Source organism: Nicotiana tabacum, chromosome 24 (assembly GCF_000715075.1).
Source record: "Nicotiana tabacum cultivar K326 chromosome 24, ASM71507v2, whole genome shotgun sequence".
NCBI classification, from domain to species: Eukaryota; Viridiplantae; Streptophyta; class Magnoliopsida; order Solanales; family Solanaceae; genus Nicotiana; species Nicotiana tabacum.
This window is the reverse complement of record NC_134103.1, coordinates 25,391,324-25,463,412: the sequence shown is the minus strand read 5'-3', so window position 1 is coordinate 25,463,412 and position 72,089 is coordinate 25,391,324. Positions and strand designations below refer to the sequence as shown.

The window sequence follows — 72,089 nt, the reverse complement described above, 5'->3', positions numbered from 1 at the left end:
TGGCTATTGCCTGGCGGTTTATAAAATGAAATATGGGCACGAGGTGTCGTGAGTAAATAATGAGGATATTTGGCACGTGAATTGTCCGTGCAGTTGTGATATGAATTGTGGGCACGAGGTGCTGTGATGAAATGATAATGATAATTGGCACATGAATTATCCGTGCGGTTGTGATATGAAATGAGGGCACGAGATGCCGGAAAAATATGATGATTTAATTATGGGCAGAGGTGCCGTGGAAATATGAAAAAGGACCGAGACCCGTATTTTTATGATTATGAAATGAGGTGTCACATGGTAACCTTTCAATTGAAAGAATTATATTCAAATTATTTATTTGGAAGGATTTTTACTTAGAAAGTATTATATGAAAGAATTGTATTTGAAAGATATTTATTTGAGGAAATTATATTTGAAAAGCTTTATTGAAAGAATTATATTTGAAAAATAATTATTTGAGAAAATTATATTTGAAAGAGAGTTATTTAGAAGAATTATATGTGAAAGACATTTATTTGAAGGACTTGATTTAATTGGGTGTAATTGTGTTTATTAATTGTTGAGTGATATTAATGATATTCTTGTTGTCTGTTGTGCATATCACTGGTTGTTTTATCCTGCCCTTATTATTATTTATTTCCTATTATTTTGTATATTATATTGCACAGGTTATTAGACTAGTGAGTGTCTTGACTGTACCTCGTCTCTACTCCATTGAGGTTAGTCTTGATACTTATTGGGTACCGACCGTGATGTACTCATACTACACTTCTGCACATTTTTGTGCAGAGCCAGGTATTGGAGACATCGAACTTGAGAAGAGTTAAAGCGGGATCGTAAGGATTCAAGGTAGAGCTGTTTGGTCGTCGCAGTCCCTTGGAGTCTTTTCATTTCATTGTACTGTTAATTTTAATAAAATAGTATTGTATATTCGGTCCTCGTGATCATTCCATGTATTTAGTTAGAGTTCGTGACTCAGTACTACTAGTCTTGGGAGGTTGTATATTGTAATTATTTCTGTTGTTAGTTTTAAAAAAATGGCTCCAAAAATATAATTGAAATCGGCTTACCTAGTCTTAGAGACTAGGTGCCATCACGACGCCTGTGGTGGGATTTTGGGTTGTGACAGAGGCTAAGGCAAGGCACCTACAAATCAACCTGTACAATTTAACAGTGTATATACAAATAACAGAATTGAAGAACTAAACAGGAAATGTCGGGATGGGAACATACTGAAGGGAATACAAGATAAAGAACTACAACAGAATGATCATCGGAGCATTCAATATATCATGAATCAACAGGAATAGTGAATACAGTAAGGAAAAATGCACGGCATCACCCTTCGTGCTTTTACTCTCAATCTCACCATAAAATTAATAGAAACGGCACGGCATCACCCTTCGTGCATTAACTCTAATATCCTGGCACGGCATCACCTTTCGTGCATTAACACTCACATTATGGCACGATATCACCCTTTGTGCATTAACACTCACAATATGGCACAGCATCACCCTTCGTGCATTAACACTCACAATATGGCACGGCATCACCCTTCGTGCATTAACACTCTCCCTTACCATAATACAATGCATAAATAACAACAAGGAGATAGAATAATGAGTACAAACCTTACTTCAACATTTGGTTCCATAATATCAATCTCAACCTTGAAATAAAAACTCAATTATCACCAGAAAATCTGAAAACATGATAAGAACGATAAATTGAACAACACTAGTATAACACATAGCAATTAGACATAGGAATGAGACAATATAAGAAAAACAAAGAAACATGGAAAATAAGTAAATTGGCGGCGTATAAGTACACGTCACCTCGCATATACGCCGCTCACATGAATTTCAATTAGAAAAGTAATCTAAGGTTCCTAATTCCCTCAAGTCAGGGTTAGACACAACACTTACCTCGCTCAAAAGGCCACTTAATTCTCAATCACAGCTTTTCCTTTGGAATTCACCTCTAAACCACTCGTATCTATTCAAAAATGACTCAATAATATCAAATATTGCTAAAGGAATCAATTATATTGCATAAATTAAATTTCCCAAATTTTTCTCCAAAAAGTCAAAAAATCGACCCCGGGCCCGCTTGGTCAAAACCCGAGGTTCAGACCAAAATCCATTTACCCATTCATCCTCGAGCCCGAATATATAATTGGTTTTGGAATCCGACCTCAAATTGAGGTCAAAATTCCCAAATTTCTGAAATCCCTAGTTTCTACCATAACCCCTAATTCTACCATGAAAACTCTAGATTTTAGGTTCAAAATTCAAGAAATGTAATTGGTAATTGAAAGAAAATGGTTTAGAATCACTTACCAATACTTTGGAGAAGAAATGACTCTTGATAAATCGCCTCACACCGTTTGGTTTTTTAGAAAAATAAATTTTTGGCTAAATCCCGTGTTTTGATTCTGTTAAGTGCTGGGCGACAGTGTTCATCGCGTTCGCGAGAGCACTGTCATGTTTGCGAAGAGTATAGGCTTCCAAGCATTCGCGTTCGCGAGACAGTGCTTGCGTTCGCATAGGCTACCCTTCCCTGGTCTTCGCGTTCGCGAGACAGTGTTCGCGTTCGCGATGAAGAAAAGGCCGACTCCCCCTCCCCAGTGCCTAACACTACGCGTTTGCAATAGGCTTGTCGCGTTCGCGAAGAGTAACGCCCCCATCGCTTTGCCTTCGCGAACAACCATTCACGTTCGCGAAGAAGAAATCCCTGCCTCATCAATTTACTCTTGGCGTTCGCTAGAGGACCTTTGCGTACGCGAAGTAGGACATGCCAGAACCCAGACTCTGCAGAAAAACCAGATTTTTCCAAAGTCCAAAACATCTCGTGGCCTATCCGGAAACCTGCCCAGACTATGCACGTAAATCAAGGAGGGTAAAATGAGATTTTTTAAGGCTTAAGAACGCAGATTCGAGTTCTAAAACATAAGATGACCTTTTGGGTCATCACATTCTCCACCTCTAAAACAACCGTTCGTCCTCGAACGGACATAGAAAAGTGCCTGAGCTAGTGAAAAGGCAGGGATATCTACTCCGCATATTGGACTCGGACTCCCAAGTAGCTGCCTCAACAGGCTGACCTCCACACTGCACTCGAACTGAAGGGTAAGTCTTTGATCTCAACTGGCGAACTTGCCGAGCTAGAATTGCCACCGGCTCCTCCTCATAAGTCAAATCCTTGTTCAATTGGACAGAGCTGAAATCTAACACATGGGACGGATCGCCGTGATACTTTCGAAGCATGGACACATGGAATACCGAATGAACAGCTGCTAAACTAGGTGGCAACGCAAGACTGTAAGCCACCTCTCCCACTCTCTCCAGAATCTCAAAAGGTCCGATATACCTAGGGCTCAACTTGCCCTTCTTTCCGAACCTCATTACACCCTTCATGGGTGATACCCGAAGTAATACTCTCTCTCCGACCATGAATGCAACATCACGAACTCTACGGTCGGCATAACTCTTCTGCCTGGACTGAGTTGTGTGAAGTCGATCCTGAATAATCTTGACCTTATCCAAGGTATCCTGTACTAAGTCTATGCCCAACAACCGAGCTTCTCCCGGCTCGAACCACCCAACTGGCGACTGACAATGCCTACCATATAATGCCTCATAGGGAGCCATCTGAATGCTCGACTGGTAACTGTTGTTGTAGCAAAACTCTGCAAGGGGCAAGAACTGATCCCAAGAACCTCCAAAATCTATGACACAAGCGCGGAGCATATCCTCCAAGATCTGAATTGTGCTCTCGGGCTGCCCGTCCGTCTGAAGATGGAATGATGTGCTCAACTCAACCCGCGTACCCAACTCACGTTGTACTGCCCTCCAGAAGTGCGAGGTGAACTGCGTATCTCAGTCAGATATAATAGACACGGGCACGCCGTGAAGACGGACGATCTCCCGGATGTAAATCTCTGCCAACCGCTCCGATGAATAGGTAACTGCCACAAGAATGAAGTGCGCTGACTTGGTCAGCCTGTCCAAAATGACCCAAACTGCATCGAACTTCCTCTGAGTCCGTGTTAGTCCAACAACAAAATCCATAGTGATACGCTCCCACTTCCACTCAGGATTTTCTAACCTCTGAAGGTAAACCATCAGGTCTTTGATGCTCACACTTTACCTGCTAGCAATTTAGACACCGAGCTACATATGCAACTATGTTTTCTTCATCCTCCTCCACCAATAATGCTGCCTCAAGTCCTGATACATCTTGGCGGCGCCGGGATGAATAGAATACCGGGAACTGTGGGACTCCTCAAGGATCAACTCACGAAGTCCATGTGGCCTTTCCCGGATGGTACAATATAGTGATATCATAATCTTTCAATAGCTCCAGCCATCTCCTCTGCCTCAATTTAGTTCCTTCTACTTGAACAAATACTGCAAGCTCTGATGATCAGTGAATACCTCACATGGCATGCCGTAAAGATAGTGCCTCCAAATCTTCAGCGCGTGAACAATGGCTTCCAGCTCTAGATCATGAACAGGGTAATTCTTCTCGTGAACCTTCAGCTGCCGCAAAGCATATGCAATAACCTTGCCACCCTGCATCAACACCGCACCCAGACCAATATGAGATACGTCACAATATACTGTATAAGATCCTGAACATGTGGGTAACACCAATACTGGTGTTGTAGTCAAAGCTGTCTTGAGCTTCTGAAAGCTCGCTTCACACTCGTCTGACCACTTGAACGGGGAACCCTTCTAGGTCAATCTGGTCAACGAGGATGCTATGGATGAAAACCCCTCCACAAATCAACGGTAATAGCCCGCCAAACCCAGGAAACTAAGGATCTCTGTAGCTGATGTGGGTCTAGGCCATTTTTGAACTGCCTCAATCTTCTTAGGATCCACCTGAATACCCTCTGCTGATACAACATGACCCAAGAAAGCAACTGAACTCAACCAAAACTTGCATTTTGAGAACTTAGCATATAACTGGCTGTCTTTCAGAGTCTGAAGAATAATCCGAAGGTGCTGCTCATGCTCCTCTCGACTGTGGGAGTAGATCAAGATATCATCAATAAACACAACCACAAAGAAATCCAAGTAGGGTTAGAACACCCGGTTCATCAAATCCATGAATGCTGCTGGGGCATTTGTCAGCCCAAATGACATCACTAGAAACTCATAATGCCCATATCGAGTCCGAAAAGCTGTCTTAGGAACATCGGATGCTCTAATCTTCAACTGATGGTAGCCAGATCTCAAATCAATCTTTGAAAATACTTTGGCACCCTGAAGCTGATCAAATAAATCATCAATCCTCGGCAATGGATACTTGTTCTTGATGGTGACTTTGTTCAACTGCCGATAATCTATACACAGCCTCATCGATCCATCTTTCTTCTTTACAAACAACACAGGTGCACCCCAGGGCGAGACACTAGGTCTAATGAAGCCCTTATCAAGCAAATCTTGCAAATTCTCCTTCAATTCTTTCAACTTTGGCGGGGCCATGCGGTAGGGAGGAATGTATATAGGCTGAGTGCCTGGAGCCAAATCAATGCAGAAATCAATATCCCTATCAGGTGGCATTCCCGGCAGGTCTGCAGGAAACACATCTGGAAACTCACAAACAATCGGCACTGAATCCATGGAAGGAACCTCTGCACTAGAATCGCGGACATAAGCCAAATAAGCTAGACACCCCTTCTCGATCATATGCCGAGCCTTCGTATAAGAGATAACCCTGCTGGCAGAATGGCCAAGATTTCCTCTCCACTCTAATCGAGGCAACCCCTACAAGGCTAAGGTCACCATCTTGGCGTGACAATCTAATATAGCATGATACGGTGATAGCCAATCCATACCCAGTATGACATCAAAATCAACATGTCGAGAAGTAGAAGATCTACACGAGTCTCAAGACTCCCAATGGTGACAACACATGAATGATAAACACGATCTACAACAATAGCATCTCCCACTGGTGTGGACACATACACAGGAGCACTCAAAGAATCACGGGGCACAACCAAATAGGAAGCAAAATATGATGACACATAGGAGTAAGTAGATCCCGGATCAAATAGAACTGAAACATCTCTACTGCAAACTGAAACAGTACCTGTGATAACAATGTCAGATGACTCAGTCTCAGGCCTGGCTGGGAAAGCATAACACCGAGGTTAGGCCCCACCACCCTGAACTACGTCCCTGGGACGGCCTCTAACTGGCTGGTCTCCACCTCTAACGGCCTGACCTCTACCTCTAACGGCCTGACCTCCACCTCTAATAGTCTGGCCTCTACCTCTGGCTGCCTGACCCCTGCTTCTGGCTGGCTGAGCAGGTGGCGCAGTAACTGGTGCCGGAACCATGGAACAAGAACTCTGATGCTGTGAGTTGCCCATTGCTCGAGGGCAAAATCTAAAAATGTGCCTCGGATCACCACAAGTATAACATAACCTCGACTGTTGTGACTGCTGACCCTAAAACTGACCCTATCGACCTGAATAACTACCCTGATTGTCATGACCCGAATCGATGGGCTGCGACGGGCACCCGGTACTTTACTCTACCGAGTACCAACGTAACATATCTTTCTTATTATATCATCATATACACGTGACATAGGGGACTAATAGGCCAACATGATCATTTATAAACTCAAAATATAGACCGACAAGGCCGTACAATCTTTCACATACACGACATATGTCTACAAGCCTCTAAAGGTACAGAAATGTTATAAAGGTCGGGACAGGGCCCCGCCATACTAATCAGTACATGTCCTACTCATACTAATCACATAAGTAACTCTGGAGCAAATGGAGCGCACCAACACTTTTCGCTGAGCTGATAGCCTACTTGGAGGACTCTCAACCTGTCTATCAGGACCTGCGGGCATGAAACGCAATGTCCCCAGGCAAAAGGGACGTCAGTACAAATAATGTACCAAGTATGTAAGGAATGAAAATCAGTAAATAATAGACATGAGAGAAACATGGAGTAAAAGACTCAACATGTATATCTGAATAGCTCTGTGAATCATTTAATATTATAATATCATGCATATGCGTATAAATGTCATACCATGCATAGGTATATGTGTTCATAACATCATCAAGCCTCTGAGGGCATCCCATCATATCATCTAGGCCACTGTGGACAAATCATCAATGTATACCAGCTGATCAGGTAGTGATGTATATATAACACCATAACCTTTTCCCATATCCCATATACATATAATATACGCGTATATAATGTCATCTGGTCATGGGTCAATGCATATGTATAAATGCATGAAATGCATAAGAAATACATTAATAAGATTTCTCGAAATGTCATAAAATTAATATGCCTTTCGGATAAACTTTATCAAATACGTATTTTTCTAAGACCCATGCACAAAAGATATAATAATAATAATTCACATGGGGAATCAATAATATAGACACCCCTAGTACATCTATGAATAGAGTCATTTATGAAAAATGTGCGTTTACTTGTTTTGTTTGTATCGTATGGATCACGCCAAAAGGAAAAAAGGGATAGCCTTAACATGCCTATATGATCTCTTCATTATTACTCAACCAAGCTCAACACATCTTCTTTCATCTTTGCCTATACTTCTTAAGAAGCGATGCTTGGGCTTCTTCATTCATACCATACCACATTTCTCTTTTATTCTCATCAAGCTCCTTGAGAAACAATTTCAGATTCAGTCTGATGTTATGCTTATTGACACGTTCTGTTATCTTTTCAGCAATATGAAGTTCAACATCATGAGGCATCTTAAGTTGTTGTAACACCTTGAAAAGAACATTTGTTTACTGATGGTGGAGGCGATGTAACTGAATTTTCTCCTGATGATGAACTCTCAACCATCATAAATGTTGGCGCCGCTATCGAGAGGAGCACAAGCAGTATATGTGCAAATGAAAGGAAAAGAGGGCCTATAATTCACAATGACAAATTTTGCAGTTACAGCTTTTAATCAACTACTTGAAGCCACCACCGCCGCTGCTAAGTTTTCTTTTCTTTCTTCTCTGTTAGGGACTTAGGAAATAGGAAATGGATTTGGAAATTGGGATTGATTTTGGAGATCTTGAGAGTGGTTTTGTGTGAGTAACATCTGTATTGTTGACGAGATATAAGGGGATAAGACCACCGCCTCAAGTTTCCAAGCAGGTGGGTAAGCTGCCCGCTTGGCAGCTTGAGCAGTGCCAATTCAGACACTTGTATCTATCTATTCCGATATCGTATTGACAAACGGTTTGTAGCGTTAGAAACTAGACACATAGTGATTTAATTCAATATAAGGATCTCCATGTAAATCTCAATATATTGGGAAAAAACTGCGTTGCAACTTGGCCTATAAACCTGGCAGTTTCTCCGAAGTGCGGCAACGTGACTTGGCGACCCTACTTTAAAAATTCATATTTCTCTGCCCCGATGTCGTATGAATAAATGGTTTAGACCGTTGAAAACTAGGTTCCAAGACCTTCATTTAAGTATATAATATGTCCCAAAAAGACCTCATATAACACATGAGATGTATTGCTCAAAATTCTTCATTACAAGGCAAATCCTTAGTCGGTGTTTCCGCAACTTAAATTCGATTTTCCCAAACTTTATATTTCATATCCAAACATCATATATAGCCATATAATGACTTTAAACTCATTTAAATTACGAATTAAAAGTCTCATTCATCATAACTTACCTAATACTTCGCTAAACCTTCCTTAGCCTTGTAGAAGGATTTCATCCTTTTTGAGCTTATATCAATTTACTTGTGGCGTATTTTTACGTATTAAAACATGGGGTGTAACACTGATAACTCTGGAGTGGAGGTGCACTAATAGGAGCTGGTGGTGCATTGTAGGCTAGCTGGTCGGAATAATGCATCTGAGGGCCACGACCACCTGAGGCACCATGGGATGCCTGGAGCACTGAATGAAACGGCCTGGGAGGATGGCCTCTACCAAAAGTACTCCTGCATCTAGATGAGGCACCGCTGAACTCACCAGAATGACGAGGTCTCTTGTCAGACCCCTGACCTCCCTGAGTAAGAACCATTTTGATTCGTTTGGCGACATTAGCAGTTGCCTGAAAAAAATCTCACTCTCAGTCTCCTTAGCTATCTGCAATTTGATAGGATGAGAAAGTCCATCAATAAACCTCCTCACTCTCTCTCTCTCTCTCTATGGGAAGAAGAAGAATAGCATGACGGGCCAAATTCACAAAATGGGTCTCATACTGAGTAACAGTCATATTTCCCTGCTGGAGACGCTCAAACTGACGGCGACGCTCCTCTCTCAATATGATAGGCAGAAACTTCTCTATGAAGAGCTGAGAGAACTGGTCCCAAGTAAGAGCAGGCAACCCAGCTGGTCTGGTCAACGAGTAATCTCTCCACCACTTCTTGGCGAAACCAGTCATCTGAAATGCAGCAAAATCGACCCCATTGGTCTCCACTATACCCATGTTTCATAGAACCTCGTGACAGCTGTTAAGATATTCCTGGGGGTCCTCTGAAGGAGCACCACTGAAGTGAACATGAAAGAGCTTGGTAAACCTGTCCAATCTCCATAAAGCCTCAGAAGACATAGCTGGCCCATCTACGACCTGTGTCACAATAACCGGCTGAACTAATCCGACTGGCTGAGCTGCTGGAGCCTGATACTGGGGAGCTATCTGCTCTGGAGCGGGAGTGGTGGGAGTGTGGACTCCTTCTCCAACCTGAGAGACTGTTGGTGCCATGGGAAATGCGCCAGTCTGGGCCACACTCTCCATAAGGCCCACCAATCGGACCAAAGCGTCCTGAAGTACTGGGGTAGCAATGAACCCCTCCGAAACCTTAGATGGTCCGGCTGGAACAGTCTGGGCTGGAACCTCCTCGTCAAGCTCTATCTGAGGATCCACTGATGGGGCTACTGCTCGAGCTCTAGGTTGAGCCCTGCCTCTGGCACGGCCTCGGCCTCGACCTCTGCCCCGCGTAGGAGCTGCCACTAGAGGCTCAGGCTGATGCTCAGCTGAGGAAGCGGTACGTGTTCTTGCCATCTGCGAGAGAATAAGAGTAGAAGAGTTCAATCAGTGTTGAGAAAGCAAAATTGCACGACAAAAAAGAATAGAAGTAAAACTTGTTCCTAAACTTCATATCCTCTGGAAGATAAGCACAGACGTCTCCGTACCGATCCTCCAGACTCTACTAAGCTTGCTCGTGAATCGTGAGACCTAGGCAACCTAGTCCTCTAATACCAACTGTCACGACCCAAAATTTTCCACCGACGGGACCGCGATGGCGCCTAACATTTTACTTGCTAGGCAAACCAACGTTTAGAGAATCATTAAACCAATTCCTTATTTCCATTCAATAATTAACAATAATTAACTAAGATGAAATATAATAGGTGTGAAATATCATAAAAACTGTATTAATTACTACCACCCGGATCTGGAGTCACAATTCACGAGCATTCTAGAATTTGCTACAAGTAATAGTCTGAAAGAAATACAATTGTTTGAATGAAAGAAACAGTAGAACAGAAAAGATAGACGGGGACTTCAAGGTCTGTGAACACCGATATATCTACCTTGAGTCTCCAGACAGCGGAACAATAACAAAATCTCGATCAACCCGAGCCGGTATCAAAATCTGCACAGAAATTACAGAGTGCAGTATCAGTATAACCGACCCCATGTACTAGTAAGTGTCGAGCCTTACCTCGATGAAGTAGTAACGAGGCTAAGGCAAGATACCTACAAATCAACCTGTACAATTTAACAGTGTATATACAAATAACAAAAATGAAGAACTATACAGGAAATGTCGGGAAGGGAACATACTGAGGGGAATACAAGATAAATAAGTACAACAGAATGATCACCGGAGCAGTCAATATACCATGAATCAACAGGAATAGTGAATACAGTAAGAAAAAATGCACAGCATCACCCTTCGTGCTTTTACTCTCAATCTCACCATAAAATTAATAGAAACGGCACGGCATCACCCTTCGTACATTAACTCTCATATCCTGGTACGGTATCACCCTTCGTGCATTAACACTCACAATATATCACAGCATCACCCTTCGTGCATTAACACTCACGATATGGCACGGCATCACCCTTCGTGCATTAACACACACAATATGACACGGCATCACCCTTCGTGCATTAACACTCTCCCTTACCATAATGCAATACATACATAACAACAGGGAGATAGAATAACAAGTACAAACCTTACTTCAATATTTGGTTCCATAATATCAATCTCAACTTTGAAATAAAAACTCAATTATCACCAGAAAATCCGTAAACATGATAAGAACGATAAATTGAACAACACTAGTATAACACGTAGTAATTAGGCATAAGAATGAGACAATATAAGAAAAACAGAGAAACATGAAAAACAGGTAAATTGGCGACGCATAAGTACTCGTCACCTCACATATATGTCGCTCACATGAATTTCACTTAGCAAGTAATCTAAGGTTCCTAATTCCCTTAAGTCAGGGTTAGACACAATACTTACCTCGCTCCGAAGGCCACTTAATTCTCAATCACAGCTTTTCCTTTGGAATTCACCTCCAAACCACTCGTATATATTCAAAAATGACTCAATAATATCAAATATTGCTAAAGGAATCAATTGTATTGCATAAATTAAATTTCCCAAATTTTTCTCCAAAAAGTCGAAAAATCGACCCCGGACCCGCTTGGTCAAAACCCGAGGTTCAGACCAAAATCCATTTACCCATTCATCCTCGAGCCCGAATATATAATTGGTTTTGGAATCCGACCTCAAATTGAGGTCTAAATCCCCAAATTCCCGAAATCCCTAGTTTCTACCATAACCCCTAATTCTACCATGAAAACTCTAGATTTTAGGTTCAAAATTCAAGAAATGTAATTGATAATTGAAAGAAAATGGTTTAGAATCACTTACCAATACTTTGGAGAAGAAATGACTCTTGATAAATCGCCTCACATCGTTTGGTTTTTTAGAAAAATAAATTTTTGGCTAAATCCCGTGTTTGGATTCTGTTAAGTGCTGGGCGACAGTGTTCATCGCGTTCGCGAGAGCACTGTCACGTTCGCGAAGAGTATAGGCTTCCAAGCATTCGCGTTCGCGAGATAGTGCTCGCGTTCGCATAGGCTACCCTTCCCTGGTCTTCGCGTTCGCGAGACAGTGTTCGCGTTCGCGATAAAGAAAAGGCTTACTCCCCCTCCCCAGTGCCTAACAATACGCATTCGCGATGGGCTTGTCGCGTTCGTGAAGGGTATCGCCCCTATCACCTCGCATTCGCAAAGAAGAAATTCCTCCCTCATCAGTTTACTCTTCGCGTTCGCGAGAGGACCTTCGCGAACGCGAAGAAGGACATGCCAGAACCCAGACTCTGCAGAAAAATCAGATTTTTTCAAAGTCCAAAACATTCCGTGGCCTATTCGAAACTCACCCTAATCCTCGGGGCTCCAAACTAAACATGCACACAAGTCTAAGAACATCATACGGACCTGCTCGCGCGATCAAATTGCCAAAATAACACCTAGAACTCTAAATTTAGCACCAAATCAAATAAAATTCTCAAGAACACTTTAAAGCTACTATTTTCTCAACCGAAGGTCCGAATCACGTCAAATCAACTCTGTTTCTCACCAAATTTCACAGACAAGTCTTAAATATCACAATGAATCTGTACCAGGCTCCGGAACCGAAATACGGACTCGGTACTAACAATGCCAAACATCAATCAATTCTTAAAAACAAATAATTTCCAGACTTTTAATTTTCATAAAAAATTCATAACTTGAGCTAGGGACCTCCGAATTTGATTTCGGGCATACGCCCAGATCCCATAATTCGATACGGACCCACCGGGACCGTCAAAATACGGATTCGGACCAATTTACCAAAAAAATGACCGAAGTCAACTAAAATCAACTTTTAAGGCATAAACTCTTATTTTCATCAATTTTCAACATAAAAGCTTTCTGAAAACCTGCCCGGATTGCGCATGCAAATCGAGGAGGGTAAAAATGAGATTTTAAGGCTTAAGAGCGTAGATTCGAGTTCTAAAACATAAGATGACCCTTTTGGGTCATCACAATATTCTATTTCGTTTTATTATCTGTTATTTGGAGATTAAACCCAAAAGGGTAAAGATAGGACCGAAACCGTTAATTATGTTTTCATAGAATATGCAATCAATAATAAAGCATATTGATTTCTGGTTCATAAATTAAACAATCTTGATATTCATAATAATACGGTTTTAGAATCAGATAATGTTGAATTCTCCGAAAATATATATCCGTATAAAAAGGAACGTGAGTCGATTGGTAAAGGATCTAAACGACCTCGGGAAGAAATAAAAGAAAGTGTTTCTAATAAGGAGGATCCAAGACGTAGTAAACGTCAAAGAACACATACTTCATTTGGACTATATTTTGTGACTTTCTTATTGGAAAATGAGCCTCGAACATTTAAAGAAGCTATTGTCTTCTTCATAATTATTATTTTGGAAAGAGGTAGTCAATAGTGAAATAGAATATATATTGAACAACCATACATGGAAATTGGTTGATTTTCCTCTCGGCAATAAACAATGGGTTCTAAATGGATTTTTAAGAGGAAAATAAAAGATTATGGTACTATTGACAAATATAAGGCAAGACTTGTGGTCAAAAGGTATAGACAACGATAAGATCTTGACTATTTTGATCCATACGGACTGTCACACCTCCTTTTTACGGAAAAAAAGAGTTTTTTCAATTAAAGTGACATTATTTGAAAAAGGATTATTTTATGTAATTTATAGAGTCGCCACTTGGAATAATTATTTACGGCGTCCCAAGTTGCCATTTATTTTAAATCCTAAATCAAGGAAAATTTGACTATGTATGAGTCTGTGAAACCCAGAAGACCTGGGTAAGGAATTATGTTAACCCAGGAGAAGGTGTGAGGCACTCTCAAATTTCGTAGTTTTAGCATGGTCGCTTTACAATTACACCTGGCTTATTTGTCCGATTACTACATGTTTTAGACCTATTGTGCGTTTTTATCCTTTTACCATTTTTAACAAATATTTTGGCCATTTTATGTATTTATGAAATTTATTTGAACAAGTTACGATACCGTACACTTGTCGTTTTATACACATCGCAAATCGCGTCGCGTGAAACGCACCTGCGATTTACGACATGCTTATTTTTATTATTATTTTGAAGTTGATTCAAGTCACGCGAACGTGCACTCGAAGTTGGGGTTACGTATCATGATTATACCACGGGAACCGTACCCACAGTCACAATAATTTATTATTTAATCTCGCCTACAATAACTACGCAATTTATGAGTTATTTTTCCTAAACTAATTTGAAATTATTGTGAAGGTCATGGTTTATGGATATAGAATTTGTGGAAGAAGTGTGATTATTACTATGCGTCATTTGGTTTTGAAGCATTGCAATTATTCATAAAACAAAAACAAAAAACCCTTTCTAATTCACTGTCAGTAACGAAATGTCGTGACTTAGCTAATTTCTAAACCCCGGCCAAATAAGTTAAGTAATGATCTACTAATACTTATGAATTTAGCCTAAACCCTCTTAGTATTAAAATATTACCATTATTTTAAATCCAAACACTTATTCTAAGGAAATCAACTAGCAAGGAAGGATTTACTATAGCAATTAAACATATCCAAGTATAGCCGAACAAAATACTATTCGACATAATTGGCAACAAAAACCAATTCAAAAATGGGCTTGAAATTAGTATAATCAAACAATACTCAATCTATCCAAACAAACCCACGGATAAATACCAAATAGCATGACTAAGAAATAGCTTAAAAGAATTAAAACAGAATCTCTATCTTCTTATAGCTTAGAGGATTCAAAATCGCACAGTTCTATAATTCATACCAAACATAAAATAAATGAACTTCACCATGAGCTTAGCAAACAATTTCCATGGGACAGAAGCAAAAAAAAAAAAAATATCCAAAGCTAGCAACATAGTGAGAAGGCAGAAATCAGACCTTTGTATTAAATGAAATGAGTTGAAAATACAAGCTTAGCAACTAGGTAATTCCGGACTGGAGCTTTCACCGTTGCAACTTCGAACTCCACTTTCGCCGCTATAGAGCGGCAGTTTGGTGATTGCTATGTGGTATTTTTGGATGGTTTTCTTCTTCTAAAATCTCCTCTATTTTGTTCTCTTTCCTCTAAATCTCATTCCCCCTTCTTGATTTGTGAAGTGTCTATTATATAGATGAGTATGTGTATTGTATCTCTGATGTGTGGGTTAATGGTGAGATGAGTGGGGGAAGTAGGAAGTGAGGGTGAGAGATGTGAGCTGGTGGGGAGTTTTTAGCCAAAACAAATGGGATCATGGGTGTTCTTATTTGTTAAGGTAAAGAGTAGACTTTTAAAGTTTGATAACAAACTTTATCCATTTCACGTAACTTACTTCATTTTGTTTCTTCTTCTTCTTCTTTTTATTTTTATTTTAAAAGATAATTAAATTATGAAGATTGACTAACATTTCTTACAATATAGGAAAATTAAATATTTATCTGTACTTTAAATGACACCAAAAATATACTAAAGCTAACTTATATATTATAACTAGTTAATTGATCCGCGCTTCGCACGGTAAGATAATTCATTTTTTAAATTTAGTTGATATAAAATAGATAAAGAATTTATAGCACAGAGAATTAAAAAAAAAAAGTTTAACCTTAGAAATAGAGCAAAGAAAGTTGCTTGGCATTCTGGTAAAAAAACATTAGAACATGGAATTAAAAGATGAATATAAATAAACTCAACAATAACTGACCAAAACACCATAAAAAAACTACAACATCGACAAATTATTCATGGAGACAGGCACATTTGCCGTGAATAAATTAAAATACCAATAAAATATATTGCATGATCTAGCTCTAAAAACAAAGCAAACTATAATAAAACTACTAACAAACAATCAAATTCTCATAGAGTATTTCTCCATCACAATATTTCATATATATCCCAAAACTAAGACAACTATCAAAGATAATGAAAACTTCAAAATTAGTAAATTAAAGCACTAAAATCTGTAATATAAATTTCAACTTCATAAAGAAAATTACTAACCTCAAAGGAAAAATGGATTGTTGAAGAACTTTTAAAAACTTTTTCCTTTTTAGTGATCCAGATTATTATTCACGCCAATCTGGCATAAGAAAGCGGAATTATAAGCTAAAATGGATAACAAAGAGAGATGAAAATGACAAATCAATAACATATGGCCGGTTACCATGGCCGAAGAAGAAATTTGAAAGAAAGACTTGGTCAGTAAAGGATTTAATAGGAGATGAGCAAAAAAGAAAGATGGGTCAAGGGTAACAAGAAGATTCGGTAAGATGATAACTTATTTTATAACTGAAAATTTATGTATGGAATTTGAATAGAAAAACAAAATTAAATGGATTATGGAATTATAACTAAAATTTGTGCAAAAATTGCAAGAGAATTCAAGTTTAATCATAGCCTAGTATAATTGCAAATTGTAACCGAATTATATGTCTGAAGTGTTGGAACGGTTACACATAAGGAAAAAATAGATGTTTAAAGTAGATAAATGAGAGAAAAAAGCAAAAAATTAACAAAAAGGATAAATGTCTTTCCAAGCCTAAAAGATGTGCCACATAGATATTCCTATTCCCTCTTATATATATATATATATATGAGAGAGAGATAGAACTTGATCACTACCACACATCAAAATTAAAATCGAAACTTAAAATACATAAAAGAGGGAGACACACATTACCTAACTTCGAGGAAAGTTAATTGACCCAAAGGAGATACTACAGTGATTCTTCCTTCATCTAATTCTAAGATTTCTAAAAGTCAATCTTTGTAACCTTTTCTATTCGAGCTAATTAATTGAATGCCTTCACATTCAACAAATCAATATTGGATGTTAATTATAATATTTACCCGAACGTAACTTTTCATCTGGTGATATTCTACTGCACGTCCATCTTTCCCTAATGGAATCTGTTCTCTTCTTTTCATTCTTCTTTTGCACCTTTCAGTTTGTTGCTTTGATTGGCATTTAGAATAATTTTCTGAAAAATTTACACCTAATAATTTCAAAGTGAATAGTTATCAAATAGCTAACATTATGTTAGACGATCGGAGGACCCGAGCAAACAGATCCATTTATCATATTTACCTCCCGAATTGCGTCATCAAAAGTCTGCAAGGCGAGAATGGTCAGGATAAAATACTGGTAGTTTTGTATCCATAATTCCTATAAAAACTAACAAAATAAATAATCTATTTGAATGACTAAACATACATATACAAAGAGGGGGAGAACAAACAAAAGATTGTGAACCTTTAATATAATCTCGATTTTGGTCGTCAGATGAGAATGCAAATTTAAATCCATTGCAACAATTTATTTTTTTGCTTATTATCATCATGATATCATAATTCATTTTATCGAATTGTGAAAAGTAAAAATTTAAATAAAAAAAAGACTCAATCTCGGCCATATCGTCAGTGAATGAATAAAATTTGCTATCTCCTGCAAATTGTCATTTTCTTTTCTATTGATTTCCTTCGTTTCCTTATTTCTTTTCTCCTTATTTTTTTTTCTCATTCCATTTCTTTCTCCTCTTTGCTTCTTTCCCTCCTTATAATTTGTAAGCAAAAGCTGAAAGCTTAATAATATGTCTTCCTTCTTGCTGGCGATGTGATGCGAATATCGAGTGTTTGATCATGGTTTCACTTTTCCGTATGAATGAACATAAAATTTACATGTTGAGTAGAAAAAATAAACTTACAGATCGAAAAGGAAGTAATAGTGATGGAGAGATTTCAGAATGCGGAAAGCAGCCTTAAAATGGCAATGTCCTGAAATTATTTCCCGACTTCCCTAAGAATTTGTGATTGTCACTTAATCTCCATAGCATATGATTAATGTATGTTGCTAAAGATGAATGATTCACACAGAGAGAAGGCTGAGAGACCATAAGGATCTGTAGGTTTTTCGTCCTTAAATAAGGTCATATTGAAAGGTTGCAACGGTAGTATTAGGCATGAATGATTACCTGAATAGTTTTTCTCCATAAATAAAAAATTTGAAAGGTTGCAATGGTTACCGTAATTAAACATTAAAGTAAATTACCTTTTTAGCAGGAAAAATAAGGGAAAAATCTAAGAAAAAAAGATAAATAAGAATCCTAGTTTTCAAGAGGTGCCAACGCTCATTTGCCCTCTCCCATATGCGAGTTAAAATCTAAAAACAATAGATATAATTGTTCAAAAAATCTGCTAATAAATGCAATTTATAATTCATTAAACAATTGGGGGTTATGAAGTTGAAAAGTTACAACCCTCAACGAAGAGGTGTGAGTTATTGATGTGGATTTTAAAATAAGATAAATGCTTTAAATGAAAGGAAAAAGTCAAAAAATTGAGGACAAAGATAAATAAGATTCCTACACTATGAGAGGTACCACATCATCTTGTTAAGTCCTTCTTTTATATATTTATATAGATTTTAATTAAAAGATACTATATATTTTTGTAATTTTTTTTCTCTTTACAAATAGATTTTGGTATGATATGTTTATATATATATATATATATATATATATATATATATATATATAAACAAACTCTGACTAAAAGTGAGATAAAAGTTTAAAATATCAATATTAGACCTAAAGAAATATTTACACTAAAGTAATATAAAATTCAGGTGTGGTCAAAAATTAGTTGATATATTTAAAACATACCCAAGACTTTGTTTTGCACTATAGTAAATATCATGCGGTGATTGAGGGATACTGTGATGCAAATTAGATCACCAAATCAACTGATTCTAAGTTCACAAGTGGATATGTATTCACTATCGGTGGAGGAGTGGTATCTTGAAAGTCGTCCAAACAAACTTGTATTTCCCTCTCTATAATGGAGGTTGAGTTCATAGCCTTAGAAAAAATCGGTGAAGAAGCTGAATAGCTCCGAAATTTCTTGAAAAATATTTCATTTTGGCCCAAACCGTTGGCACCAATATATATACATTGCGATATTCAAGCAGCAATCGGAGGGATGAGAGCGTTATGTATAACGGAAAATCTCGTCATATACGACGAAGACATAAAATCGTTAGGCAATTACTCTCTAGAGGAATTATCATGATTGACTACATGAAGTCAAGCGATAATGTGTCGGATCCACTTACGGAAGGCCTAACTAGAGAGGTAGTTGAAAGATCATCGAGAGGAATGAGACTTTGGCAACGGACACATCATTGGGGCGGTAACTCTACCTAGAAGATTGGAGATCCCAAGATCTAGATTCAAGGAGATTAAACAAAGTCATTAATGACAGTTCAACATTGTCAAATAAAAATAATTTAGTCCATTCTCGTGATGAGACAATGTTCAGTACCAAGGATAAAGCGTTAAGGCTTTTTAATGGTTTCTAAATTTGATACGGTGTTTATCAAATAGTGTATTGATGAGCGCAAAACACAACACGAAATTGATGCTCGCTAGGCAAAGATAGTATAATATAATTATCGTCGCCACAGAGATTGGATTTAAATAATGTTCAAGCAACTTATGGTTTAACGCTATTCAGGATGATCAACACTTTGATTGGAATGATTATGAACTAAAATTAACTATAAAAATTAAATCAATTAATAATTAATCACAAAGAACTAGAGAGTAAAGCAATGGGTTATTATCAAGACGAAGAATAAGGATTTTCACATGGTAGGTGCAAGAATGTTATCCTGGATATGACACTGTTATATTTCACTCTTTAGGTTATATCGATTCTCACGAATTCAATAGGTGATAAGTTTATACTTCCGATTCAGATTCCTCTCTCGATTAAATCTAAATCTTTCAAATAAACTAATGTAAAGAGCGGTGAAACTTGCAAGAATCTATTGGTAGGAATAATATAAGAGAAACTTCTCACGAATATTTCTCAATCTTAATTTAAACGGTAACTCAAAAAGATCTCTCGATTACTTCAAAGAATTACCAAAATAAACTAAGGCATACGCTGTAATAATATTCAATGAGATGTTACTTTTTCAATTAAACACTACAAAGAATAAAATCACAACTATATTAAAGCTCCTCCAATAAATTTAACTAATTAAATAATAGTCAAATCCATAAACATCAACCAAATCACCAAATTATGTCAAGCCCTAAGGTAAACTACTCCATAGATATGGAGAAAATCATCACAAAAAGAGTTAAAGAATAAGAAAGTATTAATCCAACGTTACAATCCAAACTCACGTATTAAATTGGTAGAAGGGAGATGAATTCTTGTATCTTTAAGCCTCCAATATTTTCAAAAGATCCCAAGGTCAGAAAACCCCTCAAAAATATATTTTTAGTGTATTTATACCATGTAGGAACGGGCCCGAACGATATTATCCTTTCCAAGCCGAAGTGGAAAAATTAGACCGCAAGAATACACTAATGTGTCGCGCTAGTGTAAATATTCTGTAACGATCCGGCCGGTCATTTTGAGTATTATAACCACGTTCCCCTATTTGCTTCTCAAATTGTGATTTGCGATTGTCATTTGACTTACCGGGGTAATTGGTTCGGGTCCGGTGAGGTTTTGGAATGATTTGGAACACTTAGTTCCAAGGTTTAGAAGCTTAAATAAAAAGAATTGATTAATTTGACTTTTTGTGTAAACGACTCCGGAATAGAAATTTGATAGTTCCAATAGCTCTATATGATGATTTTGGACTTAGGAGCATGTCCGAAAAATTACTTGGAAGTCAGTAGTTAAATTAGGCTTGAAATGGCTAAAATGGAAATTTAAGTTTGGAAGTTTGATCGGGGAGTTGGCCTTTTGATATCGGGGTAGGAATCTGATTCTGAAAATTTAAAATGGGTCCGTTATGTCATTTATGACTTGTGTGAAAAATTTGAGGTCAATCAGACATGATTTGCTATGTTTCGGCATCGATTTTTCAAGAATACATGGTATCATATTAAGCAAATGAGCTCCAAATTCAGTTTTGATTGAAGCATTAGATCCATATTGAAATTTTGGAGCCATAGCAAAATGAATCGTTAAATTCGGACATCGTATGAGAGAGTTACACACATTTTCGCGTCGGGAATGATTTTCCGTCGCCGTCAGCGCCCAGGGTAGCGCAGGGCACTAGCCCTGGCGCTGGGACATTTAAAAGTACTGGAAACAATGCCACATGCAGCACCCCCACGCCACTTGTGGTGTCCGAATCAGCTGAGGCCCTATAAACAATAGGTTTTGACCATTTTTGACATAAAAATAGTTAGGGAGCTCGGTTTGGGCGATTTTCAGAGGCAAACTTCACAAATTGGACTGTGGTAAGTGATCTTAACTTGATTTGGTCCATTATTCATGAATCTAATATTATTTACAGCACTTATTTCATGATTTTGGGGGATTAAAATAGAAATTTTCCAAAAATTGATTTTAGGGTTTGAAGGCCGAATCGGAGTCGGAATTTAGTAATTTTTGTATGGTTAGACTCGTGGTTGAATGGGCATTCATATTTTATAAATTTTGTCGGGTTCCGAGACATGGGTCCCACTGTTGACTTTTGAGTTAATTTCGGATTTTATTGTTAAAATTAGCATTTTCATATGAAATTGATTCATATACCTCGTGTTGATTGTATCGAATTATTTTGACTAGGATTCGAGGCGTTCGGAGGCCAAATCGCGAGGAAAAGTCTTATTGGAATAAAGAATTGCTCGAATTGAGGTAAGTAACAGTTCTAAATTTGGTCCTCAGGGTATGAAACCCCGAATTATGTGTTATATGATTGGTTTTGGAGGTGACGCACATGCTAGGTGATGGGCGTGTGGGCGTGCACCATAGGAATTGTGACTTGTCAAATTCCATGAAACTGTGTAATCGAATAATTTGTTGTTATCTGTACATTCTCCATGTAGTAGAGAAATTAAACCACAAATCATGTTTAGATTATATGTTGGCACTGTTGGGAACCACAGAGGTCGTGTACATATTAAACTATCTGCTTAATTGTTGTTTTGTACTCAGCCATAGTTTACTTATTTATTTTATCTCAGTCTCTATTGTTCATCATTGATACATCATATCATTGTTGTTTGGGCTGATTTCATGATTATTGAGAGCCCCAGACTTGAGAGATTTACGACTGAGTGAGGCCGAGGGCCTGATTGTGAGATATTATATTATAGCATGACTCACGTAAGTTGTCTGTGTAGATCCATATATTATACTATAGTACGTGAGTTATCCGTGCAGTACGTGAGTTATCCGTGCGGATTCAGATATTGATACCATAGCACATGAGTTATCCGTGCAACACGTAAGTTGTCTGTGTAAATTATAACGCTTGAGATGTAAGAGTCCCTCCGGAGTCTGTACACACCTCCAGTGAGCGCAGGTACCTACTGAGTATGAGTGCTGAGAGCTGGGTGTTGAGTGAATGGAATGGCTAAGTGACGGTGGTCCTGAGAGGATGCATTTGATTTCATTACTATTGCACTTCAGCTGTCATATATCACTGTTTTGGGAAATTTCTAAGAGATATTATCTTATGTTTTAGTTGAACTTGACATGAAATTATTGTTTTGGCCTTAAATATTGAACTTGAAAGCATGCCTACCTTATTATGTTGGAAATTACTGTAATTGGACTCAGTTGTGAAGTTCGTCACTACTTTCAGTACTTTATTTAGTATTATTACTTGCTAACGACCCGACCAGTCATTTTGAGCTCTAACATGTCACTCGACGGTTTGAGGCCATGAGTATCTTCACTTCGGGTATTACGACTTGTATGCGTGGTCGGAATTTAATTTTGGGAAAGTTCGGAGTCGATTTGGAAAGAAAATTCTTATTTCGAAAGCCTTAAGTTGGAGGAATTGACCAAAGTATAATTTTTGAGTAAACAACCTCTGAATTAGTATTTGAAGGTTCTAACAGGTTCGTATGATTATTTTGGACTTGATCATATGTCCGGATCGGGTTTTGGATGAACTGCTAGCGTTTCGGCGCCTATTATGGAAGTTGGCATTTTTGGAAGAATTTCCTAAATTTGGGGTGAAGTGCATTTCAATGTTATTTATGTCCATTTGGGATTCCGAGTTTGGGAATAGCTCCGTAACTCAATTATGGTATTGGGAGCGCATTCAGATGTGGATTTGGAGGTACGTAGGTCATATTGGGGGTAATTTGGCGAAAGTTAGAAATTTAAAGGTTTTTGATAAGTTTGACCGGGAGTGAACTTTTTGATATCGGAGTTGGATTCTGATTCCGGAAGTTGGAGTAGGTCCATAATGTCGAATGTGACTTGTGTGCAAAACTGGAGGTCAATCCGACGTGATTTGATAGGTTTCGGCATCCAATATAGAAGTTTGAAGTTCTAAAGTTCATTAAGTTTGAATTGGAGGGTGATTCATATTTTTAGCGTTGTTTGATGTGACCTAAAGGCTCGACTAAGTTCGCAGGATATTTTAGGACTTGTTGGAATGTTTGGTTGGGGTACCGGGGGCCTCGGGTGAGTTTCAGATGCTTAACAGATCGATTTTTGGACTAAGGAAAATGCTAAGGCAGCTGGTATCTGGTTTAACCGCACCTGCAAGGTTTTGGCCGCAGGTGCGGAGCCGCAAAAGCGGACAAGAGGGTCGCAGCAACGGTTCTAGATGGGGAAGGCTGGGACCATAGATGCGGTCAAGTTCCGCAGAAGCGGGACCGCACCTGCGCATGAAGAGCCGCAGAAGCAGAGGCACAGAAGCGTTGCCGGGTCGCAGATGCGGGAAATGTTGGGTTGAACTTGAACCGCACCTGCGATGGAATTTTTGTAGGTGTGGAGCCGCAAGAGCGACTGTTGGACCGCAGAAGCAAAAGTCGGGTTGGGCAATGTCATTTTAAAGACATGATTTGGCCAGTTTCCTCTATTTGTTTTCTTTTGGATGGGCGATTTTTGGAGCTCTTGGAAGGGGGACTTTCGTTATCTATGTCAAGGTAAGTGGTTCCCACTATTGCAAGTTAAATACATGATTTGTATAAGGATTTAAGCATGAAAATTAGTAGAAATCGTGGGATATTTGGTAGAAAACCTAGAAATTGGTATTCTTGGATTTTGATCATGAATTTGGGCATGAAATTGAGAATAAATTATATATTTGAGTTCGTTGTGCTATGGGTAGTGTTTGTCTTCGAAAATATTCGGAATCCGGGCACGTGGCCCGAGGGTTGCTTTATCAATTTTTTGAACGGAATTGGAAATTGTTATAGATTGATTAATTATGAGTATTAGAGTATATTTTGATTGTGTTGCATCTTATTTGACTAGTTTTGGATCGGCAGTCACCGGTTTGAGGTGTTAAGGCGGTGTTGGAGCGTTGGAAATTATTATAAATTGATTAATTATGAGTATTGGAACGTTGAAGTGAGGTAAGTCTCCTGTCTAACTTTGTGAGAGGAAAACTACCCCTAGGTGGTATATTTGATGTGTACAACTTGTTCCGGGGACTACGTACGCACGAGGTAACAAGAGTCCGTACGTAGTTAGATTCATGTTATTGTCCGGGTAGACATAGGTTCACACCATACTGTACTTTTACTATAGTGATTATCCTTGCTTGTTTAATTCCTTATTTTTACATTTCTACTTGAGACTAGACTTGCTATTGTAGAGACTTCACGATTTGTCACCGAATAACTTTACTCCTCCTACGACATGTTTACTCCTCTTACAGCATGTTTCCGTGATATATATATACTTCATTGAAAGGTTTTGTTAAAGAAATTACAACCCACACGTTTATTCATGAGTGGGGTCAAGGACCCGTCAAAGCTTTTTATTCTAATGGGATCGGGCCGTTCGCCTCGGCAGGATTATGTATTTCACTCTTATGGGATCGGGTTGTTCACCTCGGCAGGATTATATATTTCACTCTTATGGGATCGGGCCGTTCGCCTTGGTAGGATATTGTATTTCACTCTTATGGCATCGAGCCGATCGCCTCGGCAAGATTTATGTACAACAATCTCATGGGAGCAGGCCGTTCACCTCGACAGTTTAATATATGTATCTATGGTTAGCGTCGTTTGACCCCCGGCAGTGCACAGTTTAAATTTTAGGTTGGATCGGGTCGTACGCCTTGACATTTCCTATATCATATCCTCATGGAATCGTGTGTAATATTTGACAAAAAGCCAGAGTATCTGTGAGTTTTCCCGATTTGGATTATGAAAAATCTATCTGATGAGATCCACTATATATATATATATATATATATATATATATATATATATATATATATATATATATATATATATATATATATATATACTCTGATTAAAGAGGGAATTTCAAATGGAGAGCTTGAGTTTCTCGTAAAGAGGGATATTTGTACCACATGATCTATACTTGTTTGTCTCATTTATTTTCTCTGCCTCATATTTACTTACCTATTTACTGTACATGATATTATTGGACCACTAGTAAGTGTCGATGTCGACCCCTCGTCACTACTCTTTCAGGGTTAGGCTAGATACTTACTGGGTATACGTTGATTACGCACTCAAACTACACTTGCTGTACATTTTTGTGCAGGTACATATGTGACTAGTGGTCTTGTGAGAGCAGAGGCATGTATGCATGCGGGGACATACGTGAGCTGCATTCCATATTACGACCCGCAGCCGGTAGAGTTTCCTTCAGAGTATTTATATTTCTCCTGTCCAAATTTGTATTCCGGACAGATGTTGTGTTTTATTTTACATTCTTAGTTTATGCTCATGCACTTGTGACACCGGGTTTTGGGGTGATTATGAGTTGTTCTGTATTGAAATTTTTAAAAATATTATCATTTACTCTATAAATTTCATCTTTTATTATTTAATTGAAGGAAATATGATTTCAAAAATATTAAATTGAGAACCAAACCAATATTTATTTTTGGCTTGCCTGACAGCGGTGTCCAGCGCCATCACGACCTTTAATGGATTTTGGGTTGTAACAACATGGTATCACAACGCTAGGTTCACTTAGGTCTCACGAGTCATGAGCGAGTCAAGTAGATCTTGCGGATCGGTACGGAGACGTCTGTACTTATCTTCGAGAGGCTAGAAGGCTGTTAAGAGCACTTCCCTTCTTGATTCCCCATCGTTCGATTAGATTCCTTTGAGGCTTAAGCCTTCATCTCCTTCCTATTAAATCTTATTCGACGTGAAGTGCTTGTTATAAATTGGAAATCGAGGAATTACAATGGTACTATAGATGTGGTGCTGAATATTTCTCCCTGCGTATTTGATTGGGCTAGAGTCGTCGCCTTGCGGAAGGTCGTTCTGTCGTTTCAACTTGGTATCAGTATTATCTAAGGTTTTGAGATTTGGCATTAATTATTATGACAATTCGTGTGTTTCTATCGCACAGTATTTGTGTAATGGTAGGATGCTTACCTATGCGTCGAAGCAGTGAATAACTGGAAATGAGGTTTTACTCAGTGCATGATTCAGAGATTCATTATTTTTGGTCCAATGGAGTAAAGGCAATAGGACTAAGAATGTTCAGTTTTGGGGTTGATGGAGTAACTAGACTTAGTATTTTTGAGCGTAGTGGAATCTTCATCCGTGATGTGGTGTCGTTGTTCTTGCTGAATGTGTTAAGTTTGTCGATGTTATTATTTTCTTCAGTTCACCTTTGGGGTAGAGTACTATAAATCGTACCGGGGAAGCAGTTATCAGAGGGCGCAGTGTGTTGTGGTTCAGATTCGAATCGGTGATCCTAAAGTTGATAGCTCAAGGAAGATGATCTTCGGGGAGGTTTAGAGTTGGCGGCGATCTGTTGGTTCAGGTGCTACAGAGATGAATTTTGATTTTAGGCAACAACTGGGTAGGGAAGGATGATAAAGGACATATGGGAGGTGTCTTGCGGTGGTTAAACTTCTAGAAGGCAAAGTGTAAGAAAACAGAAGTCGAGTATTGCTTAAAGGTGGAGGGTTTGACCAAAGTGGGAGAGTATCATATAGGTTCTGTGGTAGGATAGCTACATGCCTTGAGAAAAGTTTAGGGTGATTTGGGGTTCATGGTGAACAGTGACTAAGTCTGGATTAATTTGGAAATATTGGCCACTATACGGAAAAAGGTTGGATACGATGGAAAAGGGGTTGCTTGGTGTGAAGAAGGGATACAACATGACTTTAGATTGGAAGGTATTGTCGTACCTTTGGATTTTGTTAATGAGGAAGAAGGAATACTGGTGGGCTACTGGGTTATGTGATTGTAGCTTCAAGCTAAGTGGGAGAGCCCCACCGCCTATGACTGGATTGCATGGTTGTTTACTTGGGAGGTTTCTGGTTATCGGCATATTGGTGGGTTATTACAGCTAAGGAAAGAGAACATCAGTGGTGATTTGAGCAAAGGATTTGAGGAATGTATGCTATAATTGGCCTTATCAATACATGTTCAGGCTTTGGGAAGACTCAATATTTATGCTTTATGTAGATGTGATGTATAAGAGAGGTGATTCAACTGGTTGCTTCTTCGAGAGGGTGTTTATGTGCTAGCAAAGACTTGAAGTTTGATTATATTCGGGGTCAAGTTAGAGTGGTGACTCTCAACAATGGTTCTAGTGGGTTCAAATATTCAAAGTGGGGTGCCTAAGGAATTCGAGTCCGTGGTATGGTTAAGTATCGAGTTTTGGAAGCGGATTATGGAAAAGGGGACTTGGAATGTTCTATGTTGTCTACAGTCTGCTGTGCAGCATCGGAGGAACGGGAGAAAATAACTTCGGATTCATGGAATACCAGTTGAAGATGCGAATATGCGCATAAGGAGGGTATGAGATGGTTCGTGGGTTTTGAGACAACGTGGTCTCGTGAAATAAGGTCACTCAGGATGAGTGCGGATTTGAGTTCATAATGTTTTGAATGGAGCTATCATTATTTCTAGGGAAAGTCCCGAGTAAATTAGAAGAAGTGGCTCGGTTGGTAATGGTTGAATCGGCACGGTTATGGCAGTGGCCAGTTTCTCCAGCGTGAAGTATACATGTAGTTTGTGGTTGTAGACTTGGGCTTGAGCGCCACCACAACTTGGTTGATTTGGGAGGTATTCGATTCGTATGGCTTTGTTATGTAAAGGGATTTTCGGAAGAGTTATGGCAGTTTAGATCACGACATGAGGTTGTATTTTTTGCGATTTGGGAATTTAGTTGCGTGTTGCAATGAATCTCCTGAAATAAGTTAAGTAAAAGGTTTCTATATGATGAAGTGTTTATCCTATTAGTGGATCAGGGGTTATTATGGAATTCTGGTACTCTCACGTATTGACATGTTAGGTGCAGTGAGCGGCATGGGAAATTGGAAGCTGAGGATCAAGGTTGCGGTTTGGTGTTGACAAGAATGTCACGAGCTCGGATGATCAGGGAAGAATTCGGATGTTTAGAGTAAGTTGGTATTATCTTTAGCGTCACCTAAGATAGGTTCCTGTGTAAGAGGCTTTGTGTACTGACTTGCGGCTTCTTGATTTGCTTTACAGCATTAGTGTGGCCGGTAGTATGGATGTGTAGACTTGTTACCTGGTACGGAAGGTCGTGGGAGCGTATCCCATGGGAAGATTGCATAAGTGTTACATGTAGTCACCTGATTGATTAAAGGTTGGAACCAAGTATGGAGATTTGGTACTATTGCTAATATGATAATTTATGCCCGAAGGGCGCTCGGTTCATTTGGTTGTGGAATGTGGAAGTTTGTTCCGGATTTGATGGTTGTTCTTATGTGTCGTGAATAGGTCATTGTGGGTCCTTGAGAGGCTATTTAGCCAAGCATGGTATGATCAGAATCAGTTTGAGGTCCGTGGATAGATCTAAATGTGAATGTGGGCTCTGTATCAGGCCGGATGTGCTCATCTCAGCATAACATTATTTTCGGAAGGGTCTTCGAGCCTTGGATGTTATTTCTGTATTTAGCTATTCCGTGTAATCTATATTATACCAGGTGGGTTGTGAGGTGGTTTGATTATTCGCACTCATATTGAGATCTCGTATGGCTTGTGGTATTATATGAGCAGGATGGCTGTCGAGATGCAGATAATATATCACACCTTAGTTGTGCTTGAGTTTTGTAGCGCGTGATGCTACCCGTCTCCTCGGGATTTGTATTATGCACTTGGCATGATTATGGTTGATATTCTGGCATTTCGTGAGTATAAGAGTTTCGGCTCGACGTGTGTTTTCTTTAGAGTATTATATGTGGATCGGGTGGCACGCCGTCATGGGTATATGGTTGGATTGGGTGGCACGCCGCCACAGAAATATTGTTTGGATCAGGTGGCACGCTGCCACGGGTATCATGGTTGGATCGGGTTGCACGTCGCAACAGTATCCTGTGTGGATCGGGTTACACGCCACAACAGTATGTTATTGAGTACAGTTTCCCATATCTATTATTGCATGTTTTGCTTCTCATTTCCTGAGGAAGGTTCATAACATCCTTTCGGTTGTTTAATTAGTTACATGGGTTGAGTAGTTCTTTCCAGAGCTCGTTTTTCCTTATGTATCACATTCGAGTTTATAGCTTGTTGGCACATTGTGGCATCATACAAGATTTTTGGCAGTGTCTGAGGTGGCTTATTGCCTGAGCAGCTTGTACTGGGTGAGACGAGATAATTGGACCTGGGATCAGTGCGATTAGATTTATATGAAGCATATTAAAGAGTAAATATTGTTATTCAGTCCAGAATGAGGTAATGGTTCTTGTCGGGAGGAGAGACTCCATAAATTGTGATTCGGCAGGTGGTTATGAGTTCTACACATCTTCTCTCTCGTGGCAGTATTGCGAGAGTTAAAGCAAGGCTTAATTGGTTATGAGGTACACCACGGGCTTCAGGTCAGTGGAAATTTTAGTTGTTGTGCCTTAGAAAGATTGCCTTAGGCAAATGAGTTACGTGGTGCATGGTAAGAATTCAGTAAGGGTATACAATCATGTGTTGGTACATCATGTAGTGATGGATGCGGTGTTCGTATGTTGGAAACAGACCTGGTAGAGAATTTCAGATGTTGGAATTTGGCTTTAAGGCTTATTTGACTAGATAAAAAGGAGGATTTTCAGGTTTGCTCGATCAAATATGCTCAACTGGGTTTTGGTAGAACGGGTAGGTGCACGAGGTGTTAAACAGTAATTTTGGACAACTCCGGAACAATTCTTAGCACGTTCGAGGACGAACATATGTTTAAGTGGGAGAGAATGTAACGACCTGACCGGTAGTTTTGAGCTCTAGCACGTCACTCGGAGGTTTGAGGCCATGAGTAGCTTCACTTCGGGTATTACAACTTATACGCATGGTCGGAATTTAATTTCGGGAAAGTTCGGAGTCGATTTGGAAAGACAATTCTAATTTCGGAAGCCTTAAGTTAGAGAAATTGACTAAAGTATGACTTTTGAGTAAACGACCTCAGAATCGGGATTTGAACATTCCAATAGGTTCCTATGATGATTTTGGACTTGGGCATATGTCCGGATCGGGTTTTGAATGACCTGGGAGCATTTCGGCGCCTATTATGGAAGTTGGCATTTTTGGAAGAATATCCTAAATTTGGGGTGAAGTGCATTTCAATGTTATTGATGTCCGTTTGGGATTTCGAGTTTGGGAATAGCTCTGTAAGGCGATTGTAGTATTAGAAGCGCGTCCGGATGTGGATTTGGAGGTACGTAGGTCATTTTGGGGTAATTTGGCGAAAGTTAGAAATTTGAAGGTTTTTGAGAAGTTTGACCGGGAGGGGACTTTTTGATATCGGGGTCGGATTTCGATTCCGGAAGTTGAAGTAGGTCCGTAATGTAGAATGTTACTTGTGTGCAAAATTGGAGGTCAATCGGACGTGATTTGATTGGTTTCGGCATCGAATATAGAAGTTTGAAGTTCTAAAGTTCATTAAGTTTGAATTGGAGGGTGATTCATATTTTTAGCGTTGTTTGATGTGACCTAAAGGCTCGACTAAATTGTCATGATGTTTTAGGACTTGTTGGAATGTTTGGTTGGAGTACCGGGGGCTTCGGGTGAATTTTGGATGCTTAATAGATCGATTTTTTGACTAAGGAAAATGCTAAGGCAGCTGGTATCTGGTGTAACCACACCTGCGAGGTTTTGACCGCAGGTGCGGAGCCGCAGAAGCAGCCAAGAGGGTCGTAGAAGCGGTTCTGGCTGGGGAAGGCTGGGATCGCAGATGGGGTCAAGTTCCGCAGAAGCAGAGGCGCAGAAGCGTTGCCAGGCCGCAGATGCGGGAAATGTTGGGCTGAGCTTAAACTGCACCTGCGATGGAATTTCCGCAGGTGCGGAGCCGCAGGAGCGGCTGTTGGACCGCAGAAGCGAAAGTCGTGCTGGGCAGTGTCATTTTAATGATGAGATTTGGCCATTTTCTTCCATTTTGTTCTTTTGGATGGGCGATTTTTGGAGCTCTTGGAAGAGGGACTTTCGTCATCTATGTCAAGGTAAGTGGTTCCCACCTATTGCAAGTTAAATACATGGTTTGTGTAAGGATTTAAGCACGGAAATAAGTAGGATTTAAGCAAGTTATATATTTGAGTTCGTAGTGCTATGGGTAGTGTTTGTCTTTGAAAATATTCGGAATCCGGGCATGTGGCCCGAGGGTTGCTTTATCGATTTTTTCAGCAGAGTTGGAAATTGTTATAAATTGATTAATTATGAGTATTAGAGTATATTTTGATTGGGATGCATCTTATTTGACTAGTTTTGGATCGACGGTCACCGATTTGAGGTGTTAGGGCGGTGTTGGAGTCGGTTTTGGAACATCAGAGTGAGGTAAGTCTCCTGTCTAACTCTGTGAGGGGGAAACTACCCCTAGGTGGTATATTTGATGTGCACAACTTATTGCGGGGACTACGTACGCACGAGGTGACAAGAGTCCGTACGTAGTTAGATTCATGTTATTGTCCGGGTAGACTTAGGTTCACACCGTACTGTACTTGTACTATAGGGATTATCCTTGCTTGTTTAATTCCTTATTTTAAAATTTCTACTTGAGACTAGACTTGCTATTGTAGAGACTTCACGATTTCACGATTTGTCACCGAATAACTTTACTCCTCCTACGGCATATTTTATATATATATACACACACACACACACACACACTCTTCACTGAAAGGTTTTTGTTAAAGAAATTACTACTCACACGTTTATTCGTGAGTGGGGTCAAGGACCCGTTAAAGATTCTTATTCTAATGGAATCAGGTCGTTCGCCTTGGCAGGATTATGTATTTCACTCTTATGGGATCGGGTCGTTCTCCTTGGCGGGATATTATATTTTACGCTTATGCGATCGGGCCGATCGCCTCGGCAGTATTTATGTACCACACTCTCATGGGAGCGGGTCGTTCGCCTCGACAGTTTAATATATGTATCTATGGTTTGCGTCGTTCGACCCTCGGCAGTGCATCGTTTAAATTTTATGTTTGATCGGGCCATACGCCTCGGTATTTCCTACATCATATCCTCATGGAATCGTGCGTAATATTTGGCAAAAAGCCAGATTATCTGTGAGTTTTCCCGATTTGGGTTATGAAAAATCTGTCTGATGAGATCCACTATGTTTATATATATGCTCCGGCTAAGGAGGGAATTTCAAATGGAGAGCTTGAGTTTCTCGTAAAGAGGGGTATTTGTACCACATGATCTATACTTGTTTATCTTATTTATTTGCTTTGCCTCATATTTACTTACCTCTTTACTGTACATGATATGTAACTGGATCTCTAGTAAGTGTCGATGTCGACCCCTCGTCACTACTCTTCCAGGGTTAGGCTAGATACTTACTGGGTACACGTTGATTACGTACTCATACTACACTTGCTGCACATTTTTGTGTAGGTACATATGTGACTAGTGGTCTGGTGAGAGCAGAGGCGTGTATGCATGCGGGGACTTACGTGAGCTGCATTCCATATCACGACCCGCACCCGGCAGAGCCTTCAAAGTATTTATATTTCTCCTGTCCAAATTTGTATTCCGGACAGATATTGTGTTTTATTTTATATTCCTAGTTAATGCTCATGCACTTGTGACACCGGGTTTTGGGGTGATTATGAGTTGTTTTGTATTAAAAATTTTAAAAATATTATCATTTACTCTGTACATTCCATCTTTTATTATTTAATTAAAGGAAATATGATTTCAAAAATATTAAAATGAGAACCAAACCAATTTTTATTTTTGGCTTGCCTGACAACGGTGTCTGTCGCCATCACGACCTTTAATGGATCTTGGGTCGTGACACTTGCTGAGTTGTTTATACTCATACTACATCCTACACCTCGTGTGCAGATCCAGGTACTTCTGGACCCGACGGGTGTTAGTTCTCAGAGTTTTATCTGTTGGAGTTTATCGAGGTAGCTTCTTGGCGTCCGCAGACCTTGACTCTCTTCTTTTCAGTTGTTGTATTGTTCTATATTTTTCAGATAGTTTTTTTTCATCATTCAGACTTTGTTATCATTTAGATGCTCATGTACTCAGTGACACAGGGTTTTAGGAATGTATTTTATGTCAGTGATTAGTGAGATTTCTTCCGCTGAATTTAATTATTATGTTTTCAAATTTAGAAGATATGTGGTTTATTGAGATTATCGGCTTGCCTAGTATTAAGATAGGCACCATCACGACGGGTGAGATTATGGGTCGTGACAAATTGGTATCAGAGCCTAGGTTACATAGGTCTCACGAGTCATGAGCAGGTTTAGTAGAGTCTTGCGGATCGGTACGGAGACGTCTGAACTTATCTTTGAGAGGCTGCCGAACCTTTAGGAAAATTTAACTTTCTTGTATTCTGTCGTGTGAATTTATTAATTCCGAAAACTAAATTTCAGTTATTCTATTCTCTCACAGATGGTGAGGATACGTACTACCGGATCGGACTGTCGGCCACCAGTGCAACCAGTTAGGGCCGCGAGAGGCTGGGGTTGAGGTAGAGGTCGAGGTGTAGCTCGTACAACAGTTGGAGCAGCACCTGTAGCACCACCAGTTGCTCCAACTTAGGAGAAGATTCCAAATATAGTTGAGCCGGCGGGACCAGCTCAGACGCCAGTCTTGCCTATTGTGATTCCAGGCCTTTAAGAGGCTCTAGCACAGATATTGACTGTTTGCACAGGCCTTGCTCGGGTGGTTTTGGCTCGGGCCGCACCAGCCACTTCTCATGCTAGGGGAGGTACTCATACCCTTGTTACCCGTACTCCAGAGCAGGTAGTGCAGGGACTTCAGATACCGGGGGCACTACCAGCCCAGTCGGCTTTAGCTACTCAGGCCTCGGTAATCCCCGTTATGGCAGATAAGGATCAGAGGAAACTTAAGAGATTTGGGAGGCTTCGATCTCCTTCATTTAGCGGTGCTGAGTCAGAGTATACTCAGGGCTTTCTGGATAAGTGCCAGTGGATGCTTCAGACAACGGGTATTCTAGAGACTAGTGGGGTCTCATTCATTACTTTTTAGTTTTTTGGGACTGCCTTCAGATGGTGGGAGGCCTATGAGAGACGCAGGCTGGTCGGTGCAGTACCACTTGCATGGCAAGAGTTCTCTATTCTCTTTTTGGAGAAGTTCGTGTCGTAGTCCCATAGGAAGGAGTTGCGCAGATAGTTTGAGCAGCTTCGGCAAGATGGCATGTCTGTGACCCAGTATGAGGTGAGGTTTTCTGAATTGGTTCGTCACACAGTTTGGTTGGTTATCACTGATAGGGATAGGATTAAGAGGTTCATCGATGGCCTCACATATCAGTTACGGTTGCTTATGACTAGGGAGAGGGTATCTGGTGCCACTTTTGACGAGGTGGTTGACATTGCTCGGCGGATAGAGATGGTCCGTATCCAGGAACATGGTGATAGGGAGGCCAAGAGGCCTCGAGGTTCGGGCGGTTTCGGTGGGATAACTTCTGGGGGACAGTCCTACCACAGCAGGGGTCGCCTTTATAGGCCCGCTCAAACGACTCGTCCAGCTCATCGTGGTGCATCAGCTAGCCACAGTTCTTACAATGCTCACTCAGGCCAGTCTTCATTCAGTGCACTACTAGTGCAAAGTTCTCACCATGCCTCGTCCGCTCAGGCTTCTACAGGTATTTCCTCGGGTTATCAGAAGCAGCAATTCCGTCAGAGGAGGGGTTGTTTTGTGTGCGAAGAATTTGGTCATTTCAAGAGAGATTGTCTTAGGATGTTAAGTGGGGATCCATAACAGAGTTCTCGATAGACGGAACCAGCACCAGTAGTTACACCACCCGCCCAGCCAACTCGGGATGGGGCTCAGCCAGTTAGGGATGGCCCAAGAGGGGGAGGCCGGTTAGGTGGCAGCTAGGCCCGATTCTATGCTTTTCCTGCCAGGCCAGATGTTATTGCTTCAGATGTAATGATCACAGGTATTGTCTCAGTATGCCATAGGGAAGCTTCTATATTATTTGACCCTGGTTCTACTTATTCGTATGTATCATCATACTTTACTCATTATCTAGATATGCCCCGTGAGTCCTTAGTTTCACCGGTTCATGTATCTACGCCGGTGGGCGATACTATAATTGTGGACCGTGTGTATGGGTCGTGTGCGGTCACTATTGGGGGGACTAAAGACTAGAGTTGATCTCTTATTGCTTACTATGGTTGATTTCGATGTAATCCTGGGTATGGATTGGTTGTCTCCATGTCATGCTATTCTGGACTCTCACGCAAAAACTGTGACATTGGCGATGCCGGGGTTGCCGAAGGTCAAATGGAGAGGTTCTCTAGATTATGTTCCCAGTAGGGTAATTTCTTATTTGAAAGCCCAACGTATGGTTAGGAAGGGGTGTTTGTCATATTTCGCCTTTGTGAAAAATGTTGATGCAGATACCCCTACTATTGATTCAGTACCGATAGTGCGAGACTTTTCGGATGTATTTCCTGCAGACCTGCCGAGTATGCCACCCGACAGAGATATTAATTTCGGTATTGACATAGTGTCGGGCACATAACCCATTTCTATTTCTCCGTATCGCATGGCACTAGTTGAATTGAAAGAACAACTTCAGGAACTTCTTGATAAGAGGTTTATTAGGCCTAGTGTATCGCCTTGGGGTGCACCGATTCTGTTTGTGAAAAAGAAAGATGGTACTCTGCGGATGTGTATCGACTATAGGCAGTTGAACAAAGTTACAATCAAGAATAAGTATCCTTTATCGCGTATTGATGATTCATTTGACCAGCTTCAAGGAGGGAATGTATTCTCCAAAATTGATCTGAGATCCGGGTATCACCGATTAAAAGTTCGGGACTCTGATATTCTAAAGACGGCATTCAGGACCTGCTATGGTCACTATGAATTTCTCGTGATGTCTTTTGGGCTGACCAACGCCCTAGTAGCATTTATGCACTTGATGAATAGCATATTTCAACCATATCTTGATTCATTTATCGTAGTATTTATTGATGATATCCTGGTGTACTCACGTAGCCAGGAGGAGCATGAACAACACTTGGATATTGTATTACAGAGGCTGAGATAGGAGAGGCTTTATGCCAAATTCTCTAAGTGTGAGTTATGGCTTAGCTCAGTGGCATTCTTGAGACACATAGTGTCTAGTGAAGGGATTAAGGTGGATCCAAAGAAAATAGAGGCAGTTCAGAGCTGGACCATGCCATCTTCAGCTACCGAGATTCGGAGTTTTCTCAGCTTGGCCGGTTATTATCATCGCTTCGTAGAGGGTTTCTTGTCTATTGCATCGCCTTTGACTAAATTGACCCAGAAAGGTGCTCCGTTCAGGTGGTCAGATGAGTGTGAAGAGAGCTTTCAGAAGCTCAAGACAGATTTGACTATAACCCCAGTATTGGTGTTGCCTGTAGGTTCAGGGTCTTATACTGTGTATTGTGACACGTCGCATATTGGTCCCGGCACAGTGCTGATGCAAGACGGTAGTGTGATTGCCTATGTGCCCAGACAGTTAAAGGTACATGAGAAGAATTATCCGGTCCATGACCTTGAGTTAGCAGCTATTGTTCATGCCTTGAAAATTTGGCGGCATTACTTGTACGGTGTCCATTGTGAGGTATATACCGATCATCGGAGTCTACAACATTTGTTTAAACAGAAGGATCTTAATTTGCGGTAGCGAAGGTGGTTGGAGTTGCTTAAGGATTATGATATCACCATTCTCTATCATCCCGGAAAAGCCAATGTGGTGTATGATGCCTTGAGTCGTAAGGTAGAGAGTTTGGGCAGCTTAGCATAATTACCGATAGCAGAGAGGCTTTTAGCCTTGGTTGTTTAGGCCTTGGACAACCAGTTTGTCAGATTGGATGTTTCCGAGCCGAGCCGAGTTTTGGATTGTGTGCTTTCCCAGTCTTCTCTTTATGATTGAATTAGAGAACGACAGTATGATGACCCTCATTTGCTTGTCCTTAAGGACACGGTTCAGCACGGTGATGCCAAGGAAGTCACTATTGGGGATGACGGTTTATTACGGATGCAAGGTAGGCTATCTGTGCCTAATGTAGATGGTTTGCGTGAGTTGATTCTCCAGAAGGCTCGCAGTTTGCGGTACTTTATTCATCCAGGTGCCGCGAAGATGTATCAGGATTTGAGGCAGCACTATTGGTGGAGACGAATAAAGAAAGATATAGTTGGGTTTGTAGCTCGGTGTTTAAATTGTCAACAGGTGAAGTACGAACATCAGAGCCGGGCGGATTACTTCAGAGACTTGAAATTCCAGAGTGGAAGTGGGAGTGTATTACCATAGACTTGGTAGTTGGGCTTCCACGGAGTTTGAGGAAGTTTGATGTTGTTTGGGTGATTGTAGATCGGTTGACCAAGTCCGCGCATTTCATTCCAGTTGGTACTATTTATTCTTCGGAGCGGTTTGCTGAGATTTATATTCGCGAGATTGCTCGCCTACACGGGGTACCCGTGTCCATCATTTCGGACTAGGGCACGCAGTTTACATCACAGTTTTGGAGAGCAATTTAGCGAGAATTAGGTACACAGGTTCAGCTAAGTACAACATTTCACCCTCAGACGGACGGGCAGTCCGAGCGCACTATTCAGATATTGGAAGATATGCTACGCGCTTGTGTTATAGATTTTGGAGGTACTGGATCAATTTCTGCCACTCGCGGAGTTTGCTTACAATAACAGCTACCAATCGAGCATTCAAATGGCTCTGCATGAGGCTTTATATGGGAGACGGTGTCGGTCTCCGGTGGGTTGGTTTGAGCCAGGTGAGGCTAGAGTATTGGGTATTGACTTAGTTCAGGATGCTTTGGAGAAGGCTAAATTGATTCAGGAGCGGCTTCGCACGTCCTAGTCTAGATAGAAGAGTTATGCCGAAGAACTTGCATTGCCGCCTAGTCTATCGAGTGTTCATCCAGTATTTCATGTATCTATGCTCCAGAAGTATGTCGGGGATCCATCTCATGTTATGGATTTTAGTACAGTGCAAGTGGACGATAATTTGACTTATGATGTGGAGCCGGTGGCCATTTTAGACCGGCAGGTTCGAAAATTGAGATCAAAGAACATAACTTCAGTAAAAGTGCAGTGGAGAGGCCAGCCAGTCGGAGAAGCTACGTGGGAGATTGAGTGGGAGATGCGGATCAAATATCCATACCTATTCGAGAGTCCAGGTATAATTCTAAACTCATTCGAGGATGAATGTTTGTTTAAGAGGGGGAGAATGTAATGACCCGGCCGGTCGTTTTGAGTATTATAACCCCGTTCCCCCATTTAGTGCTCAAATTGTGATTTACGGTTGTTATTTGACTTACCAGGGTAATTGGTTCGGGTCTGTGAGGTTTTGGAATGATTTGGAACACTTAGTTCCAAGGTTTAGAAGCTTAAATAAAAAGAGTTGATTGATTTGACTTTTTGTGCAAACGACTCCGGAATGGAGTTTTGATGGTTTCAATAGCTCCGTATGGTGATTTTGGACTTAGGAGCATGTCCGGAAAATTACTTGGAAGTCAGTAGTTAAATTAGGCTTGAAATGGATAAAATATAAATTTAAGTTTGAAAGTTTGACTGGGGAGTTGACCTATTGATATCGGAGTAGGAATCTGATTCTGGAAATTTGGAATAGATCAGTTATGTCATTTATGACTTGTGTGTAAAATTTGAGGTTAATCGGACTTGATTTGCTATGTTTCGGCATCGAACCTAGAATATTTCGACATCGATTCTTCAAGAATACGTGGTATCACATTAAGCAAATGAGCTCCAAATTCAGTTTTTATTGAAGCATTAGATCCGTATTGAAATTTCGGAGCCATAGCAAAAAAGAATCGTCAAATTCGGATATCGTATGAGAGAGCTATGCCCATTTCCGCGTCAGGAACAATTTTCCATCGCCGTCAGTGCCTAGGATAGCGCGTGGCGCTAGCCCTGGCACTGGGACGTTTAAAAGTACTGGAAACAATGCCACATGCAGCGCCCCCATGCCACATGTGGCACCCGAATCAGCTGAGGCCCTATAAACAGGGGGTTTTGGCCATTTTTGACATAAAAATAGTTAGGGAGTTCGGTTTAGGCGATTTTTAGAGGCAAACTTCACAAATTGGACTGGGGATAAGTGATCTTAACTTGATTTGGTCCGTTATTCATGAATCTAACATTATTTCCAACACTTATTTCATGATTTGGGGGATTAGAATAGAAATTTTTCAAAAAGTGATTTGAGGGTTTGAAGGCCGAATCGGAGTCGGAATTTAGTAATTTTTGTATGGTTGGACTTGTGGTTGAATGGGTATTCATATTTTATAACTTTTTTGGGTTCCAAGACATGGGCCCCACTGTTGATTTTTGAGTTAATTTCGGATTTTATTGTGAAAATTAGCATTTTCATATGGAATTGATTAATATACCTCGTGTTGATTGTATCGAATTATTTTGACTTAAATTCGAGGCGTTCGGAGGCCGAATCGCGAGGAAAAGGCTTATTGGAATAAAGAATTACTCGGATTGAGGTAAGTAACAGTTCTAAATTTGGTCCTGAGTGTATGAAACCCCAGATTATGTGTTATATGATTGGTTTTGGAGGTGACACACATGCTAGGTGACGGGCGTGTGGGCGTGCACCGTAGGAATTGTGATTTGTCAAATTCCATGGAACTGTGTAATTGAATAATTTGTTGTTATCTGTACATTCTCCATGTAGTAGAGAAATTGAACCACAAATCATGTTTAGATTATATGTTGGCACTGTAGGGACTCACAGAGGTCGTGTACATGTTGAACTATCTGCTGAACTGTTGTTTTGTACTCAGTCACAATTTACTTGTTTATTTTATCTCAGTCTCTATTGTTCATCATTGATGCATCATATCATTGTTGTTTGGGCTGATTTCATGATTATTGAGAGCCCGAGAGACTGAAGAGATTTATGATTGAGTGAGGCCGCCTGATTGTGAGATATTATATTATAGCACATGAATTGTCCGTGTAGCACGTGAGTTGTCCGTGCGGATTTATATATTATACTATAGCACGCGAGTTGTTCGTGCAGCACGTGAGTTGTCCGTGCGGATTCAGATATTATACTATAGCATGTGATTTGTCCGTGCAGCACGTGAGTTGTCCATGCGGATCCAGATATTGATACTATAGCACGTGAGTTGTCCGTGCAGCACGTGAGTTGTCCATGCAGATTATAGCGCTTAGGCTGTAGGAGCCCCTCTGGAGTATGTACACACCCCCAGTGAGTGCAGGTACCTACTGAGTGCTAGTACTGAGTGCTGAGTGAATGAAATGGCTAAGTGACGGTGGTCCTGAGAGGATGCATTTTATTTCATTACTGTTGCACTTCAACTATTATATATCATTATTTTGGGAAATTTCTGAGAGATATTATCTTATGTTTTAGTTGAACTTGACATGAAACTACTGTTTTGGTCTTAAATGTTGAACTTGAAAGCATGCCTACCTTATTATGTTGGAAATTACTGTAAATGAACTTAGCTGTGAAGTTCGTCACTACTTTTAGTTCTTTATTTAGTATTGTTACTTGCTGAGTTAGTTGTACTCATACTATACCCTGCACCTCGTGTGCAGATCCAGGTACTTCTGAACACGGCGGGTGCGATAGTGCAATTTTCTTAGAGTAATTTCTTTCGTTCACTTTTTGAAATCCAGACTTGGTCCTCGACCCCCGAACGCGATTCCGGTTTAATTCTTTGGGTTTTTGCTCAGACTTCAAAGCTCCAAATTATTCAATTTAGCTTCTAATCATTTTCTTAACTCGGAATCATGTCCTGCAAGCATAAAACACGTAATAAGTATGAATCACCATTATTTAAGATCAAACACAAGTAAAGTGCAGTAATCAGAGTTCAAAATATGACTAAAATGCGGGTTTTTAGCCTACCATCAATACCCCACACTTAAACCATTGCTCGTCCTCGAGCAATCAAACTGTACTTCACATAAAGACGACCCTTTTATCAGATAACTTCCCTAACGCATCATGCCAAGAATATTTAAAGCAGATTAAACACCCTATCATAACATCCTAGCCTCAATACTTAACTCAAAAGCACCATACATTTTTTCACAGCCTGATCACTTACTCTAACACAAAGGCCAAAGACTTTACCTTTTCTTTGCGAATCATGTGCCTTCACACTAAAAATAGAGAGTAGTTCCACATACAATAAAGTTCAAGAACATTAGAAGCTCAAGATAGAAAGAATTAACTCACTCTCAAAAATAAAATTCATGTGCCATAGAAGATGTACCATAGGCTTGCACGTAGTATAATACTCTCCTAATTGAGCTCATTCGCTCCAGGATCAAGTAGAACTTAATTTGGTTGTAATGTAAGCTGCGGGACGGGTAGGATACATATAGATAATAGTGACTACACCTCCCTAAGCATTTTAATATATATACATTAATATGTCAACCTCACACTTATGTTGAACCAAACCTTAATCTTCACACATAATAGCATCAAGCTCCCAATTTAATTTAAGCACAAACAAGATGAGATCCACCACTAGCAAGGAATCAATTTTTTTCTTTTCTAATACATACACAACTCTTTTTTTCTTTTTTAAGTTCTAATTTTCTTTCAAGCAAACTCACTCTTTTTTTAAAATTCCCTACACGTGGCTCTCACAAATTTTCAAACGGTTCACCTTTCTCTATTTCTCTCAGTTCTACTCAAAATTCAACCATACCTTCACTTAGCTTATAACAAGCTCATAACAAATTCAAATGCTCAAAAGAGATGAAAGATTCAAACAAAGAGTCAATTCAAACAAAGGGTGTTAGGCTTGAAGTGTAGTTGCCAAAGAAATAGGATTACAGACTCAACTAGGCTAACTAGGATATAAAACAATTTGGTGGGTAAAAGCATATATTTGGCTCAACAAAGAAATGCTTATATCACTTCCTAGACTAAACAAAACTGCTATATCACTTTGCAAACACACAGGACAAAGTTCTAGACATCAACTAACATTAACAGAATATCAACAAAATCCTCTCACACACATTGACACATAACTCACTTAGACTGGATCCATTCCGACTCTCTAGTCAAAGCAGTTGAGCAACATCAAAATCAAACAATTTCAGGCACTTATCCATGAGTACTGAGCCTAGGCGTCATAGCTAAGGCACTCACCGCTCTCAAGGCACAACAAAGTTGAGAAAGATTGTTTCCAATGAGCACAACGACATACGATTCCCTTTATTCCTACAAAAAAAAAACTAACTACATCCGGTTCATGTAAAAACTCTTAGAAAAGAACCACGATACAAAGTAAAACCAAGGGGGAATTGTTACACTATCTAAGAAAATAAAACAAAGATGAAAGACAAAAATAATGTCTTTTCTTTGACTTTAATCCCTCAAGAAGACAGTCGAGAAAATCCATCGTCAGGAAAAGTAAAAAAACAATTCAAACAACAAAAAACAAATTAACACGCATATACATATTTACATCCCTCCGCCCCACATTTTAAATTGTGGCATGTCCCCTTGAAACACAAATAAAAAGCGAGAGGTAAATAAATCTCTCATGAATCATCTAGTCTAAGTCTGAATCAAAGTCGGGATCTACTTTGCATGCCCGACCGAGTGCACACATACATGCTGAAAGTTTATTTTCTGCCTTCTTTGGGTACACCCCATACTTGTCATTCTTACCCTCTCCAGCTCGCTCTTTTAGGGCCCTTGCCTTGAATTCAGAGTATGCAGTTAGCTCGTCTCTAGGTGCCCTCATTGCTTTTTCCATCTTGAAATCCACCCTTTCTTCCCCCACTCTTAGCATGAGATACCTTTCCTGAATGTCCAGAATAGCTCTGCCAGTAGCCAAGAATGGTCTCCCTAAATTCAGAGGGACCTCCCTATTCTCTTCCATATTCACCACGATGAAGTCCATAGGGAACACAAATTTATCCACCCAAACTAGCACATCTTTCACTATTCCTTCAGGTATGATTGTGGTCTGGCCCGCCAGCTGCAAAGACAAAGGTATAGATCTGATTCCTCCAATCTCTCCCTCTAATTTTTTGAAAATAGATAAAGGCATAAGATTAAGAGAAGCACCTGAATCACACAAGGATTTTTCAAATTTAGTACTTCCTAAAGAGCAAGGTATAGTAAAACTCCCTGGATCTCCGCACTTTTGAGGGAGCTTATTTTGTAGAATGGCACTACAATGCTCTGTGAGCTTGAAAACCAATATCCCTTTCACTTTCCGCTTGTTGGACAATATCTCCTTTAGGAACTTAGCATAGGCTGGCATCTGTGAAAGCACCTCTGTAAATGGTAGATTAACATGCACATGCTTGAGTACTTCTAGAAAACATCCAAATTGTTTGTCCAACTTCTCTCTTCTCTGCTTCTGAGGGAAAGGTAAAGCATGCATATATTTACACTCTTCAGTCTCTTCATTCATTGAATTCCCATCCTTCTTCTTTTATTGAGCTCTAGTCCTCCCCTTCTTTTTCATACCATCCTCTGAATCTACCCTCACTTCACCTTCTTGATTATTGCTCTCTTTCTGCTCCTCCACAATCTCTACTTTTTTTTCAATCAACTCACTCTTTTTATTTTGCTATGGGGTCCTTTAATACCTGCCCACGTCTCAAAGACACTACATTTATTGTCTCTTTTGAATTTCTTTTAGTATCAGCAAGGAGAGTTCTTGGAACCCTCTCAGATAATAGATTAGCAAGTTGCCTCATCTGTCTTTTCAAGTCTCGGATAGTTGTGCCCTATTCTCGGATAGCTGTGCCATGAGTTTCAAGACTCTCATCTGTCTTAATAATAAAGGCCTTCATCAGATCTTCCATGCTAGATTGATTAGACTGTGGAGGTTGGTATTGATGCCTCTGCTGATCGAGAAAACCTGAAGCTTCTTGTCCCTAGGGTCTGGAGATATTCTGTTGCCATGCATTCTCACTACCACCTGGTGAACTCCATGAAAAACTTGGGTGCCTCTGCCCGATATAGTTAAAATTATTTCCACTTTGGTAGTTGCCTCTATCAAATCTCCCCATGACATTTACCACTTCATCAGTAGTCGAGGCCTGACACTCATGCGCTGGATAACCCATTCCACAAAATTCATAAGCTGATGATGACTGGCTCTGGACCTTGGCTAAGGTTAACTTTCTTATCTCTCCGGCCATGGTGTCTAGCTAGGCTTGCACTGATGTGTTAGAATCCACTTGATGTACCCCAACCTTTTTCCTTCTCTCGTTATCATCTGCATGTCATTAATTTGTATCTTCAGATAATTCATTTAGAATTGCAACAATCTCCTCGGGTGTTTTCTTCATTAAAGGACCTCCAACTATAGTACTCAAAGTTCGTCGTGAGGAGGGTGTTAGTTCATCCCAAAAGTCTTGGAGTTGCATCCACGGTTCTATTCCATTATGCTAACTCCTTCTCACTATTTCCTTGAATATTTCCCAGGCTTTGAAGACCGTTTTAGTATCCTTCTGGCAGAAGTCGTGGATTTCCCTTATGAATTTCACTGTTTTTGCAGATGAGAAGTACTTGTCAAGAAACGTTTTTGTCATATCTTTCCATGTATTGATCGACCCAGTTGGTAAGCTTCGAAGCCAATGCTTCGCGTCATCATTCAGGGAAAAAGGGAACGCCCTTAAGTAGACTGCATCTTTTGACACCCCATTGTACTGAAAAGTGTTCATGATTTCCTCAAAGTCCATCAAGTGGGTGTTAGGATCTTCATTCACCTTCCATCTAAAGACAGTTGTGCTGAATGGTTTGAAGCAAGCCTTGCTTCAACTCAAAATTATTTGCTGCTACAGGTGGAGGCCTTACCCTTGACAATCCCTGATTGTATACTGGCCTAGCATATTCTCCTAATGATCTCTCAGGCTTGGGTGCCGCATTCTCAAGCTGGTCTTCAATCAAGGGTCGATTTAGATTGAATCTTTGACCCCCATCATCTTCCATAGTCTCATCAGCAGATCTAAGGGCTGCTTCAGCGGCTAACCGTGCAGCTCGTTCTCTCGCTGTGCTGCCTCTCTTGCAGCTAAGTCTACTCCATCATCACCATTCTTAGCCATGTGTTCTTGGGTTGAAAGTTGCTCCAAGAATTTTTCGGTGAGTTATTTCTCTTTCCCCAACTGTCGTATATGTTTTTCCACCCTTGGATCGTATTGAATCACTTCTTTTGAAGAAGATTGAGTCACACACCAGGGCAGTTAACCCTGTTACCTTTACCTAGAAGAGAAAACCCTTGAATAATAAAATAAATTTGGTTCCTGAATTAGCACCAAAAAATAATTTTGAACACTATTGATTGCTAATCCCCAGCAACGGTGCCAAAATTTGACGAGCGTAAAACACAACAAGAAATTGATGCTCGCTAGCGAAAGATAGTATAATATAATTATCGTCTCCACAGGGATTGAATTTAAACAATATTCAAATAACATGTGGTTTAAAGTTATTTAGGATTATCAACACTTTGATTGAAATGATTAGGAACTAAAATTAACTAATAAAATTAAAGCAATTTGCAATTGATCACAAAGAACTAGAGAGTAAAGCAATAAGGTATTATCAAGACGAAGAATAAGGGTTTTGATATGATAGGTACAAGACTGTTATCCTGGATATGACACTGTTATATTTCACTCTTTAGGTTCTATCGATTCTCAGGAATGTTTAGGTGATTAGCTTATACTTCCAATTCAGACTCCTCTCTCGATTAAATCTAACTCTTTTAAATAAAAATTTGAAGTGCAATGAAAGTTGCAAGAATATATAGGTATGAATGATATAAGAGAAACTTCTCGTAAATATTTCTCAATCTTAATTTAAACTGTAACTCAAAAATATCTCTCGATTACTTCAAAGAATCACCAAAATAAACTAAGCCATACGCTGCAATAATATTCAATAAGATGTTCTTCTTTCAATTAAACACTACAAAGAATAAAATCACAACTATATTAAAGCTCCTCCAATAAATTCAAGTAATTAAACAATAGTCAAATATATAAACAACAACCAAATCGCCAAATTATGCCAAACTCTAAGGTAAACTACTTCATAGATATGGAGAAAGTCATCACAAAAAGAGTTAAAGAATAAGAAAGCATTAATCCAATGTTACAATCCAAACTCGCGTATTGAATTGGTAGAAGGGAGATGAATTCTTGTATCTTTAAGCCTCCAATGTTTTCAAAAGATCCCAAGGTCAGAAAACCCCTCAAAAATGTATTTTTAGTGTATTTATACCATGTAGGAACGGGCCCGAACAAAATTATCCTTTCCAAGTCGAAGTGGAAAAATTAGACCGCAAGAATACACTAATGTGTCGAGGCCTGCGTCGCGCTAGTGTAAATTTTCAGAGAGTAGATTTTTTTCAGACATGCCATTTTGCACTGCCGCACCGCTCCCCATGCGGTGCGGTAGTGCAATTTTCTCAGAGTAATTTCTTTCGTGCACTTTTTGATATTCAGACTTCGTCATCGACCCCCGAAAATGATCCCTATTCAATTCCTTGGGTTTTTGCTCAGACTTCAAAGCCCCAAATTATTTAATTTAGCTCTTAATCATCTTCTTAATTCGGAATCATGTCCTGCAAGTACAAAACACGTAATAAGTACGAATCACCATTATTTAAGCTCAAACACAAGTAATGTACAGTAATCGGAGGGTAAAATATGACTAAAATACGGGTTTTTAGCCTACCATCATGTATCTACGGTAAAACACGTTTAAGAATCACATACGTAAGTGTTAAGTGTTAGCCGCTTCAAGGAGAATTTTATAAGGCTAGTTCTCTACGCACTTATGAAATCAGACGGTGTTCATGGCTGAAACGAACACAACAATGAGAACCAAAGTCGGTTAAGGGTTAATTATGTGACCTATGGTTGTCTAGGTATACACCATAGTTCGATGGTTCAAAGATATCAAATCTACCGATTGACCGAGTATATCCAACATAAGTTCACTACGAAAAATTCAAAGGAAAACCTACTTATCCAGATGCGATTAATCCTTGCTTGCGAATCACATAGTCTTTTCATGCATACTTCCGTTGGATAGCCATTCCCCATTCATGCGGGGGATTGTTGGGTTTTTAGTTAAAATTGAGGTGAATGAGAAATGGATGGGAAATTGAAATTTTGATTTTTCATCCTTTACAAAGGAACATGGCCCAATAGGTGTATGGTCCCTTAAACTTGGCTCCAGTTTCCATTTTGATACTTTAATTTAGCGTTTTTCCTATTGAACACTTTAATATTATATAAAGTGATCTATTGAACACTTTACTCATAACCAGTAAAAACAATAAGGTGCGTGTAATTCACACATGAATGACTTAGCAAAAATGACAAATGAGAGGGACACACGTGGCATTTAGGTCCAAATAGTCAAAAAGAAGTTTTGAAAACAAAAAAGATTTATTTTAAACACCCCCTCCCACCGCCACCTTCTTCCCAACCACCCCCTTTCTTTTTTTATTCCATGGAATCCCACCAGCCCCTTCCATAGAAACCCACCTCCGCCTTCCCCAATCTCCTTGGCTCTTCAACCACCAGAAGACTACCATTTTCATCTGCCAAAAGGAAAGAACATAGGTACCATTTTTGAATTTTCGGATCTGGGGAAGGGAAAAATTTATGTCAATTTTTTTTCTTTCTTTTTTGGGTTGAAAATCCCTTCTTTTAGCTAACTGGAGAAGAATAAATCCAAGTTGAGAAAAAAAGGGAAGAAACAAAAAAGAATCCGGCGATTCTAGCAACCACCGGCCATTGCTCATTTCCTTTCCTCCTTGATCTCCATTATTCTATTTTATTGTTGTTTTAACTGATAAAAGAACAGAACTGAAAGAAGTAACCGAACATAATATTTCGGGGGCTACCAGTAAAATCGACGACATTTATCACCATTTCTGGTCTTCCATCGTTGTGGTATCGGAGATTCGTTCGTGTTCTGTCTATTACTGATTTCGTGGTTGGTGTGTAAATGTTAAAACCTTGATAACATATTACTGTTGCTTGTCGCCTCTTTGGACCTGGCCGGAGTTCTGACTTTTCCGGCGATCTCCATTAATTCCGGCAATAAAATTTATTGCCGTTCTTCTTCTGCTTTCGTTACTCGTCGGGGATCAGGTGGTTATGGGTGGCCTTTAGGGAAAAAAATCAATTTTGATTTAAACAAATAAAAAACATGATCTCAAACCCATTAAATTCACGTGCGTAAGAGGGGGTGAAATACAACTCTCTTGCCATGTCAGTTTTTGTGTTTAATAGGCATACATTGATTTGGGTTGAAGTGTTCAATAGGTAATGGGCTTAGTTAAGGTGTCAAAATGAAAACTGGAGCCAAGTTTAAGGGGCCGTACACCTATTTGGCCAAGTAAAAATCATCAATTTTGGAGGAGAAAAGCTCATTTGTTGAGTATACACACACACACACACACACACACACACACACACACACACACACACACACACACTTCTTCTAGCTCTTAAAGAGTTGAGAAGAAGGCAAGCCTCTCGCCGTCGTCGTTGTCGATCGGCTTCGGATTTGGTCAAAATTTGATTGATCAATTTTGTGGACCAATTTAAACGTTAAATATTAATATTTAATCCAAATCGGCCGTTTTTGTAACGGTAATTTAAAGTTTTCCTCCGATTTTATTTTTTCATTTTATTTTGCATAAATAGCCATTTACGTAATAGTCGTTTTACGCGAACAATCATCTCGAAGAGCTGCAGCTCTTCGTTTGAACCCAACCTGTTGGCTATTAAATACCAGGTCATTCCCTCGGATTTTCCTTACGAAAATTCTGAATCTCTTCTTCCTTTCTGCATTGTTTTCTTACAAAACAAACAAAGTAAGTGTGATTGTTGTCGCCATTTGTATTCGTTGAAACAATGGGGTTTGAAGTATCGCTACATCAGTGTGTAATCCATTCCATCATGAGAGGAAATAATCTATAACCTCAGATACAAGGAAGGGATTAAGTTCTTTAAGGAAACATTGTGAATTCAGTTGGCTCGGATTAATATCTACTTCTACATTTCTGTTTTACGTTATTTTCTATTTCCAGAATTACTTTACAAATAGAGATTACTAACAAATCTTAGAATTTGTATCTTGAGAGCAGCTTCTAACAAGTCATTTTTACAAAGAATTTTAGCACAACTGCATGTTGCAAGACCAGTAAAAAAACCTCCAATAAACTGAAGAAAATTTCTACTCAAACACGTATTTTATCGTACTGTATGTCCTTTACAACATCGACCTGATATCCCAACAAAAGTGGAAAGGAAACACCAGTCTGATTTCAGATGAATCAATATCATCCCAATCCATTCAAATCACAACTCTAGACCACACAACCCAGAGGACTAATACCAGTGCCAATGAAAGGGATACTGCATGCGACAGGTGTAGAAGTATATACACTAGAAAACTACATCAACTAGCACCATTCTCATATAGAAGAATCTAAGCTGCATGGCAGTTGCTCTGAATCTACTCATTTGTTAATGCCTCGGCTACCCAAATCAGCTGCAGCTTTAGCTGCTTTACTTAGAGCACCAGACATCCAAAGAGCTCCTTTGGAAAAGTAGCTACTGTTAACAACAGCACTTGCAGCAGAGACAGCAGTTCTACCTGTAGCTGACACAGCTGATCTGGTGGTATCCGATATGTGATACCTCTGATCCACAGATCTGGCCACTTCAACCCCGGCACAAAACTTGTCGGTGAGGCCAATTCTCTCACTCAAATCAGCAACCTTGGAGACTGCAGTTGCTGACAGCGCATGAGATTCGTCAAAAGCTTTGGCTTTCCCTAATGCACCTTTTCCAAGAACATACCCTTTAGATAGCATGGTTTTAACCACATCTTGAGCCAACGTCACAGCTTCCCCAGCAGAAGAAACAAAATACTGTCCCTGGGGGTCCTGCTGGAATTATAAATCCACTCATTAGAAATACACACCTCATTCATAGAGAAACGAGTACCATACAGATAGGAAAGAAGGAGGCAAGAACATACACTTGAACGACTTTCCTCTTGAGGTCTCCATGATGAATGATCCCAATAAGCAAATTCATCTTGGTAGTGACCCCAGCTGGTTATGCACACACGTTGATCCAAAATGGTAGCCCCCTGAGAGAAGTTAGTTATAAATGAGAACTATTCAATCAAAATATACGTCTTAAGGAAAAAATTAGTTTGGTGCAAAAAATAAAAAATTACATCTATCAGCAATAAATTATATTTATATATAACTGAATCTAAGTGCACAGAGATGTACACAGAATCAAAATAATACCAAGGGGTTCATTGCTTGGATTTTGAGACCAAGCAAATTCATGAGAAGCATTACAGGAGAATAGGACATCCAATTACGGCAAAGAAGATGAGCATTTTGACCAACTATAACTGGAGATAAAATAAAACAATACCTTGCCGAGCAACACCAACATTACTTTAAGCTCTATGAAAACAGCTCGAGGAAAAAAGAAAGGCTTTGCATTGTTGTGACAAATGGAAGGGTTTCAAGTTATTGGTCCAACAATATTTATATTGGAACTCAAACATCAATATTGAGGTCTTGCCCTCACTCTCAAAGCACATACCATTTTGTTTAAGTCAAGTAGATGAACTATTTTACATTCAAACACACAAGTAAAAAAAAAATAGGAAAGTGACACATAATCCATTCAGTTAACACCACATGGAACCAGAATTAGCAACTGTCAAATTGTAGACAGAATGCAATTCTATGCTGCTTATTCAGAGACCTAAACCTTACTATACAACTAAACCAATACACCATCTGAAGGAACTTACACTCAGTAAGACAGCTGTTTCCAAGGCATGAGGATTTCTAAATGTCACATAGGCTGTACTTGCATGCTCACCAGCTCTGCATTCTCAACCACAAGCATACACTCAATCAGCGACCAAAATTTTTTATACAGTAACTGATGGAAAAAGCAGGAATGAAATACATGCTGTGTGTTATGAGACCAACTTGGCATAAAGTTCCTCCATTACATGATTGATTTTCACAAAAATAACAACTAAAGTAGTAATATTGAAGCCTAATGTGATTTGTAAGCAGTTTGGCTGACTAAAAGCTCTTGTGATGCTATAAGACTTCAGTGGTGCTGCACATTTCTTCAAATTACAATAAAAATAGGTATCAACAACTAAAAGGCTGTGCAAACACTACTCTACACGCATATCGTACTTTGGAAGGGTAAAAGGAAAGTAAAAAATAAGTACCATAAGTGAAATTTTTCCTACTTTTCATTTGCTAAAGGACATAGCGACAATACTGGATTCTCAGAACAAACAATGAGACATAAAGATATAGTTTTGCCAAATAATCAACTAATTATGTCACAGACAAGACCAGATTATAAACAGATATAGATGCATATTCCTGAACACCAAATCCCCTTTGTTTTGCTCAACCTACATATGGCATACTTGCTCTATCCTGATACAAACATTTCAGAAGAATCAAAAGCTTTCAAGATTAGAAAAGAAAACAAGATAATAACCCAAGAAACAATAGTGGCTACAAAACTTGTTTATCGTACATATATCAAGCTGTGTATTAGAAAAGATGACAAAAGATGATCTTACATTGTACGTACAATACAATTAAGGGGTCGGTTTGAACTTTGAGGAATTTGAAGAAATTGAAACAAAAGAAAAACAAAGCAAGATAAATTTGTGAGTTAAAATATATAGCTCTACTCATAATTTCCCTTCCAATTCGTTTCTTTTCATCCTAAACCATCGACACGGAAATATAGAGTATGAGTGATAAAATTGTAAATGCACTCCCAGATATTAAACACACCTGACAATCTCAACATGTTCAATTGCCCCACAGAAACCAAAGAAATCATGAACATCCTTTTCAGTAGTATTAGGGGAAAGACCTGTAACTTCTGCTGTATAACCCCCTGGATTCATATCTGCTGATTTAACTCTGCTTTACTGAGAGCAAAGAAATTAGGCATCAGATAAACTGAACTTTATACAAGTTAGGCCATCAGATATACCGTACCCACCTATCAGGCCCAAATATTATTTGTGATATATGCACAATACGAAAATAACCATAAGCATCAGCAAAAAAAAGCAAATACTCATAACATTCACACATCTCCTAAAGAAGCTCGCTAAACTAATAATCTACAGAAGAAGAAATCACATCCTAGACAGCTGTTTGTTTTTATTGCACCACCATGCATACTCATCAAAAGAGAACAGAAACCTAGGATTTTCCTGATAAAGATGTCATTATTACATGCAAGTTAAGATTTTACAACGTCCATCGAATAGCACAAACCCAATACTATACACACACACACACATAATTTTTCTTTTTACAACCGAAAAATCCCCGAGGACAGGTGACGCACGGCTTCTCCACTTAAATACCATGCTTTTGTTCGAACCAGTGATGTGCGCCTAATCTACACATCATGCGTTGCCTCTTACTACTAGACCAACACCCCGGGGGACAAACCATAGAAGTTGGAAAAAGAGGGGGAAATCACTTCTGAGATCCAATTAAGGGCACTATTACCAAATCCCCAACTTCAATGCTTATAAACATATCCAACTGACTAAAGAGAAAACAATGGTACTACGGCCAAGCAGCCCAAAAATAGCCCAAATGGAGAAAGTACAACAGATCCAACAAATTGATTAAAAAAAAGAGTACCCAATCTAGCTATCAATAAATCGACTTAAAGCAGGTTCAAGAAAACAAACAAACCATCCCCTCCCTTACCTCGCCCCCCACCCCCACCCCCCCAAAAAAAAATTATCAACCGTAGTAAAAATTCATTTTCTTTCATAAAATTAACACTAAAATTAACAAGAACAGCTTTAACACCTAACTAATTATGCTCAAATTATCAACAGTTCAAAACCATAATTTCGAATTATCCAAGCATAAGTGATGTAAACAACATCAGTGTGATCATAATGTGCAATTATCGCACAAATTCAACCTACAAGTACTCCAATTTTATTTTTAATTTTTCGCAAAAAAGAAAAAGACCAGAGAATACCAAAATATCTAATTTGATAAATGGATTGATAAAGCTGATGAATAAATCTATAATAAAAAAACTGAGACATCAGACATACCTTCACTGGGTTTAGATGAAAGAGGGAAAGAAAAGAGTCGGTGCGAAAGTGAATCTTTCCAGTATTCAGTAGCGTATATATGAAGTATCTTTTGTTGGTGAGCGGTTGATCCCTTTTGAAAAAGAACAAAAGCCGATAAACCCGAAATCGGTTTCCCCTTTTTATTTTCCCACTTAGGGTGGTTAATTGAAGTTATGTAGGAAAAATGTTAGGATTATAATATAAATAATTCCTGAATTATTTAGTATTATTTTGTAATTAAAAATATTATATAAGTTAAGATATGTATTTGATTCAAATTTTGATAGATTTGGATAAAAAATTTGTTCCAATTTTGATTTTGGATATTCTAGAAATGATAATGACATTGACTTTTGACGTTACCAAACATTGGGTATACATATACTTAAATCTTATATCGAGAGTAGAATATTAATCACGATAATCCAACAACCTAGAGTATAACACTTCTCAACCTAAAAAAGAATAATTGTATCAAATAATTTTGGTACTTTAAATATTTTGACTATAAATATTTGTATCATTTTAGAGCCGTTTGGTTGTTAGAAGAATAGGTTTAATCACCACACTAAACTCCTCACAATTATAGACATTATTTAGTAGCTTCATTTAATTTTCTCGTAAAATAATATTCGTATAACTTATGTTGAAATTTACGTTTTTTTTATTTATATAAAATAGAATGTGAAATAAGAATATAAATATAAAAATTATTATCTAATAAAGTAAAAATAAAAAATAAAATCTATGCATTTCTAATTCTCACTTTAATATTTATACATTACTATCTTTGTATTATTAATACTTGACTATTAATCATGCATAACTTGTATTCGAACCAAAAGACCCTTATAATAAAAAATCTATGAATTTTAAGCTTTGATTGAGCTGTAAACGTCCCTGTTGGTAATAAATAAAAAGTTTATTTACCAAAACAAATAGTGAAAATTTATATAAATACATTATTGGTAGAGGGACGTATATTTTGATACATTAAAAAAAGCAGATGTTCATAGAAAAAGGATAAAGTAATTTATTTTCTAATATTTATTATTTTTCTATCCAACACATTTTTTTGGGGTTAACATAACAAAACAATCGAAAATACCAATACAAATCTTCTCAGTTCTCACTATAATTCAAAAATCAATTCATTTAAAACGACCCAAACCTGGCAAAGGAACAAACAACACTGCATCGTTTTCTAATCTCCTAAATAAGTGATAAATATTATAAGTAGCTAAAAAATGGATATGTCCCTGTGAATTGACACCTGAATTATTAATCTTTATAATAACAAAGAGATCACAGGGAAATGGAAACGGGGCACAAAAACGGGTCGGAGCTTCCTTTGTGGTGAAATTCATCGGTTTAGAGCAAATTCAGATTCAAATGTCAATTCACAGTTGATACAACCCAAATCTAGCGCAAAAATTCGACCTATTTATGGCTCGAAGACTTCAAATGCAGCACCATATTGAACAATTCACCTTACTGAGCAGCAACGCATTGTGGAATTGTAAGAACCATATTTCTACTCCAAAATTATTAAATTACTTTACCCTAGGTTTGCACATTTATGTTGTCTTTCATGTTCATAGATTGTAAAAATTCAACAATACATTATATTATCGTATAATACATGATTCATGATCTTACAACGCAACTAGAAGTGAATGAACATTTTAAGTTAATAGCTTCAAATTATAACTGCATTCATCGTTCATCTATAGTATATGTGCAAATTTTGTATAAATACATCTAAAGTTTCTTAATATTTTTTTTTTATATAGATTTAAATACAGACAACCATTTCGCATGTGTACTCCATGTCACTCAAAATGCCAGTACTCACTTTGGGTATTGTTAGTATTGTTAAATAGAATTGAACTTAAAACTGAACAACGTGAGTTGAAAACCTCACCAAAGAAATGGAAGCTATAACATAGATCCAAAGCCTATAATGCAGCACTGATTTCTAAAGGATGATCCAATGAAAGAGAAAAAGAGTGGAGATGTGCGAAAAAAGGATCACTTCTAACTAACCAGTCAAGTGAAAGGAGCCCACTTACCCACTCCCCAAGGAAATTTTATGAATTCCTTTTTGAAAGTTTTGTTACGTGGAGAGTGACGTGGAGAGTGTATTTCACTGCCCAACATATGACTGGTTTTGGGTCCGATAGGTGAGGGGGTAAGAGGTCCCCGTAATGTGTGAGTGTGAAACTGGCTTTTTCAGATAGGTTTTGGTGTCAACTTATGTATTTTCCCTTTTTCTTACATTGTTGTGTGAATGGTTTTCTCTGATGCAGGAGTGTCTTTAGTGGTCTGTCATCATGGGTGAACCGGGAAAGCATAGAATCTTAATGGTCTCTGATTTTTTCTACCCCAATTTTGGTGGTGTGGAGAATCACATATACTATCTATCACAATGCTTGATTAAGGAAGGCCACAAGGTCAGCAAGCAACCTCACCTCTCTTAAATTGGTCTTGAATGAATATTATTAACAAGGGATTAATTTTGTTATAATGAGATACTTTTTATGAATTCATTCCTTTTGTTGTTCTTTTGTGTAAATTTCAGGTGGTAGTTATGACTCATGCTTATCAGAATCGTTCTGGTGTAAGATATATGACAAATGGCCTGAAAGTTTATTATGTCCCGTGGAAGCCATTTCTCATGCAAAACACGTTGCCGACCTTCTTTGGGACGCTTCCAATTACTAGGACAATTCTGATTAGGGAAAAAATATCGCTGGTACATGGACATCAAGCGTTCTCAACCTTATGTCACGAAGCTCTAATGCACGCTCGCACCATGGGTTACAAAGTTGTATTTACTGATCATTCTCTCTATGGCTTCGCGGATGTTGGAAGCATTCACATGAATAAGGTACTACAATTTACACTAGCTGATGTGACTCAGGCTATCTGTGTTTCTCATACAAGCAAAGAGAATACGGTTTTAAGGTCTGGTTTGCCGCCTGAAAAGGTTTATGTTATTCCGAATGCTGTGGACACGGCCATGTTTAAGCCTGCTCCTGAGCGACTCAACAGGGATGAAATTGTTATTGTTGTGTTAAGTAGATTAGTTTATAGGAAAGGAGCGGATTTACTTGTTGAAGTTATCCCTGAAGTATGTCGTTTGCATCCCAATGTAAGTGTTCTCCATCATCATCATGGGATCCGTTAAAAAAACTAGTCTATGGATTTTGACCTTGTTTGTGCATTCTGAACTTTTGGTAACTGATTTGGCTGCATTTGCTAAGGTTCGGTTCATTGTTGGAGGGGATGGACCAAAACGAGTGCGTTTGGAAGAAATGAGGGAAAAACACTCTCTTCAAGACCGAGTTGATATGTTGGGTGCTGTCCCTCATGCTAAAGTACGGTCTGTACTAATAACTGGCCATATATTTTTGAACAGGTACGTGACCTTCAAGTGTTATCGACTTTTTCACATAGTTGATTATTTTTATATTAGTCGCAAATGCGAGACTAAAGTATCAAAACCATGAATGCTATGTGGCCCTTTCGAACTTGTCTCAGATGACTAGCTAAATCAGATTCATTTGTTCCAATCTATTTCCAGAATCATCAAAAGAAAAAGAAAATATTGAATTCTTACACTACCTCGTTGGCTAAGGTCAAATACAGTCTAGCAGACAAGATAGTTTCGTATAATTTGAGCTTCCGCTGCTCACAGCGATATAAATGTATAACTGCTGACAAATACTCCCTGTTCCACCATTCATTCTTCTCTGAAAGCAAAAGAATAACATCTGAAGCATATTTAAGTATGTCTGATTTGTGGTTGACCAACAGCCAGTTTCCACCTTCCCCGTTTCTAATCCTATACATTTATGCTCCTGTTTCTTGCATTACTGGTGCCAGTTCTTTAACAGAAGCATTTTGCATAGCTATATTGGAAGCTGCAAGTTGCGGATTATTAACAGTCAGTACACGTGTAGGAGGTGTTCCCGAGGCACGTCCAAGATTCATTTCTCTTTACGTGACTAGTTACTATCTCCTTGCCTCTACTTTGTTAGTTGTTCGTTCTTCTATTTTATCTTTTTTTTTTACTTCTTCTCTTTCAGGTGCTTCCAGATGATATGGTTGTTTTGGCTGCGCCAGATCCTACAACTATGGTGCACGCAATCACAAGGGCTATACATATGCTTCCCCAGATTGATCCACAAGATATGCACAATCGTGTTAGTACCACATTTCCTTTTGCTTATTTTTTTGTCGTCTTTCCTTAGCAAGGTAGCATGGGCTATTTGGTATCTGCTCTCTTAAGAAGTAACAATAGTCTTTTAATCATAAGTGATATTTGAAGGAAATTGAGGTTAAGCCCAAATCTTTCATGGAAATCTTCCAAGTCAATCTCTTCATCCAAAAAAAGGTTCCAATTCAATCTCCCCCCTCCCCTCCCCCCGCACTCTGCTAGAAGCATTCTGACTGCCTCCCCTCACCCCCAAACCAAAAAAACAATTTTTTTTTAAGAAGGAAAAGAAAGAAATATATAGAAATGATTTATCCCCTCCCCCCCCCCCCCCCAAAAAAAAGAAACAAAATTAAAAGAGGAAGAAATAGTGCTTGATTGGGACAATAGTTTTTTTAATTGGTTTTCCAGAGGTTCTTCATCTTCTTTGATAAAACTTTGCATGCTTAGTGAATGATATACTCATTGTAATTACTCCCTCCGCTTCATTTTATATGGTGGTGTTTGACTGGGCATAACCACATGCCAAAAGCATCTTTAGAACTTGTGGTTTAAAACATTCCATGACATTTTTGTGGCTATAAAAGCATGTCATCAGGTGTAAAATGAGAAGTTTAAGGTTAAAGACTTTCCAAATATACAAAGGTGTTATTCTTTTTTAACAGAATAAAAAGGAAAGAGTGCATGTAAAAAGGAATAAAGGTTCATGTTGTGTCAATGGTGAGCTGTAGAATCTGCAACAGTTCATGAGATTTATATGGAACTCTCTATGAAGAGGAATCCAGTTTGTGGACTTGTTGGCTGTTGCGATGGTGCACAAGAATATTTTAGTCAGCAGCTTCAAGTCTGTTAAACTTAATAGACATCTAAGAAGTTTAAGAGAAAAAGAGAGGGGAAAAGACATGGCATCTGCAGCATCACTTCCAAACATTAAGAAGCTTAAATAACAATGTACTCCTCTTTTTTGGGAAGGAAAAGAGGGTGACTTAGCACAGGATGTCTGAGAAAGAATGGAAAGCTGAGGATTAAACAATCTCTTTGGCCTGAATCTTTAGAGAACACGTGCATCTGTGTTGGCGACGGTAGAAAGACTTTCTTTTGGCACGACAATTGGATTTGATATGGCCCTCTGGAAGATCAGTTTCCAGACCTGTTTACATTGGCACAGTGCCCGGATGCACCGTAGCTGATTGCAGATTTAATGAGGCTTGTAGGGTAACATTTAGGAGAAGTTTAAATGACAGGGAGATGACAGGAGTTGCTAAATTTTGCAGTACACTAGATTCATTTCAAGGTTTCTTTAGCAGTGATGACAGGATAATATGAAAAGTGCCTAGTAGTAGGTATTTCTCCTAGAGTCCCTCTAAGAATACTAGAGGGATTTGTTTTTTGTTTTTGCTCACCTCTTTACAGCATTGTCAGCACTTTCTTAGTGCTGAAGTTGTGAACAAAAAATTATAATAGTTAAAGGGCACGATTTGTTTGTGGTTTCACCCTATGGCGGAATTTATGATAACAAAAATAGCAGGGAGTTGGTTTGGGTACAATTTTAAACTGTAATGAGATAAAGTGTTATACGAGTTTGTTATATCTAAAAGGTATGCGATCATATTATTTACTGACATTCAGTTCTACTGCCAGATGAAAAAGCTTTACAGTTGGCCTGATGTAGCCAGGAGGACAGAAATTGTATACAACCGTGCTTTGAAATGCTCCAATCCACCTTTGCTAGATCGATTGTCAAGGTATGCCACTATACTGAAGGTAAATAATGGTTTGTCAATGCATGTTATCACCCTAGAGAAATAAATTGAGAATGGATAAAAATCAAATAATTATATGCTATTTCTCTTTTGGAAGTGAAAGACCTTGTTGTCATTATTGTATAGAATCTTAAATAAATTACTTGAGCAGAAAACCGACTGGTGGTTTTGAGGTTTTTTTGGGGCCTAATTTGTGGTTCAAGTAAGATAGATAATTGAGTAGCAGCATAAAGTTTTCTGGATTCTTTTTTCCTCCTTTTGATGTCCTAGATTGTGCATAAAAGAGTACACTAAGTTTACATGTCAACTTGTAGGCCTTGAGGCAACTGAGCATGACTGGTCATCTGGTGTCCTCAGACTTTGGGGAAGCATGTATACTAGATTCAATATTTAAACTTGTAGGCCTTAAGACAGTTGAACATCGATTTCGGGTTGTCCTCTTAATCGTTTATTGAGCAATGATTGTCCAACTTGAGTCAGCTCCGTAGCTATTTGATAATTTGCAGATGAATAAATGTCTCTTGCAGTTGATTAAACTTCCAGGTTAATTTTCCTGAAAAGCTTTTGCTAGGTACCTTACATGTGGCACTTGGGCAGGGAAAATATTTTGCATAGTTATGATAGTAGATTTTTTGCTCTGGCGTCTCTTGCAACTATGGCAGGTAAGTTCCTCCCTCGAGTGTACTGGTCAATTCATTTGGTTCCTATCGCAGAGTTTTTTTGTTTCCTTTATAAGCCTATCGTGATTCTTTTTGTAATCTTCTTAAGCCTGACAAGGATGTCGAGGCGGTACCTGATATTCAACTTCAAAATTCTCAACACGAGGAGACACCATTTGGTTCCAGTATGGAAGAAAGCTTATGATTTCCGGTGCTTTACCCATTGGTGCAGCTCAAGGTCATTTACTATTCAAAGAGTGTGGAATTAGGATTTAGGTGTAAAGTTTTTCTTAGTAATTAGAAGCAGTAGAAGTTTTAGGGGTCTATTCTCAAGACGAAAGGAAGAGAACAAATGCAAGCTATCAGGAACATAATATATCCATCTTGAAATACTTTTCTTGCCAATTCCTTTCCTCTGATGCCTATTCCTTCGAACTAACTGACACTTCATCGCCAAAGATTCTGAAGCTTGAAGTTTAAATCTGAGTTTCTTATTACTTTTCATTTTCTAGTCTTTTCAGGGGCCTATCAAAAATGTTAAAATGCTCAGTACCTGCTTTCGGGACGGTTCTGTTACTACAGATTTTAGTCAATTGTTACTAATACAGTTCCTTTGACATCAGATGGAGCTATGCTTTGAAGATTTTTACATATACAAGTACAAAAAGAGACGCTTTCTTGCATGAAGTAAAAACAAATACGAGACATATATTCATTCATTTGTTCTTTTGCCATGAGATAGGAGTATATTTACAATAGTTACATGACTACATCACAATTAGGAATAACCTACTCTCTGATACATCACAATCATACTTCAATGGGATTTGAACATGTCTCTTCATCTTAATACCTATAACCATTGTGCCAACTGCCACATACTTCATTGTAGCAGGATCATTACATTCTCCCCCCCCCCCCCCCCCCCCCTTTTTTTTTTTGTGAAAATTTTGGCATGGTACAGATAATAATAATTGTCAATCATTGGTATTATTCCGTTGTCATTCAAATTTAATTTGCTTGAGCCGGAAGGGCTCATCTTCAGAAAATAAGTGTAATACCAAATGCAGTTGTTGCCTATGGCAGTTGGTATACGAACTTGGAAGATTCTAATTCAATTTGGCTAAGTACCTTAGGGGAAGGAGTATTGGAGTTCAAGCATAGCTGGAGGTCGAGGCTCAAGAACGAGTTGCCTCATTGTCAGCTTGCGCACACCTCTATTATTTCACTATCTCATATATCAAGGTACAACCGAGCTCAGATTCGTTACTCTAGAATCAGGCTCTTAGCATGTGCACTTCCTGTAGGGATATCAACCCCCCCCCCCCCGGACCTCTGTGTCACAAATAGTCTCATAAATGTTGATTGGCGATCCACAGCAAGTTACAGAGAATATGTACTAGCCTCTAGAGTAATTACTTTCGAAGAACGGTAATAACTGAAAATAGTTATATAGTTATGTAGTGTACATAGATCGGGTTGGTTCGGATTTTTCAATTATCAAATCAAACCAATGGTGTCGGGTTTTTAAATTTATAAACCAAACCAAACCAACAAAGTTGGGTTTTTCAATCTCGATTTTTCTCGGGGTTTTCGGGTTTTCGGATTTTTTCCGGTAAAGTCTTCATAGCATAAAATATGTAACTTGTGCTCCAAATATTTCTTAAGTCCTAGTAAAATATAACTATATAATGTATTTTCCAAGGAACTAACACAATAATATGAGATAAGTCATGGCATTATACATAAAATAAATATTGCTAATTAATAAGCCATAATAAAAATTAACATAATCTAAAAATACTATATAGGTCATGCTAAAATAAGTATAGCTAATAAGTACTAATATTAATTACATAACTAAGCACTAAAGAAAAAGATAAACTAAGTTATGCATTTTTATTATAAACCAATGTAAAACTAAAATAATTATCCAACACTTTCGTCATTCTAAGTATTGAATTGAATTTCTTTTGTTAGCATTAGTATTGATTTGAACTTTGTTTGAGTTGCTACATTTATGGGCTTTACAATTTATTTACCATTCAAGAATGTTAAGTCTAAACTTGAAATAAGATGTTAAAAGATAAAACTGTGAAAAAGTTTAAGAAATATTTATAAATTACATTACAATAAATATTTATATGTATAAAATATTTTTAAAAATTATATAAATGTACTATCAGGTTGGTTTGGTTTCGGTTTGACTTTTTTTTAGTTAAAACCAAACCAAACCAATTATTGTCGAGTTTTATTTTTCAATATCAAACTACATCGGATTTTTTTTTTCGATTTGATTCGAATTATCGATTTGGTACGATTTATAGGTTTTCTTTTTGCATCCCAACGTAAGACTGTCTAAATTGACCAAACCGAAGCCAAAGAAGCCCTTGACAGTCTTGCGCAAGTATAAAATGAACATTTGCACACACAAAAGGCAAGCCAAAGAAAAACCTGAAGTGAATCAATAACACGCATTAATACTAAACCACAATTTCTTATACTTCTGTAAGCTTTCTTATTTCTATTACGGATAAGCCATTCTTTTATCTTTTTCTGCTTCGACTGCCTCTCATGAATATTACTGACTTGAGTGTTGGAGTGCATTCAAATTCGTTAATTCCACATTCCTTCGTTCTTTTTAGAGTATCATTCTATGTTTTTCTTCTCTTTCCAACCTCCCAAATTCAGATTATCCACTTCTTAAGTTATATATGCCAATAATGTTAAATAAATTTACGTTCTCAATAAATTTCAACATGTGATAGTCAATTATCATTTTTACCAAATTATCAATTAATGCTTAGCATGATATTACCCGTAATTATCAAATATATGACTTTATTGTGTGAATATTTTTACAGATTTAGTGCATAAAACTTAGAAGTTTTTGAAAATTTACAACCATTTTGAAGAATTTGGGAATCCCCAAAGTAGAGAAATCTCACTAGTAGACAATTTAGATTTAGGACAAGCATACAGAAGGGATATATCAAAGTTTTAACAATTATTATGCTAATTTGATAAGCTTCACTGGGAGATTATGATTACGATCAGCCAAAGACGAGTGAATAATACTTCAAATAGAAGTTTATACTGTTGCTACCTTCTCAGAATCAGAGTTCCCCATTTAAGGTTGCAAACAGTCTTAGAAATTTAGTGGAAATTTCCTCTCTTTTTTTTCTTTTTTTTTTTGTCGTCGGCAACTTGTCCAATATGGATATACACACATTTAACATGTTAGAATCGAGTTTCTTCTTGTTGGTAGAAGAATACAAAGAGAAAATGCAAGAAGTTTGTCAAGCTAGCAGCGAGTGCTAGCCCATACATCCAGTACTAGATGACAAACAAACCACAAAATAAATGTTGGACAGTAGCTGCACTAACTTGCACGCAACTCGACTATTTCATAAAATATTTTTAAGGCGGATCTACATTGTAGGAAGAGGGGTAACCTGCACCCGAAAACTTGCTAATTTTTTTAAGAAATAGTCAAATATAAATAGAAGCCTCCATCCCAATTTTTATAAGTAGTGATAAATTTATATTGAATGTAATAGTGCCCTCGTGACTGTCGAATCTTGGATCCGCCTTTATAAGTATCTGTTATCTCTCACCAGTATATTTATGTACATGATAACTTTGCCTATCAAAACTTAGACAGATAATGTCACGACCCATTTTCTGAACAAGCCGTGACCGGCACCCGATCACTAAACTTCACCGAGTGAACCATCTGCGCATATCAAATATGTTGTAACTTCAAACTTTATATGCAACAAAGAAATACTTTAGCCAAGTACTTTTATATAATTTAAATATCTAAAATAAACTAACTCCAAAATTTTATTCGTAGTAACCACTGAAATACTGCTAAGTTATTATCAAAAACATCTGAATCTTAACCCACCGATTGTGTCTATGAAACCTCTATTGATACACTAACGCACTGCTCATGACATGAGATTTCCTGGCCAGTTCTCTAAGTAAACAAAGAAATAGCTAAATAATGACGACTCAAAGGTGCACTCCACGAACAAAAGCGGAGCTCACCAATAGCACAGGAAGTGAGGAAAATCCTAACCCGTAACCTGTCCGCCTACAAAATTGGTTCCAACATTGTACCGCAGACCAACGTAGGTTCCCAAAGAGAACGTCAGTACCATCCATTGTACTCAGTGAGTCTCAACGACATGGAATGAAACATTAATAAAATATACATTACGAGCAAAGATTCTAAATACATGAAAAACATAAAGTTTCTAAGAACAATTCTAAAATAATTGCATAATAGCAGTTTATGAATATTCTACATGAAATTCTTTTCTTTTTCTTTCTTAAAAAAATACTTCACTTTATACTTGGGAGTTCCAACTATCCTGACTTATTTATGTCTTAGTCACCATGTGATAGGCATGGGTTCGATCCCAACCTGATCGAATAGGCCCAATTACGAGGTGCCACTCGTTTCATGGTTCTCAGCGCTCATGTATCATACCTTAGCCTGGCTAAGTAAATTCTCAGCAACGAGACCTTCATCTCGTGTGCTCCCTACTTTGGCACAAGTAGTTTCAGAAAGTCAATGCCTTGATCAGGACCCTCGGCCTGGACGATAACCCCTTCTCAGAATAGAGGATACTCCCAAAAATCTTTTCTTTCTAAAGCTTCTTCTTGTGACTTTTCAAGTCTAAATCTTGTTTGAAAGTGATCTATCAATATTCATAACAATATTCTTGAGTGTATACATAGCATAAGCATGAAATAAAATTACTCAAAGTATTTTTAAAAGTTCTATCTATCTCTTGATTCCTTAACATGTAAGATCATGTAATAAAGTATAGAAATATGAAAAATAGACGCCTATACTTCTCGAGTAAAATATATTATCTTTAACTAGAATATACTTAGTCAACATGTACTCACTCGTTCTAATTAAACATATGTTGACTCTTTAAAGCATTTTATCGAACACTTTGTGGGCATGTTTTTGTGAGTAGAACTACTTTAGTAAAGGGTTATATCCACTCTCCTCAGTTTCTCCTTTCAAGCAACAATGTAAGTTTCAATTCTTGTAATCAACGCAACGATCAAATACTACAACAATAAGTCACCATAAGTATCCAACTTTCCCAAAGTATTAATCTTTTCTCAACTCTAAGAACTTTAGGTTCAACTTCTAAATTTTTAAGTTTTGGGGTAAGGCCTTGTTCTAACAGTTCTTTACTATCTCCAACAACCTTAACCCGTTATAGCCATCCAAAAACCAAAAATCTAACTCGTACTTGATGAGTGTTCTTGAGGTTTTGTAAAACTTTCTTATGAATTCACCCTATTAGGGTGTTATATTCTAGTGTATAATGATGTTATAGCTTACAATTCCATAAAAAGAATTACCTCAATCGTTGCCTAAAGAAGGTCCTGCGGAATAGCTCTCAAAATGACCTGCACGGTGCCTTGTTCTTACTCCTTGAAAAATCTATTTTCTTCTTGTTGTTTTGAATATCTACACGCTGCCTTCTTTTCCAGCCCTTGACCTCTCGTTCTTTTCCTTTTGTTCTTTCAACAGATCCTTCTATAGGCTTTAGGCCCAATTCTTAAGTGTCTTGCTCTTTTGTTTTTTGACTTAACAAGTATTTAATGATGCTCACTTTTAATAATTAATAATATAAAAATATTAATATTCCCCTAATTATATTTCTAATTAGTTTTAAATAGGGAAGTAACTCAAAAGTCAATCACCAGGGGTTAAATCCGTAATAGAAGTATAATATTTATGCACTCAAAATAAGGTTTAAAAAATTAAATTCTATAATTAGAGTGTGTCAAAACTTTTATAGATTTGAGGAGCGTTACAATCTATCCTTCTTAAAAATATCCGTCCTCAAATGTTGCTAGCACTACTCCCTTCTTAAGTTTTCTTGGCACTACTCACTTTCCCAAGGGACTCAAAATTTTGGCTAACTCTCTAAATTTTCAAAACTTTCAGCAGAGTCTCCCCTGTAAATTGGACTATCCAAAAAATATCCATGTCACCAATACCACAGCTACACTAACAACATTCAAGTATACCATAACAGGCCATTCATAAGCACCATACACAGCTCATAAACTAATTACTCACACTCTGACAAGGAGGTACCACAATAACCAACCAAAAATCTAAAGCACAATACTTTAGCAAAAGTAAATCACTTTAATGAATTAAATGTACTCTGGCATGGTACTAAATTATTTAACTGAATATGCTTTGACAGAAACTAAATTACTTCAATGACTAAGTATAATCTAGTAAGGACATAAGCACTTCCTAACTTGTATTTAATAAATGAAATATAAATGTCAAGCCAAACCTAAGTTCACATACATTGTTCCTCAAATAAATAAGGATACTTCTTCCTTATATCTTTCTCAACCTCCCATATAGCCTCTTTTGAATCATGATTACTCCACAAAACTTTTACCATTGCTATATCTTTTGTTCTCAACCTTCTTACTTGCATATTGAGAATTTCTATAGGTACATCTTCATAAGTCAAGCCATCTGTAATTTCTATGGCATCAGTAGGTATTATATGCGACTCATCATTAATGTACTTTCTAAGCATAGACACATGAAATACAGGATGAACATAGGACAACTCAATGGGCAACGCTAGTTCATAAGACACTTTCCCCTTATTTTCTATAATCTCATAAGGTCCGATAAATCTAGGACTAAGTTTCCCTTTCTTACCAAACCTCATAACTCCTTTCATTGGTGAAACTTTTAAAAATACTTTGTCACCAACCATGAACTCTAAGTCATGATGCCTCTTGTCAGAATAGGACTTCTGACGACTTTGAGCCATTTTCAGCCTTTCTCTGATTAGCTGAACTTTCTCTAAGGCCTCACAAACAAACTTTGGACCGATCAACGACACCCCTGCTGCTTCAAACCAACCCACTGGAGACCTACATCTTCGCCCGTACAACACTCCATAAAGATCAATACCAATGCTAGACTGATAGCTGTTATTGTAAGCAAATTCTATAAGTGGCAAGTGATCATCCCAATTACCTCCAAAATGCTCACAATATATCTTTGAGAGTCTGAATGGTCCTTTCTGCCTGACCGTCAATTTGTGGATGGAAATCGGTGCTCAAATTGACCTTGGTACCTAATATTTTTTGAAATACCTGCCAAAAATACGCCGTAACTGACGGCTTCTGTCAGATATGATTGAAACGAGAGTACCATGCAATCAGACTATTTCTTTGATGTACAACTACGCATACTGCTCTACGAAATCTGTCGTCTTTACTGGTAGGAAATGTGCGAACTTTGTCAGTCGGTCTACAATAACCCAAATTGAATCATGCTTACGGTATGTGCGAGACTGACCTACAACGAAATCCATATTAATCATCTCTTATTTCCACTGTGGTATCTCTATATCCTGAGCTAGGCCACCAGGCCTCTGATGCTCTGTTTTGACTTGCTGGCAATTCAAACATTTGGCCCCTTACTTCGTCATCCCTTTCCACCAATACAACTCTTTTAAGTCCAGATACATTTTGGTAGCACCTGGGTAGATAGAGTACCTCGAGATGTGAGCTTCTTCCATTATGGCCTTTCTAAGACCATCTACATCAGGCACACATAACCGATTATTCAATTTCAAAACTCCATCACTTCCTAGAGTGAAAGCAGTGATATTTTTGTTTATGACTCATTCTTTTAACTTCACTAAGCACAGATCTTTGTCTTGCTTAGCCTTAACATGCGCAACAAGAGAGGATTGCACTAAGTCATAAGCAGTTATACCTCCTTCTTCGATCTCATCCAATCTAATTCTATCGCTTTCCAATTTTTGAATTTCTCGACCCAAAGTTCGCCTTTGTACTACAAGATGGGCCAGGACATCCATTGACTTCCTACTAAGTGCATCTGCTACCACATTAGCTTTGTCGAGGTGATAAAGGATATTGATGTCATAATCCTTCAATAGCTCGAGCCACTTTCTTTGTCTCAAATTTAATTCTTTCTGCTTGAAAATGTATTGGAGGCTTTTGTGATTTATAAACACTTCAGAATGCTCGCCATAAAGGTAGTGTCGCCATATCTTTAATGCAAGAACCATTGTTGCAAGCTCCAAGTCGTGTGTGGGGTAGTTCTTTTCATGATTCTTTAACTACCTGGAAGTATAAGCAATAACTTTTCAATTTTGCATCGGAACACAACCAAGACCAATTTTGGAGGCATCACAATATACTGTGAACCCACCCGAACATGTTGGTAAGGTTAACACAGGTGCAATGGTCAACCTCTTCTTTAACTCTTGAAAACTCTGCTCACTTGTCTGACCAGTGGAACTTAACTGCTTTCTGGGTCAACTTAGTTAATGGAGCTGCAAATGAGGAAAATTCCTCTACAAATTTTCTATAATAGCCAGCTAACCCAAAGAAACTCCTCATTTCGGTTGGCATTGTCAGCCTTGGACAGTTCTTGGCTGCTTCTGTCTTCTGAGGGTCTACTTTTATGCCTTCACTAGATACCACGTGGCCTAAGAATTCCACTGACTGCAATAAGAACTCAAATTTTGAAAACTTGGCATAAAGCTCATTTTTCTTCAAGGTTTGCAAGGCTATCCTGAGGTGTTCGGCATACTCATCCTTGATCTTAGAGTATACCAAAATATCGTCTATAAACACGATAATAAAGGTATCAAGGAATGGATTTGAAAACTCTATTCATGAGGTCCATGAATGCAGTTGGAGCATTTGTCAACCCGAAGGACATCACTAGAAATTCATAGTGCCTGTAACGAGTTCTAAAGGTTGTTTTAGATATATCCTCTTCTCTCATTCTCAACTGGTGGTACCCCGACCTCAAGTCTATCTTTGAAAAGGACTTTGCACCCTGAAGTTGATCAAATAAATCACCAATTCTTGGCAATGGGTACTTGTTCTTAATGGTAACTTTATTCAATTGCCGATAGTCGGCGCACATTCTGAGAGACCCATCATTCTTCTTGACAAACATGACCAGGGAACCCCACGGTGAAATACTCTGCCTGATGAAGCCCTTGTCAATAAGGTATTTCAACTGTTCTCTCAATTCATTAAGTTCTAGTGGAGCCATCCTATAAGAAGGTATAGATATGGGCTGAGTGTCTGGCATGAGATCGATGCCAAGGTCTATGATTCTTTCAGGAGGAAGTCTGGGAAGGAGATCTGGGAAAACTTCTAGAAATTATCTAACAACTGGCACAGACTGAACAACTAGTGGTTCTGATTCTGGACTAATGATGTGAGCCAAATAGGCGAGACACCCCTTACCGATCATTCGTTGTGCCTTAAGGAAAGAAATAAACTTACCTACAAGCGATGCTGAACTACACTTCCACTCTAAGACTTCTTCATTTGGAAATTAGAACCTGACTCTCTTGGCACGATAATCTAACATGGCATAGCAGGAAGACAACCAATCCATACCCATGATCACATCGAAATCCACTATATCTAACTCTATGAGATCGGCCTCGGTGCTGCGACCTTGGACTGAAACTATACAACCTCTATAGACTTGTTGTTTTTACTGACTCGCCAACTGGAGTAGATACTAGGAGTAGATACTAGGAGTGGCTCACGAAGCTGTTCAAGTTCTAACCTGAGGTTAATTGAAAAGTATGGAGTCACGTACGAAAACGTTGAACTTGGATCAATTATGGCATAATCATTATATGAGCAGACTAGAAGTATATATGTAATAACTTCTGCAGATGCCTCTGCATTCTGACGATCAAGTGTAGCACACAAACAAGGTTGTCCCCTCCATGAGTAACTCGATCTGCACCTCTGCCTGCTCCATGCCCAGCCTGATTATGAGAACCACGAGCATGAGGTAGTGCAACTATAATAGCTGAGGAACTAGAAGGACGAGTTGATCCCCCACTGAAATTACGTTGCAACTTTGGGCAGTTGGCCTTTATATGACCAATGTCTCCGCAATGATAGCAGCTGTGAAACCCGAGCTTGCACTGACCTGAATGTTGTCGCTTACATGTACCACAAAGAAATTGTTGTTGTGAATGTTACTCAACATGACTCTGGCAATGTGAGGAAGATGTCCTAAAATTCTGATTCTGGCGAGACTAGTTTCCATAACTCTGAGTACGTCTGAAGGAAGACCCACAACCTGACTGTTGACTGGACTGAGCTGGTGCTAATGACTCTTTATTGTAGGAACCCCTTCCACCTCCGCTGGATGTGCCATTAAACCCGCCCGTTGTCTGGGATTTCATGTTATGCTCTTTTTCTTCTCTCCTTTGTTGTCTGTCTTTTTCTAAGTGCTTGGAGAATCCCATAACAAAGGAGAAAGCTGTCATTCCTACCGCTGCAGCTGATGTCGTATCCTTAATGTGGTAAGCCAAACCACCAATAAACCTGGGAATCTTTGCTTTTTCTGTCTTAAACATGTGAGGAGCATGTTTAGCCAAACTTATGAATTTCATGTAGTACTCTTGCACACTTTTATTCCCTTGCTTGAGTTGCTCGAATTCTGTAGCCTTAGCTTCCCTGTCCTCTTCTGGTATAAAATTAGCCATGAAGGCCTCTTCAAATTCTTCCCAAGTAGGCGGACCATCATCTTCATCTCTTTCCTTTTCCCACATCTCAAACCAAGCGTCAGCCACATCTCTAAGCTGGTAGGCAGCCAGCTCCATAGCTTCATCATTAAATGCCTTCATCGCTAGGAGGGATTTCTTGACACCCTCCAACCACAACATTGGATATTCATCAACTATAGTACCACGAAACAATGGAGGACTCATCTTTAAAAATTCATTCACTCTTAAGGACTCAGAATTGTTCTGTCTATTTAATTGAGGTGGAATCTCATCTCTTATCTCGTTCTGGTTGGCCATGAAGGCTTTAAACATCTCCATAGCACTGTTGGCAACATTAAACATCTGACCCACATCTGGAGATATAGTTGTCTGAGCTGGAACTGCTGTTGTGGGTGGCACTAGATCCTGAGGTACTTGTTCATCATGCTCCACCCCTTCTTCGTGCTCAACCCGAGGTACTTGAACGCCCTTTGTGGATTTACCCTTCCTTTTCTAAGTTGAATCCTTCTTAGTTCTACCTTGAGCCACAATAGTAACAATAGTTTCTTGAGCAGCATCCTGAGTGTCGGTGTCAGAATTGCGGTTACGAGCCATTTATGCGAGCTCCCCAACTCAAAATATGACCAAATGAACAAACCTTCGATATTAAATATTTTTTTTCCAGCAGTTCTGCCTCGTTTCGTATGCCAAACGATCCCTAAATTGACTTTTGATGCCTCCAATGGATTCCTTGTGACATTTCAGTAAAGTTAGACTTTTAAATTACTCCATTTGACCTTATAATGAAGGAGATATGTTGGTTTCCATATTTGAAAATAGTGCAGATTTTTAAATACGAAGCAGTGGCAATTGCGTAATTAATCTGAAAAAAAATCTAGCAACCCAATTCTTAGTAAAATGACCATAAACTCCTCATACGATGTCCAAATTCGACGATTCTTTTTACTATGGCTCCGCAATTAAGATACATATTTAATACTTCAATCAAACAGAAATTGGAGCTCATTTGCTTAATGTGGTACCATTTATACTTGAAAAACGACGTCGAAACATAAAAAAAAACGAGCGCAACGCAACCCAAACCTATCCGAAACTCACCCGAGCCCCTCGGGACCTGGTATGAACAT

At 38.7% G+C, this 72,089-nt stretch overlaps 3 protein-coding genes across 10 annotated transcripts; 1 reads left to right on the top strand and 2 right to left on the bottom strand.

Moving 5' to 3' along the window:
- Window positions 1-43,083: 43,083 nt before the first annotated feature.
- On the bottom strand, window positions 43,084-43,956 carry LOC142178072 (uncharacterized). The gene has a single exon (XM_075247397.1). It carries the CDS (start codon window positions 43,954-43,956, stop codon window positions 43,084-43,086), a length of 873 nt encoding a protein of 290 aa, XP_075103498.1.
- A 5,781-nt stretch (window positions 43,957-49,737) lies between these two features.
- Window positions 49,738-53,834, bottom strand: LOC107774707 (binding partner of ACD11 1). Of its 3 annotated transcripts, none has more exons than XM_016594333.2 (5): window positions 53,694-53,834; window positions 52,390-52,529; window positions 51,366-51,441; window positions 50,565-50,678; window positions 49,738-50,472 (listed from the first exon to the last, which is right to left on the bottom strand). In XM_016594333.2, exons 2-5 carry the CDS (start codon window positions 52,503-52,505, stop codon window positions 50,041-50,043), a joined length of 738 nt encoding a protein of 245 aa, XP_016449819.1. In that variant the 5' UTR covers window positions 52,506-52,529; window positions 53,694-53,834; the 3' UTR covers window positions 49,738-50,040. The 3 variants fall into 3 exon arrangements, with proteins under 3 accessions (XP_016449819.1, XP_016449820.1, XP_075104167.1); XM_016594334.2 differs by having other exon boundaries at window positions 49,738-50,469; XM_075248066.1 differs by lacking the exon at window positions 53,694-53,834 and adding an exon at window positions 53,615-53,639.
- Window positions 53,835-54,926: 1,092 nt separating this feature from the next.
- On the top strand, window positions 54,927-61,303 carry LOC107774709 (phosphatidylinositol N-acetylglucosaminyltransferase subunit A). Of its 6 annotated transcripts, none has more exons than XM_016594336.2 (10): window positions 54,927-55,233; window positions 56,024-56,167; window positions 56,296-56,868; window positions 56,981-57,135; window positions 57,603-57,693; window positions 57,806-57,922; window positions 59,575-59,678; window positions 60,268-60,358; window positions 60,465-60,593; window positions 60,979-61,303. In XM_016594336.2, the coding sequence occupies exons 2-9, from the start codon at window positions 56,048-56,050 to the stop codon at window positions 60,558-60,560; spliced, it is 1,347 nt and encodes a 448-aa protein (XP_016449822.1). In that variant the 5' UTR covers window positions 54,927-55,233; window positions 56,024-56,047; the 3' UTR covers window positions 60,561-60,593; window positions 60,979-61,303. The 6 variants fall into 6 exon arrangements, 5 of the variants coding, with proteins under 5 accessions (XP_016449822.1, XP_016449823.1, XP_016449821.1 ...); XM_016594337.2 differs by having other exon boundaries at window positions 60,877-61,303; XM_016594335.2 differs by having other exon boundaries at window positions 60,868-61,303.
- Window positions 61,304-72,089: the final 10,786 nt, after the last annotated feature.

Excerpts from the sequence above, each read along its gene's own strand:
- LOC142178072 (XM_075247397.1), bottom strand. The coding sequence starts at position 43,956 with ATGAATGAAGAGACTGAAGAGTGTAAATATATGCATGCTTTACCTTTC.
- LOC107774707 (XM_016594333.2), bottom strand. The coding sequence starts at position 52,505 with ATGAATCCAGGGGGTTATACAGCAGAAGTTACAGGTCTTTCCCCTAAT. Across the intron at positions 51,442-52,389 it reads GAACATGTTGAGATTGTCAG|AGCTGGTGAGCATGCAAGTA; the intron begins GTGTGTTTAATA and ends TTGAGAATGCAG. Across the intron at positions 50,679-51,365 it reads AAACAGCTGTCTTACTGAGT|GGGGCTACCATTTTGGATCA; the intron begins GTAAGTTCCTTC and ends AACTTCTCTCAG.
- LOC107774709 (XM_016594336.2), top strand. The coding sequence starts at position 56,048 with ATGGGTGAACCGGGAAAGCATAGAATCTTAATGGTCTCTGATTTTTTC. Across the intron at positions 57,694-57,805 it reads GTGTAGGAGGTGTTCCCGAG|GTGCTTCCAGATGATATGGT; the intron begins GCACGTCCAAGA and ends CTTCTCTTTCAG. Across the intron at positions 60,359-60,464 it reads GTCTCTTGCAACTATGGCAG|CCTGACAAGGATGTCGAGGC; the intron begins GTAAGTTCCTCC and ends AATCTTCTTAAG.